Source organism: Nicotiana tabacum, chromosome 7 (genome assembly GCF_000715075.1).
Source record: "Nicotiana tabacum cultivar K326 chromosome 7, ASM71507v2, whole genome shotgun sequence".
Classification (NCBI taxonomy): Eukaryota; Viridiplantae; Streptophyta; class Magnoliopsida; order Solanales; family Solanaceae; genus Nicotiana; species Nicotiana tabacum.
The window spans coordinates 7,175,830-7,247,918 of record NC_134086.1 but is presented as its reverse complement, the minus strand read 5'-3'; the positions used below and the strand labels follow the sequence as shown (position 1 = coordinate 7,247,918).

Below are 72,089 nucleotides of genomic sequence, written 5' to 3'. Positions count from 1 at the left end.
AAATTTGGCAGTGGATGGGAGGGTGGTTAACTTTGCTTATATTGGTTATAACTCTGTTGCACTGGCACTCTTTTGTCATATGGTGGACACTTTCAATGATTAATGGTCAGTTAAAAAAGTTTAAAGAAATCATTTATTTAACCCTCTTAATTTTTATTAAAGTAAGGTTAAAGGAGAGACTAAACGAAACAATTAGAGAGAGAGAGAGTTGTGTTTAATTTAAATAATTAACTGTAACGTGGAGAAAGTGCAGAGTACAAATAAATAAAGCACCTTTTTCAATTATTTTTCAGTATTTTGGTTGTTTTTTACTTCTCACTTTGTGGCTTTTATTTTCCTTAAACTATTATACATAAAAAGTCTTGGCTGGCCAATATTTTTTGTGGAGTGGTGAGGAAAACAGATCTAAAGGGTCCCTCTGGGACCCACAAGATTTAAATAAATAAAAAAACTCCAACGAAATTTTTTGAATAAAAGGGGGAAAAAAGGCAATTTTATCTTTTTAAGATTCATAGCACTTGGTAGTAGGATTGGGATTACTTCTTCACAAAGTAATTACTACAATATAAAAAAAGTATACTACTAAAATTAGGAGTATTTATAAATGAAGTATATGTACCATGTGCAGTAAATAGTACTCCCTCCAGTCTACAATGAGTGACCAATTTGCTTTGAGCACACCTATTAAAAATGGTTAATATGACTAAATTACCCTTAATTAAATGTTGCAGCATAATTAAAGTGAGAAGTAAAAGGCTTTTTAGGATACGCACATGAGGGTAATTTTGAAAAAATAAATTGAATTTTTTCTTGATTAGATAAATGGACACATATTTTGGACCAAATAAAAAAGTAAATTGGTCATTTATTATGGACCGGAGGGAATATACTGTACTGATATTTCCAATTGATAAAAATTAAGTATACAACAACAATTACACCTTCACCTCAACATGAAAATAGTCCACTATACAAATAATTACTCTTCATGTTGCTTTATTTAAACTCATTTTATTTTGATATTTACTAATATAAATTCTCTAACACTAGAAATTTTGTACGTCTTCTACTAATATTATGGTCGAGTTTGGGTCATCGTATTTGCTCCGTTTTCCCCATATCAGTATTAGTGTTTTAATTTTTGTATTTTAATTTCCATTATTATTTATTGTTTTGCTTGCTTCGGTTTTTTTTATTACTTTGTTATTTTGTTGTTGTTAACGTTTTTGTCTTTATTATTTTTGATATGGCCTCTACATTATTGTTCTTTTGTTCAAACATGTTATGAATTGCTTTTCTCGAGCTGAGTCCATAAGATAAGAGTAAGATTAATATTATTCTCTTGTTGTTGTTATTGTTGGTGTTGCTGTTTCTGCTCCTTCTAATATTATGAGACCTCATTATGTATATTATTAGTTAACTCACCTATAACTGGGATAAAATAAGTATGGCAGGATGAAAATTTCTCTAAATCTACAAGAAACTGCAAAATTAAATATTCTAGGATAATATCATTTTGGTCCCTAAGTTACTACTTACCAGTAAATTCTAATTTTTATCCTTTTCATATATGACTAAGCATATTTAATCTTTTATTAGTTAAAATATGTGTTTTGGTCTCTTTACATATGACCATATTACATTTAAATTATTTTAGGATTATATTACCCTCAAATATGGTAGTTAAATGATTTAATGGGGAATACTTCATTGAAATTGTGAAGAGTTGCAAGTTGAGGGGTCAAAAGTGCATAGTTCAGTTAATCGAATTTTAAAAATGTACATATATTACATGGACCAAAATCAAAATTTATCAATATATAAGGACTAAAGCGCAAATTTTCCTTAACAACAACAACAACAACGACCCAGTATAATCCCACAAGTGGGGTCTGGGGAGGGTAATATGTACGCAGACCTTACCCCTACCCGAAGTGGAGAGATTGTTTCCAGGAGACCCTCAGCTCAAAAAGGTAATAGGAGCCGATATATTAGTACCATAAAAATGCATAATAAAATAACAGCAATATAAGAGATATGAAATACAAAATACGAAATACGAAATAGATGACTGGTATAGTAAAACTAGCAGGTAAAGCCTGCATCAATAGACGACCAATGACATTCTTAGTCTAACTCCTAACTAGCTAGTCATAGTAATTGAATCAAAATTGGGGGGGGGGGGGGTACCATAGTAATTACTCCATAACTTGAGAAGAAAAAAGCTTTAATTATAAGGTTTAAAAATTAATAAAATTGAAAAATTGTATACCATACTTTCTTCTTTCTTGCTGTACTCTATCTAATTATAGTGGCAGAGAGTTGTTGATCCAACTATTTTTCAATTAATAAAATAAAAAAACAAAAATAAATAAAATGTGAGGAATCTTCCAAAGCTTCTCTAGAAATTAGTGATTACTATATTTTATTATTAGTAATAAGAAAAGTAGCAAGTAAAGTCAATAACCAAAGATTGATTTAAATGTAATTAGTTGTGTTTGGTTGAAATAAATTACTAAATTACTAAGGGAAGAAGAGGACAATGGTGTAGAATAACAGAATAGAAGACAAAAAACAGAGTTATTCTGTCTGTTTTTTTTTTGCTTCTTTTATGTAAATTATTGTTTTGTTATGTACAATCTTATAGTAGTAAATTTTTTAATCTTTATTTTCAACTTGTACAGAGAGTTGATTGAATATTTGATCAATCATGCAACATGCCTCGAATATCTTTTTTATTTCTTTTAACCTATTTTTATCTCGGGAAATGAGAAAGTAAAAAGGGAAAAATACTTTAATATTTATCTAATTTATATGTAATTTAATAATTTATTGATTCTACTCTACGAAATAGTTCATTTCATCCTAAAATTAATTGGAAAATATACTGTAATTTTATTTAAGCTTGTAAATGTAACACAGATCAACATCTAAAAATAAGCCAATTTTTAACTAGACTATAAACTGAAAGTAGACTACAAAAAATGAAAGCAATTAAGTTAGACAACCCCTCTAATCGAGAGATACTCATTTTTTCATTTTCAATCAGAGGTCTCGAGTTTAAATATGAAAGCTACCTATAACACTTTTCTTCATTAAAGAAAATTCAATGTGAATTTGAATTTATCGAACACCAATAAATACCGAACAATATCCAATAATAATATTGTATATCTGTTGTAAATATAATAACCGAAAAAATATATAAAATTTGTATATTTTTTGTATATATATACATTTTGTATGTTATATACAAAACTTATATAAATTTTCATATATTTTTTTGAATATCAAATATAAATAATTTCTGATGCGAACTAAAAATGAGAATACCCCTACTTTCTTTAGCGTAATTCGAAAAAGTTTATTTTATTCTATTTTTTGGAGTAGGTGGTGGAAGAAGGTTGTAGATTTCTATGGTCTAAGGAACCTATATTGATCTTGTACTACTAGTAGGAGTAATATTATTATGTTTCATTAAATACTCATTTTCCCATAAATTCGAGGGTGTGGAAGCTCGATTACCAAGTTGAAGAATATATGTTTTTGGTGAGTGCAACTAGAGGTGGTTTGTCTTATTATAGGCTTGATATTATTTGTGAGTAAATAATCAAAATAAATAACTAAAATAATTCATTTTCCACCCTAACATTTTGTATCTTAAATAGTTTTCCTTTCATCCTTGACATAATATATAGTTAATCCCAGACCATATTCACCTTGTAAACAACATTGGCATTCATTGCTTTCGATTAAAATTATATGTAACGTAGCATTAATTTAAGATATATTAATATTTATATTAAATTCATAATTATTGTCACAAAAAAGTAATTAGTGTAGTATTACACTGCCACGGTCCAAAAGGTGCTGGCACTTGAAAATAAAAGGGTGTTCTTTGTGATAATTGTCTTTGGCGAACCACATATCGAAAAAGGAGAGAATAAAGAAAAATATATAATTAGTAAAATTATCTATTGAGGTATTAATTAAAAAATAAAGCATAAACTGTGAGTATAGCAGCCCACAGAAACTGTAATTCTATTGGTGGCCGATACAATTCATCTTTCTTACTTATCTTCTTTTTATTAGGATTTCTGCCACCTTCTTGATTGACCACGTGCTATATTTTTTTAGGTTTTTCAGCGGATTGAGGTCTAAGGCAATTCCAATAACAAAGATAAAGATAAGATTCAGAATTTAAATTTTATGGATTAAATTTTAAATTTTTTTAAAATTAAATCTATTATATTTTAAAATTATAGGTTCATAAATATTATTTTTATATTTTTAATAAATTTTTATTCTGTTTCAAAAATTATGGGTTCAATTTAACTCGTAACTACAGTACTCCATTCGGCACTGACAAAGATGACCTCTCAGTTACAGTTTCAGTAGAATCTGTAGTTTTCAGTACTATAAACAACTAGAAAAGTAAATGCACACAGTATGGTTATGGCAGTTAATAAAGTCGTTAAAAATGATAGAAGATGTTCAAATCGTCATACTGAAAAAAAAAAAAAACGTTAGGTAATTTATTTCTACTTACCTAGAGTTTTGACGGTCAAACTTATTCAAATACCTTGTACAGTTGGAACTATCACATCGGAGCTAGAGTTTAAGTTACGGGTTCGCCTGCTAGAGACCATCAGGATTTAAAAGCTTATGAGTTTGGGATTCGAATCTTTTTAAATTATTAGGTTTTAAATTAATAATTTTTACAAATTTAATAAATTTTTAAGATAAATACAAGGTTGAACCAAAGTTATTGGTTTCGACCGTATTCGTAGCCGACAATCTAGCTTTGCCCCTATCAACAATGTTGTTTCAAACCCTGTATTTGTCATCGATCGCGATGAATAACTTAAATGTATTTGCTCATGTACAGAAGATGAAGGTAACAGAGATAAGAATGTTGAGATGGATGTGCGGGCACACCAGGTTAGATATGATCAGAAATGAGGTTATTCACGACAAGGTGAATATGGTCCCTATTAAGGACAAGATGTGGGAAGTGCGCCTTAGGTGGTTTGGTCATGTGAGGCGGAAGAGCACAGACGCCCCGATGAGGAAGTGTGAGAGGTTGCCATTGGAGGGCCTATGGAGAGGTAGAGGTAGGCCAAAGAAGAGGTGGGGAGAGGTGATTATGCAAGACATGTCGCAGCTACAGTTGACCGAGGACATGACACTTGATAAGAAGGTATGAAGGTCGAGGATTAAGATAGTAGAGTAGGTGGTCTAGAGTGTTCATAACAGTAGTACTGGCACACAGTCTCGCTTTCTGTTGGTAGTAGGCTTTTATGACTAACCGTTATTTTCTTTCATTGTTGATCATCTTACTGTCTTGTTGCTTTTATTCTGCTTTTATAAGGCTTTTTAGTATTGTCCATTCTTGTCCATATTTCATTAATGTGGTTCTTATGCTTTCCTGAACCGAAGATCTATTGGAAACAGCCTCCCTATCATCACAAAGTTGGTGTAAGGTATGCGTACACAATACCCTCCCCACACCCTACGGTGTGGGATAAAACTGGTATTATGTTGTTGTTGTTGTTATTATAATCCAACAAACTTAAATGTGCCATTATTCCAAACTCATAAGTTTCAAATTGTGACTCCACCTCTGCTATCACGTACGTGAAATAGACATACCGCTTTTGCCAAAAAAAAAATGTAATACTAATAATAATAGATGCGTGCATGCAATGCATGGATTGCATGGGAATTGAAAGAAGTAGAGAAATTTAAGATCATAAAACAGTCAAGATCTAACAACCCTCCGTCCATCACTTTTGCATAGGTTTAATTGTAGGACACAAATCTGACTTTTGCTGACCAAAACAATCTCTTCTTTATACAAGCCACCGCCCTCTGATCCTTTCTCCAGCCAATATATCTTTCCTCTTACACGTTAATCATTTTAATAAATGCATGTCTGTACTATTCGTTTAAATGCATACATTCTATGATCTGTATATATGAATACATAGCAATGGAGTCTGACTTTCTAGATAAGAGATGTTCTGAGTTGTTTACAGTAATATATGAAGGGACATATACATATGGTTCATAAAGTCATTCTTGTTTAGGTATACGTAGTTTCTCAAAAATGACAAATTAATATGCATTTTAAACTCGAGTTTAAGTTCTATCCGTTAACTGTGTAAAGAATTAATTTTCTTGCAATAAAGGTTTAATTATAAGGTTATTACAGGTAAATTTTTTGTAAGTAATAATTGTAACATAGTAAAAATAATATATGCTTGCTATCACGGCTTAAATTACACTAATATTATAAAAACTTTTATTTAGGGTAAACGCGAGGGTCAATACGTACTTATGGGTGTATTCAAACTGCTATGGAAAAATTAAGATTAGAATCTCTAAATCTAAATTTTTTTAGGAATAATAAACAGGTAATGACAACCTAACCCTACACCCGAGTTAGGCCCTTTTATTTCTTCCCTAAAAGAGATAAAAATGGTTACGTGAATATCTAAACCCTTCTCAAGTGCTTATGCTTCTTTTTTTCTCATATATATATATATATATTGACCTCGGCATCGCATGCAGAATCGGACCGTATTGAGCAGAGGGGTCACTGAACCTATTAACCTTGATAAATTTTCATATATTTTGTTTCGAACTCTTAAAATAAAAAGTCCAATAGGATATTACTTGAGCAATTCGCTTACGTGCCTCTGTCACCTTAGAATCCCTCCACGAGTGATCACATTAGCGTGACCGATCCAAAGGCCAAACTTTTTAGATATATTCTTTACAAAATACTACTGCGTAGGTCACTGTTATCTATATTATTATCACATATTCACATTGTCGTTTGAAATCAAAATGACTAGAAAAAGGGAAAATCATCCCAATTAGGCTGGTAGGACTTAGGACCCTGACATGATAAGTTCGATTCATGTTGTTATTCATTCAATACTAGTCATCTTATGTGCTTTGGGGTCGTTTGGTACGGGTATAAGAAGGTATAGTGCTGGTATAAAAATTTAATACCACTTTAATTCTTTGTTTGGTTAGCAAACCTGGTATAAATTATCCCGGGATTAAAATTACTACCGGAATAACTTATACCTTGTAGAGGGTGGGGTAATTAGTGCAGGGATAACTTATACTTCTTCTTAGAAATTATGCAATTATCATTTTAATACAACATACCAAACAATGGATAAAAAACAATACCAGAATAACTAATCCCAGCATAACTTATCCCAGCATAAATGGTATTCAAACCAAACGATCAATATGTGTATTTCTTTGAAGAAATAGGATCAATCCCCACTAATGATAGAGAATTAATTCATTTCTTAAAATGTATTGACATTTCTAATATATCTACATTCATATATATTGAGACTCAGCTTGAGCTACATATTTAATGTGCCTTTAATGTAATTTTATCTTAGCACCTTTTAAAATTATGTTTCTTTAATGATAATGCTTTATGTTATTTTTTTAACCTTGATTTCTTTTAGTATGATAGAATTAAAGAATAAAAAATGTACACGCTGTTTTGACTTTTCTAGAGTGAAAATCTTTTTCTTTCTTTCTTTATTTACTGTGCAAATATGTTTAAAAAGTCATGAAACTTAAAGGAGCCAATGTTCTTCGTGAAAATATTTGCATTGCTAATATTTTTTCAAATATTCCCTATTGAATCATAGCTTAGGGAAGGAAAAAAAAAAGAATCACACCGTTGAAGCTATATTTCCGGGGGGGGGGGGGATCAGAAATAGCCTAATCTATGAAGTGTCGGTAATTGAAAACAGCTATAGTTTCAAAAGTAATTGAAATTTAGCCACTTTTTCATGTAAAGATAAAATCTTAACAAAAGTACCTTAAAAATCCAAAAAATTACAGCATAATATGGTAGAGTTCGAATTTTTTACATATGAGATTCCATCATAATGTGTTGGAATTTCATAATGTGCTGGAGTTCCAACATAATATGTTGAAAGTTTATACGGAGGAGCTCCATAATCCATCATATTATGCTGGAACTTTCCTTGTGTCGGCTATGGTATTTTTGTTCAGATTTTATCTCCCCATAAAATAATGACTATTTTTCAATGACTTTGCAAATAACTATTTTTTAATTATTAATCCGAAAACTGGCTAGCCCGTGCTATTTTCACTGTATTTCAAGCATAGCAACTACAGTATTATTTCATTTTACAGACACAAATTTGTTCTTAATTGACTACGTATTGTTTGTTGACTATCTATATAGTCTTATATTAGACGCTAGCCACTCCTGTTCTATACAACTTGCATTAATTCTATTTCAGTTTCAAACTTCAAAGATGCCTCTATGTCGGCAAAGAACAATATTTATTACCCCCAAGTAAAATATTACAAAAATAATAATAAGAAAACGAAAAAAAAAGACTAGGGTAAATGAAATAATAATAATACTAGAAAGGATAAATGAAGAATCAATAAATATTACTGGTAGAACCCAATTTGATCCTAACGTGACATTCAATCATTGAACTCACACATACTATATATTTGCAGCTTCCTTTGACCAAATAAATATTTATATATCCTTTGTCTAGGGAAAAATGTTGCTTTCTTATTGGTAACAGGCACAAATATCGAGGTAAAAACTTTTTTTTATTAAGCTTTAAAAATATTTTAATTTTCTGACACTGTAGGTTTTCTTAGAACTGTCTTTTTTGTTTTCTTGTAATAATAATTCTTTTTTTTTTTTTTTGAAAATATACACAATGTTTTAACCTCTTTTTTTAGTTTAATTTCCATCCGATATGCGTATTATGGCTCCGATAAATCCAAACGCACATCCATTAAATGGGAAAATACTTTTTTTAAAGATTTTTTATATTCATAATTCGAACCCGAAATTTTTGATTTAGGGTAAAACTTTTTTTTATCCATCTCAACATAATCCTTGAAAAATTATTTTTATTATTTATGAGTTTTAATCAATTCTGTAAATTTAAGTAATTTTTTTTTATCATTGATGAGTTTTTTACTAGAATATACATTTGATATTTTTCACAATTACGTGAAAACATGTGATTTTATAACCTAAAAGATTATCTAGAAATCCCTTACCGGATTTGGACAAAATTAAACTATTTTTTGAAGAAAAAAAAAACACTATGAAATAAGAGGAAGGCAGTGAATAATTTCCACTAAACATCGCAGAAGTCTCTTCCAATCAAAGCATAGAAGGAATCATTTGTATATGTCAGGAAGGTTAATGATTAAGGGAAGATTAAATTATTTTTAAGTGGTTATTAAAGTATTGGTTGAAGGACAGAGGTGTCAGAAATTATTCGATTTATTATGGTAAAAGTTTATTTTAGAACAGAATTTTCAATAATTAATGACCGACTTATTCTTTTGTTTCAATACCAAGAGGGTAATTAATTAAATATCGAATATTAGATTACTTCTAACGTAGTAGACTTAATAGAACAATTTTCTTTGGGACTTTGGTTACTTGGGATTAGTATTTTGACCAAGGATTTTAACTTCTCCTGCTTCTCATTTCTTAGGCAAAGAGGAATAAGCATTAACTCGACCGTAATTTCTAAGAGGGTGATTGGCTAAGCATATAAGCTGGTCAAACTGACTTTATAAATACTTTTTGGCTTATCTACGTATTTGATAATTAAAAGTGCTTATAAGCCAAAAATAAGCCAAAAGTCATAAGTTGGTCTCCCCTAACTTATCAAATTTCAACTTATAAACACTTTAGATTTGACCAAAATATTTACTATTCTATCCCTAAAATACTTCTTTTTAAAATAAAACTCTTCGTATAACCAGTTCTTCAGCTGCTTATTTTCAGCACTTTTATCCAAATACGTAATTGATTATTTTTTAAATCAACTTCAGCACTTAAGTGAGATCTTTACTAGATATTTATGGATGCTATATAGGTTAAACGAAAGAGTTTACCGTAAACATTAAGTGGATAATTTTTCACCCTAATTATACGGATGAGTTCACTAATTACACAATGCAACATGAGGTTACATGATTTATGCTATTTGTTGATGATATCATGCAAAAGTTAACTAAACGAGAGCGTCTACCAAAAGTTTAAGAAGCATATAGAGAGTAAGGATTTTAGAACAGTAAAAGTATATATATTGTTTTACTGCAATTTTAGCTAGCTAGTATAAGAAGAGGTAAATTGATATAAGATCAGTACAATGATTGTGTAACTTCTTGAAAATCAAATCATTCGTTTATCACGTGTTGCCACCAAAATTATAAATACTCAAAATAAACTCCTAGCTCGCCCTTACCAATGGTGTTTAAATGCAAACAACTCAAATATTTAGGCTCAATGTTCGAGAAAAATAGTATGAAAGCAGACGGGATTGCGGTGCGTAAATGCAGGGGCGGATCTAAAGTATGATACATGAGTTTTCGGGAATCCAGTAACTTTTGCGTAGACCCTATATTTTTGTTAATAAATTTATTAAATATCTATTTGTGAACTCAGTTATTATTGTATATTAATTTGAGACTGCGACAGAAACCCATAAACTTAAAATCTTGGATTCGCCTCTGCGTAAATGGTACTGAAATATGATGTGATAGAACTTAGATCAGAGCCAGAACACATGCGCCAATCTCTCCGCCACTAGCACAAATGAATAAAAAAAGATCACGCCACCAAAGGTGACAGTATCACCATCTACAAGTCGAGTCATGAGATCTAAAGTGCAAATACTCGACGGAAGACTTGGCTGCGGCAAGTCATGGAGAGGTTAAGACGAGATTGCGGTGCCTAAATAGATTCATTTATATCTCTTCATTTTCAAAGAGAAAAAAGCACGTATGCATGGATGGAATATTCGTGGGATATATATCAAGCAAGTTGATGTATATATCAATATACGAAAGAATGTAAGTCTTTTAACAGGCAAATCACCCAGCTTTTACGCCTGAAAATAATTTTTAGTCAAGCCTAAAGTCATGCATTAATTATCTATTACCTTGTTAGCTTTGTTAAGTAACTTAATAGAGAAATTAAAAACTAAATAAAAGATTAAACAAAAAAAAAACAAGTGGTGAGAAAGTTAACTTGAACGCTAGTGGATTACTAGTGTTGGTTACTATGACTTATGGGTGGGATTCCTCTAGGTTCCCATTTTCTTCTCAGTTGACTTTTCAAAAATTTGACTAATTGCTTTTATCCCTCCACCTCTTTTTTATTATTATTTCTTTCATCGTAAAATAAATAATATCTTTTTTTACTTTTCGAGAATCAATGCAATTTTAAAATTAAATTAACTTAATATTCTAAAATTAAAGTTTAAATATTCAAAAATTATATGAAAAATATTGTATGTTGTAATTATTCTCATATCAATATGATGAAAATAAATATTTAAAATATTAATCAAAGTTCACATAGTTTGAATTTTAAAAATAAAAAATTAACACATAAATTCGGTGGGGAGGAGTTTTATTTTTTAATTTGTTATCCTTCTTTAAACTAATATGTTTTGATGTCCCACAGATTTGCCTATATGGGTTGTATATCCCATATATGAAGTCACCCAGAATTTCTTAACTCCCTCTCACCTCCCTCCATTTATTATTACTGTATTATTGACTTTTATTTTATTAGTATAAAGGAGAAGATGATTTATACTTTAAATACAAATACCACTCTGTAAAGAGAAATTAAAACAGGCAACAAAGTCTATAAAGTGGGGATTAAAACTCCTGAAAAATGGGCCGGCTGATCAGAGACTGGCCCACATCTCCTTGGCCCATTGGGCTTGTATCCTTTCTTAAGGTGTTGGGCTGGGCCGATTGTAATATGTAGTAATAATTGGGAGAAATTTAAAAATAGCCAGATTTACAACTGGCCATTTAAAAATAGCTCAGTTTCAAAAGTAATCGAAATTTAGCCACTTTTCATGTAAAGATAAATCTGAGCAAAAACATTGTTCAAAATCCGGAAAATACGCCCGTATATTATACTAGAGTTCCAGCATAACTATGCTTGAACTCCAGCATATTATACGAGAGTTCCAGGATAACTATGCTGGAACTCCAGCATAATATGTTGGAGTTCCAGCATAAGTACACTAGAACTCCAGCATAATATACTGGAGTTCCAGCAAGTATAAATGTCCAGTATAATATACTGGAGTTTGGAGCACCGGTGCTCCAGTCTCCCGTATATTATACATGAGTCAGCAAAGTATACCGGTCCAGCATAATATGCTGGAGTTCGTACACAGATGCACCGAACTCCCGTACATTATGATGTAATATGTTTGGGCAGGAGGGACATTTCATGTCAATAAAAAAAAATATGGGCTATTAAACTTTTGAGGGGCTGTACAGAATAATTTACCCTTGATAATTCCTATCCTAGCTCACGAACTATATAGGCTTTAAATGAGCCGGGTCGGGCTCTTTTAGAAAAGTCTTGTTTAAAATAGATTTACACTATTAGAAACTTTATTACACTCCATACTCAAGTTTCACTTTAATTACTTCATATATACAAAATTACCAATTATGTACATATTTAGGATTTAAGGATAATTAATCAATTCCTACAATCACTCCCACTCCACCCACGTTTCTCTCTCCACACCCCACCCTCCCCTCTCTCCCATATCTTGCACAAGAGAGCAGCAATTCTATCATTGACATCCATTAAAAAGCTTTGAAGCTTTGAATTCAAATCTGGGGTTTCAAAAATATTACTTGTTTAAATTGGATGTTGTTGCAAAGAATTGAAATTCTCTCTACGTCTCTCTATCTCTCAATTCCTAATTTCACTAATGTAAATTAAATAAAAAGAGAGCAGCAATTCCACCACTGACAGCCATTAAAAGTTTTGAAGCTTTAACTCGAATTTGGATTTTTAAAAATCATTATTTGTTTGGATTGGGTGATGTTATAAACAATTGAGAATATGATTTGGAGTTTATATCTCAATTTTGAGGGTGTTTTGGTGAAGATTAGATTTGATTTTGGATGAATTTCAGATTGAAACTCGAAGAAGAAGAAGAAGAAGAAGAAGAAGAAGAAGAAGAAGAAGAAGAAGAAGAAGAAGAAGAAGACGACATGACATATATATATTGTATGAAAGTTGAACAATATTGTATAAAAATTATATTTAAGTTGTATGATATTGTAGTTGTATATAACTGAGTAGAAATAATGTATGAAAATTTTAGATAAGTTGTAGATATTTTGTATAATATATAATTAGTTATATGAAATTTATTTTTACTATGTATAAATCAGATACAAAATATACAAAAAACATATTATATAAATTTTGTATAAAATTTGTGTTTACGTTATATATTATTATAGTCAGGGGTGGATCTAGGGGGGCGCAAGGGTGTTCATCCGAACCCCATTCATCGGAAAATTACACTGTTTATATAGGGTAATTTTTAATATTTTCGTATAGATATAATATGTTGAACCCCCTTGACACAAGGCAAAAGCTTGGCTTAGTGGTTAAGGGGGTTCAGATTTTATAGCAGGTCGCAGGTTCAATTCCAGTCAGTCACAATCTAATTCTTTTCACTTCAGAACTTTTTTCTTTTTTTAATTTTAAACGACGTCGTTTCTTGTCTTCTCTTTTAAGTCCGTTTCCCCCAAAAACGTGACTGCTTCTCTTTTTCTAATTTAGGGATTTTGGGTTAAAAAATCCCTAAATCTCTCTCTCTCTTTGTTGGTGCCATTCGCTCTTTGTTTCTTCGATCTTTCTGCCTCACCAGTCGCGTCTCAATTATTTCCATTGCCTCGCCAGTCGCCGCCCTGCCGCTGGCGTTTCATCTATCATGGCATTGGCATCCCAGGTAAATTACTTGTTCTTTCTAACTTTTTCAGAATTTATTAATGTTTTATTGTTGATTCTTAAATTTAGGTTAATGAATCTTGTTCTGTCACCGACCTCTCTGTCTTTTTAACATATTCAAACAAGATAAAAGAAGATTAAAGAAAGAGTTTATGGTGAACTTTTTTTTTGGTTTTAGTGTATGGTGAACTTAACATGTAAATGACCTTTCTGTCTTTCTAGATTCAGTATTGGATTGAAACATAGCTTAGAAATCCGTATGGCAACCAGCAGATAAGTTATAAGTTATTACTTATGATTTATAACACTTTCCTTCTGCAATTTTGTTTTTACAGTGATTCACACTTGTTGTTTGATAAAATGGTTAGGTAATTTTGTTCTAATTACATTCCTACTTTGTAATTCAGTCTCAAAATTCAGTGAAGAGGTATTTTATCAAAGCACCAAAACCAAATTTGGCTTCTCATACTCAACCTATCCAGTTGGAGAATATAAACCATTTAGAAGTACCATCTTCTAATGAATTTGATTTGGATTCTTTAAAGTTTGATCCGGGGGAAAGAACTCAAATCTTGGACTTCCATCCAAATCATCGTGATATTATTAGTAGAGAATACCTTCTACAATGTCCTTGTCAACCTCGGCTTCATAACTTTCCTAAAACAAATTTTTCTGGATCAATGCGTCGATTTAATCCTAAATGGTTTGATGATGAATATCATGATTGGTTGGAGTACAGTGTAAGTAAAGATGCATCCTATTGTTTGTATTGTTATCTATTTAAAGATAATAATATTCATCAAGGCGGAGGTGATGTATTTTCAAGTATAGGGTTTAAGAGTTGGCATAAAAAGAAAAGTTTTGATAAACATGGATCGAGTAGCATTCACAATGAGTCAAAAAAGAAATGCCAAGATTTGCGGCAACAACGGTCTATTCAATCTTCATTTGAGAGGCAATCTAATCAACTTAAGCATGAGTATTGGATTCGCTTAACTGCTTCAGTTAATGTAGTAAGGCTTCTTATAACTCAAGGATTAGCATTTCGAGGTCATGATGAATCTAAGTCTTCACTTAGTAGGGGTAATTTTCTTCAAACTCTCTTATGGTATGCAAAAGTATGTGATAACATTCGTGATTATGTACTGGAACATGCTCCTCAAAATGATCAAATGACTTCTCCAATAATTCAGAAAGACATTGTAACTGCATGTAAGATAGAAACAACTAAAGCTATAATTGAGGAACTAAATGGTGATTACTTTGCCTTGCTAGTTGATGAATCTTTTGATACGTTCCGCAAAGAGCAAATGGCGATTGTCTTACGGTATGTTGATAGAATAGGATTTGTGATGGAGCGACTTATTGATATAGTTCATGTTCAAAATACTTGTGCTTCATCTTTGAAGCGTGCAATTGCTAATTTACTTGATCAACACTCCTTAAGTCTATCATATGTGCGTGGACAATGTTATGATGGGGCAAGCAATATGCAAGGTGAGATTAATGGTCTTAAAATGTTGATTAAGAGAGAAAGTAGATCGGCTCATTCCATTCATTGTTTTGCTCATCAACTCTAACTTACCCTTGTTGCGGTTTCTAAGAAATGTCTTCAAGCGGGGGAACTTGTAATATTGGTTTCCAATATTTTGAATATATTAGGATCTTCGTTTAAGCGTATGGATGAATTTCGAGAATCTCAAAAAGAAAGAATTCAAGAGGCATTAGATATGGGTGAGCTTACAACTGGTTGGGGTTTGAATCAAGAATTTGGTCTTTCAAGAGCATGTGATACTCGTTGGGGATCTCAGTCTAAATCTTTTAATAATTTTATTCTGATGTTTGGCTCTATTCTCGATGTTCTTGAATTGCTTGTTCTTGATGCACATTCTACAGATGAAAGAGCCAAGGTAATGGGATATCTCAGGGCTTGTCAAACATTTGAGGTTGCATTCATGTTACATTTGATGAGAGATATTTTAGCAATCACAAATGAGCTCAATAAATGCTTACAAAAAAAGAGCAAGACATTACAAACGCCATGCTACTTGTTGAAGTAGCAAAGAAAAGGTTGCAAAAGTTAAGGAAAGAGGAATGGAATTCTCTTATTGCGGAGATATCTGCATTTTGTATCAAATATGATATTTTGATACCTCAGTTTGATGAGCTATACGTTAGTTCTTTAAGATCACGTCGTAAACCTAATGACTGTACAGTCTTACATCATTATCGGGTTGATGTATTTTGCAAAATTATTGATTGGCAAATTCAAGAACTTAATGAACGTTTTGACGAAGTGACAACTCATTTGCTTCATGGAATTGCTTGTTTGAATCCAATTAACTCATTTTCAAGTTTTGACATCAGGAAAATAATGAGAATGACTGAGTTATATCCTGATGACTTTGATGAATTTAGTATGGGTGCTCTTGAGAATCAACTTGCAAGTTATATTATTGATGTTCGTGATGTTGATGAAAGATTCTCCGATCTACATGGGCTTTGTGATCTTTCAAAAAGATTAGTTCAGACAAAGAAGCATTCAAACTATCCTCTTGTATTTCGCTTAGTGAAACTTGCTTTGCTTCTGCCCGTTGCTACCGCATCCGTTGAAAGAGCTTTTTCGGCGATGAAGTTTATCAAGAATGACTTACGAAGTCGAATGAATGATGAGTTCTTTAGCGGTTGTTTGGTGCCTTATGTAGAAAAAATTGTGTTTGATAGTATTTCTAATGATGCTATTATTAAAACATTTCAAGATATGAAACCCCGCCGAGTGCAGTTGTAATAATGTACTTAGTTATTTTTTGTTGATCTCATTAGTCATTAGGTCCTTGTAACTAATACAAGACTTGTTTTTTGTATTTTCTCTTTTGAAAGTCTTGTTACTATGATATGTTTATCTTAACACTATCTTTGTGTTGAGAACTTCTCTTTCTATTAATAAAATCTGTTAGCATCAATTTTTTTTTTTTGGTTTTGGTTGGCTAGCTTCATTGTGTATTTGACTTTTAAAATTTTTGAACCCCCTTCGCAAGTATCCTGCCTCCGCTACTGATTATAGTTATATTTAACTGAGTAAAAATAATGTGTGAAAGTTGTAGATAAATTATAGATAAATTGGCAGTTGACAGGTTAGAAGTTAAAAGATGGAATGGATGCAAAGAAGGAAAGTGGCGATATCCCTACTACTGCTTGCTCTCCTCATTTCCTTCAACTTAAGTAGTCTTGATGGTCAAATGATTAAATCAGGTGAGAAGTGAGAACCATTTAATTTCTCTCATTTTTCTTTTCGTTCACTGATACCGTGATAGAGAATCTCAGTGATCTACTGAAATTTGATGATCCAAGTTCACCCTTTCATGTTGGGGGACTCATGGATCAAGTTGAAAAGACTTTAAAGGAGTTGAAGTTCCTTAGAAGCTTTGTCTGCTTTGTTTCAGACAAATGGAAGATCTGGAGAGAAAGGGGAGATGGGAGAAGAAAAAAAGGAAAACTTGTAACTAAATCCATTGATTGAAGACATAAATAATGGATTTGGGAGCATTTTAAGGTGGATTGTATATATTTTATAAACAAAACTTGCTTATGCCGGGTAATTAACTAAACACAGACATTAAGGGTAATAAAGTTTCAATAGTGTATAGGTATGAAAAAATCCCTTTTAAGAAAGTCTTTTTTTTAGGTTCTAATCTGTATTTAAAATATACTTAAGTTTAGATAACTTAGTTAAATACTTTTATGCTTTTTTTTTACTAATTGAATTCTTGTATTATTCAGTTTATTTTGTTTGATAATATGAATCACCAACGCCAAAATGAATTGGTAAAATATTATCAAAATACCAACATAGGTTATGGTGGGATGAATTGTATCCTTTTACCCTTAGCAAGAGGTCTTGGTTCGAACCTTCAGTACGAAGAAAATCCTGTTAGGTAGCGTTTTGCCCTTAAATGGGCCTTAAGCGGCACGAATTTAGATATAATCGGGCTCAAATATGGGTAACCGACACTGAGTGGGTAAACCCAACCCAAAAAAAAAAAAATTCATCAATTTTTTTTTTTTGGTGTGTGCTATGCAGAAAGAAGCAAACAGTGACGGTTCTCCTCATTCCTGCAACTTACATTTTATATGTCAGCTGCAATTAGGCCCGAAGGAACATATATTTTATCTCCTTGGCTAATTTTTATATTATCTTTCATTATACCTCTGAAAACAGGAATAGACATAGGACCACTTTCATTTTATGGTGATAATAGAGTTCATATTTCCAAATTGATTCTTGTGGAAAATTAAAATTGTTTTTTAGTTGTTTTGCTTTATGTTTACATACATTTTCGTAAAAATAGCACTGGCTAGCCAGTTTTCGGACTGATCATTTAAAAATAGCCAGCGTTTGCAAAGTCATTAAAAAATAACCACTATTTTGCTGCAACATGGACCCGGTCCAGAATAATATACTGGAGATCGGTGGTAAAAATTGCACGGGGCGCCCTATTTGGTCGCCCCCATTTAACCTATACCCATTTTTGTAAAAACTTTTAACTTGTATCTACTTTTTAAACAACTTCAGCCTCCTTTCTTCTTCTTCTTCTTCTTCTTCTTCTTCTTCTTCTTCTTCTTCTTCTTCTTCTTCTTCTTCTTCTTCTTCTTCTTCTTCTTCTTCTTCTTCTTTCTTCTTAGGTGTAAACATCTATATTCTAGCACTGAACAAGGAAAGCCCTACTGTCCACATACTTTGCTACAACATGGTTGCTAGAGGTATAATTCGTTATTTAAGATTCTATTTGCTCTGCACAATCTTAAGGTCAGTTTTTGGCTCGAATCATATAGAGGATGCCCTTTTTACTACGAATACATGTTCGAGTACTCAGCAGAAGATCAAACCAGTAACTTTAATCCAACAGATGAAAATTCAAAAAAGTATTGGACGCGAAAACTCAAGCTGATTAAAAATTCCTCGTTTGGTTCAAAACTTAAATCCTCCCGCGCTTATGTCAAGTCCTCCTTTTCCAAATCTGGTTGTTCAAATGAGTACTCGGCAAACTTTGACAAAGGGTCTGTACCAATGGCTAAAGAACATAGTTATAATGTCAAAGAAGCGAAAAAAGAACCATTTGTACAAATTCAAAAAGGTGCATATTCAAAAGGAATGAACAAACAAAATGTTGTTGATCAAGATCATAGAGGTAGACATAGGAGGTCATTTTCAGGAGCTATTAAAAGATTTTCAACAGCTAAATCTTCTTCTTCTACTTCAGTTCTAGCCAGTTACAAAACAAAAACTTTGTCAGTTACAAAACAAAACTTTAGCTTTTGCCAGTTACAAAACAAAAACTTCAGCTCTAGAGCTGAAGTTCGCCAGTTATAAAACAAAACTTCAGCTCTAGAGCTGAAGTTCGCCAGTTACTAAACAAAAACTTCAGCTCTAGAGCTGAACTTTAGGCCCGTCTACTAGAATGCTGAAGTTTTGCATGATTGCCTTTGCTATTTCAGCCCCGTATGCTGAAGTTATGCGAAAAAGCGGGTACGCTTGCAATTTTTTTTGCAAAGCGGGCACAAGTTAAAACGTGACACAAAAAGCGGGTATAGATGCAAATGTCCTAGATCGGTGCACTTGTGTATGAACTTCCAGCATATTATGCTGAAACTCTAACACGCAGAAAGTTCCAGCATAATATACTGGAGATTGGAGCACCTGTGTATGAACTTCTAGTATATTATGCTGGACCTGTATATTATACCGAAACTCCATTATAATATGCTGGAACTCTATTATAGTATGCTAGAGTTCCAGTATACTTATGTTGGAACTCCACTATATTATGCTGGAGTATTTTCCGGATTTTAAACAGTATTTTCGTTCATATTTATCTTTAAATGAAAATGACTAAATTTCGATTACTTTGAAACTATAGCTATTTCTAAATGACCACTTGTAAATTTTGGTATTTTTGAATTTCTCCCTAAATTTTCTAACAGTGAAATGGAGATATGACTGATAAAACAGATAGGAAGAAATTTTAGTCAATAGGTAAACCAATAAAGATGGGATAAGCGACTTATAAAGATTTTCTCGTCCTAACTACGAGATTATTAGACTCTAGTTTAATATATGCTAGGTGAAGTAGTTAATTGGTCTTTTACAAAAACCAATATAAGTCTATGTCTAGTTGGCTAACGTATGAAAGTTAATTTTATAAATATCGAAAATAGAATTTTTCCTTTGGCCAACGTATGTTTTTTTTTAAAAAACAATTGTAAAACTACTTGTGAAGAATATGAAATTCAAACATTGGATCCAAACTAAACTGGTGTGTTAGGCCCGGGGTTTCACCTATTGATTTTGATGATAACAAACCAATATTAGCTTTAATAAAAGAATATTTACTTATGGTAAATTTATTTTGATACAGGTTTATTTGATGAAAAAAACAAGAGGGATTGCTCTGATGACAACTTCCACTTCCAACCAACAGGTTGTGAGTTCGAGTCTCCCCAAGAGCAAGGTGAGAAACTCTTGGAGGGAAGGATGTCGGGGGTCTATTTGAAAACAGCATCTCTACCCCAGGGTAGGGGTAATGTCTGCGTACATACCACCCTCCTCAGACCCCACTAAGTGGGAATATACTGGATTGTTGTTGTTGTTATTTTATTTGATGAAGAAGAATTTGGTGAAGATCCAAACAAATATAAAAAGGAAGATATTGTGAAATAATTGGAGAAGTTATGGAAAAGAAATTATAGAAGATATGTAGAAGATTGGTACAAGGAATACAAAAGAGGAAGAATATGCAATGGAAAAGAGTATTGACATACTAAAGAAATATTGGTTAGTTCAAGAAAGAAGTAGTTGGTATCAATCCAATCAAATATGAAAATAAAGATTATTTTCAAAGTACTTGGTTTACTAAAGTTCGGGAAGTATTTACTAGGAAAATTATGAAAGAATACTCCATAAAGTTTTGAACAAGATCTACTACGTATAGAAGAAAAGAATATTCTTATTATAATATTATAGTAAGAAATTATATTCCAAGAACAAAGAAGAAAATCACATAGAATGGAATGAGACAAGATCTGCTAAGGAAAGGGCAAGAATCCAAAAGGAGTTGTTTAATAAAGAGAATCCTTTTTTATAGGCAAAAGGATTATACGTGGAATATTACAATTTCCATTATGTGACTCAAGGAGCGAGAGATTATTTACTTATGAAAAATAATTAAGGCTAAATCTTGTCATGAAGGATATATGAACCTGGAAAAACATTCTAGTCCCATTCAACAAGAGGAGGTCAGCAGAGGTACAACAATCAAAAAGGAAAGTTCAACAAAGAAAAGATTATTTGTACAATAGAAGCCAAGATTCAAGGAGATAAAAAAGGAGTCTAAAGCCTGCAAAAAACAAAATCACTCGTGAGCAAATCATGGAAGAATTGGAAGGCTTATTAATATTACAAGTACCAGGATTGCGCAACAACAAGGAAAGACAATCAAAATTACTCAAGGATCTTTGACTGCATCCCTTTGTACATTTAGACGGAAAGTCGTCCAATGGTCAAGAAATCAAAAAAAAAAATATTGTTCCAAGATTCAAGGAAGAAATCAGAAAAAGCTACAAGAAAGATCGGAAGAATTTTCAAAACTCTCTTGGATTATGCAATAGCCAGGACAAGTTGAAAGGGCTATAAAAAGGAACTCTACAAAAGAAGAAAAAGCACCAGCTTCACAAACAACTTTCTTACTCTTTCTGCACCTTAGTCAAGCACTGTATTCTTAAGTTTACAAGTGTCATAAAAGATAGAGAGAAAGAGAAAAATATTGAGAGGTTTTATCATTGTTCGTTTCTTTGGTGAGCCAGTGAAAACGAAAGTGTTGTTGGTAGTGAGCGGTGAGCGAGTGAAAACCAACCATTGTAAACGTTGGTGGTGAGCGCTAGAAATCACAAAAGCTGTACTCAACTCAATTTATAAAGAGCTCTAAAAGATAACACTCTTGCAACCCAAGAGGACTGGATTAGGATACCACATTGGTTCCGAACCAGTATAAAAGTTCCTGGTGTCATTTACTTTATCACTATCATATTATATTTTGTTCCTTTACTGTTTGTTGTGATTTACACTTGTTTAAATCGAAAGGACTAACAGTTCTATGCAGACTGTCTCCGTATCAGTAGACTAAGCCGGTACCGTAGTCGACCAATTTTTTAATAGGCACACAATTCACCTCTCCTCTCTTGTATTTTCATAGTGAACGGCCATGGCGAAACGATGACTATTGTTCATTGGACCGTTTTTCATGGGTCCCCAATATTTTAGGAGATTAGGAGCCGTCGTCCCAATTCATGTAGATGTCGTGGACTATGGCATACGAAAATCTGGGAATCGTATTAATTCCTTTTTTATGACTCTAAAATACCAAAAAGCGAAGAACGGTCATGGCGAAGCGATGACTATTGTTCACTAGGTCGTTTTTTATGTACTCGCAAAATTTTAGGAGATTCTGGGCCGGTCGCCCGAATTCATGCAGATGACGTGGACGATAGCACAAGAAAATCTGGGAATCGTCCTGATTCATATTTTATGGCCCTCAAACGCCAAAAAACGAGGAACGGTCATGGCAAAACGAGTACTATTGTTCATTTTTGATGGGCCAGCAAAATTTTAGGAGATTCTGGGCCGTTTGCCCGAATTCATGCAGATCGCGTGGAGTATAGCACACTAAAATCTGGGAATTCTTGTTTTATGGTCCTAAAATGCCATAAAAAGAGGAATAGTCATGGGGAACGATGACTATTGTATATTAGGCCGTTTTTATGGTCCCGCAAAAATTTGAATTCTTGTTTTATGGCCCTAAAATGCCAAAAAATGAGGAACGGTCATGACAAAACAATGACTATTGTTCATTAGGTTCTTTTTATGGTCCCGCAAAATTTTAGGTGATTCAAAGATGGTGGACCGAATTTATGCAGATGGCGTTGATTATAATATTCACATGTTTTTGGAAAGAAAAAAAGGATATACATATTCACGGATAATGTATGGACAAGATTATAGGAAAACATCCCATAGAGACTAATTTTAAACTTCGCAATGCTTGAATAAGAAAAAAAGCCAAACTGGTTTTCTAAATATAACAATCTCATCAGATGACTGAATTGCAGAAAAACATGAAATGCACACCATATCAAATACTTCATTACCCCAAGCTCTCAGCAAAGACAATGTTGTTCTGATGCTCTCCTACAGAAAAGAGGATATTTAGTGGACTAACAATACAGTCCAAATTTTTAGCAAGTGCGTGTATGCGTTCGATCAAGAATTCAAGGGGAAACAAATATTTACATGAAATGAAAGATACAGGCAAGGTGATATTATACCAAATGAAGCACACATATCATATAGATACATTATACCAAATGAAACACACATATCATATAGATACAGATGCTATGTTTTTCTAATCTATATGGATAATGGATACCCTAAATGATAAACATGAATGTATAAACATACTTGGTGAAAAACATAATGAAGATTTAAAATAAAATGAATTTGACGGACCTTTTTAAACTTCACTATGTGCTGTCGCAATCAGCTGATTCCGGGGGAAATATAGTGAGCTTGAATTTGAAACTCTCTGGAGCTTGACAATCTGTTCCAGTTTTTCTTTCTGCAACTTTTCGCATGAGTTCTTGCATCTTCCTGCCTTCTATAGCTTTTGCAGATTTATTCGCCTTCTTTGTGTTGTTCAGCGTCATCTCTTGAAGGCTAGTTACACCCGCGAACTCAAATGGCACAGCCTCAAGCTTATCACAGGATTTAAGAACAAGGTACTTAAGTCTTTGGAATGAAAAGTTTGAAGCTTTCCAAGTTTCCAAGTCTGTCGCCCTTTCAATCCACAATACCTTGAGTATGCTAAAACCTACTGAATCCCAGGCCGTCCCACAAAATGCATTTTCTTTCAGCTTTAGGACCTGAAGGCACTCCAGTTGTCCTAGTTTATTCGCATCACTCCAAACAAACCTTATATTCGACAAAGTTAACTTCTGCAGTCTGCGAAGAAATCCAAGGAATGCTTGAGGAAGTTGAACTTTGCTCATGGAGCTGCCAACATCATTCAACAGCTTGAGTTGTTCCAGGCACTTTAGCTTTTGAAAGTTGTTGAACCCACCCTTTTTAGCTTCAAAAAATTCAGCCATTTGGCCTTGAATACTGACTTTCTGAGATTACAGGCCCTAGCAAGCACATCTTCTGTGCAACTTTCTGGTGCGACCTTAGAAAGAGTTTGTAGGCAAGACGATTCATCTGTTGTTTGGGTGGCAGGGGATGGCAATAATTTTGCCGGGACATTGGTGTGCAGATGCCTCAACTGTAGCATGTTCCATATGTCTTCTTTTATTTCAATTGTTGACGCCTTTGTACTATTATTAAGAATAAGAGTTTGTAAATACCAAAACTTACCAAAGAAGGTCGGAAGAGCACTGTAGTCACCTGAGATAGCAATGTATCTCAAATGATGTAACTCTTTGAAATCCCTTGAGAAACTAAATTCGAGAGATTCAACATCCAAGACCCTAACCAGTGGAAATTTGTGGAGGAGTCGACTGTTACTAAGCTTCTCACTTTCTTTTTGTTTTGGGGAAAAACATAAGAAAGACCTAACATGCTCAGCAGATGGTCGTTTGGAGAGAAAGGCTTCCAAAAGAGTTTGAATACACAAACGACGACAAGTATCTAGATCTGGTATAATAAGAGTACCAGGCTGATCAGTCTTTTCACATACTTGTTTGAAAAGACCTCCATGTTCCATCTTGCAGAAATGGCGCAACATGTCATGAAGACGACATGTTTTTACTTGTCCATCTGCCTTTTTCTGCATTACAATCACTAAATTCCTGCTGACAAGTTCGTTCAAGTAGATCTCTGCTATATCCTCGGGTCTGGCATCTAAGTTGGAGTTTATCAGTCCCTCGGAAATCCACAAGCGGATCAACTTCCAAGCAGGAATTTCAAAGCCTTGTGGAAAGGCGCCGCAATACAGGAAGCATGCCTTCTGTTAGGGCCTGACTTTTTGTCATCGGGCGTGGCACGGCTGTGGCAAGGATTTGGGCGTGATGGCCTTGTCATTGGCCTATGTGCGGGCAAAACGATCATGCGGAAGACGGACAAGACATTGTCATTGAGGGCTGTTGTAGGCAAATATGGGCCAAGACCTTGGGACAGGCAAGGTGCGCTTGACAAAGGCTTGACAAAGCTGCGTGGACAATGTTAGGGCGACATGGCACGGCATGCGCGCCAAAGTCAGTGGCACGGCACTTTGGGTTGTGGCAGCTAAATGCGGGCTAAGCTAAGACAAGACGGAAATGCGGGATGATGGAAAAGGCTTTCAATAGCTAAGGCAAAGCTATGTGAAGGAAAATACAACAATGGCATGAGGGAAATGAAGGTTGACATGAGCAAGGCAGATTTGGGCCAAGACAGTGTGCGGACGGCAGCGACGTCGGGCATGTGCGGCAAAATCATAGGCAGCGGATTGCGGGCAAGGCATAGGCGCGGAGCAATGTCAAGATGTGCCAAGGCTGGGCGCAATGCCAGCCTTGGGCTCGAATCAGCTGGCCAAGTGAAGATGACACATGCAATGCACATGGAAAAGTAGTTGGCGGTTACCTTGTCATAACCTCTTTGTCCCATGATCTGATCATGCTTGTACCATGACCCCATTTCGTGTATAGTGTATCCTAAGTAGTTGGGGATGTCAACTACATGTTAGGAACAGATTAGTCTTAGCCCGACAAGTGGCAAAAGCTGTAGACAACAAGTGTCATGTGCTGTCAAGTCTAAGGGCTGCCTATATTCTATAAATAGGGCCTTTGTGACTTAGGCAGAAGAAGAGAGAGTGAATGTGGGGAATTTCGTGTGAAATTCTAAGAGGGAAACAAGAGTGAAACGTGAGGGTTTCAGTTGTTTCAAAAAGGGGCTAAGGTTTGGCATGGGCAGATCTTAGTGTTGACAAGAACGACTTGTGTTCTTCGTCAAAAGTGGGCTGTGAGCGGACTGTGTTCATAGCAAAGTGAGGGTCCTTTGTATATTTTTCACATTAATGCAAAGGTTGGGATTTTCCCGTATATGTGTGTGTTTTTATTGAATTGATGTCAAAATTTCATTTAGGCCAAACTTGTCGAAAATTGGCTAAGTATTTTGGAAAGGCTGAGTCAAGTGTACGACTTGACTGCCGCGCGAGTGTGAGTTTTGACTGACCAAAATTGCCCCCGTGACAACTGGTATCAGATCCAGGCAAGTTCGTGGCAGTGGCAAGGCGATCGGTGGCAGAATTCGTGGGTCTATTTGAGAACATGGCTGGTAGCACAAATGCGGAACTGCGTCAAAGGATAGAGCAGTTGGAAGCACTCGTTGGGCAGGCTCTCGAAGTAAATGGAGATTCTTCTGTTCTTGCAAGAATGGCACGGTTAGAGGCAGATTATGCAGCGAGACATGAGACAACGCTGACAGAAATGGCCTTGGTACGCCAAGAGAAGGAAGAACTGCGCGAGGAAGTGGTTCAACTTCGGAGGGAAATGCAAACTGTTGTCCCTAGAAGTAATGAACGCACAAAGTTGAGGATTCCGGAGCCAAAGGCATATGGGGTGCAAGAAGTGCCAAAGAACGGGAAATTTCAGATGGGAATGGAGCACCAGGGGTGGTGTATGTCAATAACCCCTTGGGGCTGCTTCATTAAGTCGGCTCGACGAGGACGTCGATTTCAAAAGGTGCGGGTGGTTTGTTAGGGCCTGACTTTTTCTCATCGGGCGTGGCACGGCTGTGGCAAAGATTTGGGCGTGATGGCCTTGTCATTGGCCTATGTGCGGGCAAAACGATCATGCGGAAGACAGACAAGACATTGTCATTGAGGGCTGTTGTAGGCAAGTATGGGCCAAGACCTTGGGACAGGCAAGGTGCGCTTGACAAAGGCTTGACAAAGCTGCGTGGACAATGTTAGGGCGACATGGCACGACATGCGCGCCAAAGTCAGTGGCACGACACTTTGGGTTGTGGCAGCTAAGTGCGGGCTAAGCTAAGACAAGACGGAAATGCGGGATGATGGAAAAGGCTTTCAATAGCTAAGGCAAAGCTATGTAAAGGAAAATACAAGCAATGGCATGAGGGAAATGAAGGTTGACATGAGCAAGGCAGATTTGGGCCAAGACAGTGTGCGGGCGGCAGCGGCGTCGGGCATGTGCGGCAAAATCATAGGCAGCGGATTGCGGGCAAGGCATTGGCGCGGAGCAATGTCAAGATGTGCCAAGGCTGGGCGCAATGCCAGCCTTGGCGCGAATCAGCTGGCCAAGTGAAGATGGCACATGCAATGCACATGGAAAAGTAGTTGGCGGTTACCTTGTCATAACCTCTTTGTCCCATGATCTGATCATGCTTGTACCATGACCCTATTTCGTGTATAGTGTGTCCTAAGTAGTTGGGGATGTCAACTACATGTTAGGAACAGATTAGTCTTAGCCCGACAAGTGGCAAAAGCTGTAGACAACAAGTGTCATGTGCTATCAAGTCTAAGGGCTGCCTATATTCTATAAATAGGGCCTTTGTGACTTAGGCAGAAGAAGAGAGAGTGAATGTGGGGAATTTCGTGTGAAATTCTAAGTGGGAAACAAGAGTGAAACGTGAGGGTTTCAGTTGTTTCAAAAAGAGGCTAAGGTTTGGCATGGGCAGATCTTAGTGTTGACAAGAACGACTTGTGTTCTTCGTCAAAAGTGGGCTGTGAGCGGACTGTGTTCATAGCAAAGTGAGGGTCCTTTGTATATTTTCCACATTAATGCAAAGGTTGGGATTTTCCCGTATATGTGTGTGTTCTTATTGAATTGTTGTCAATATTTCGTTTAGGCCAAACTTGTCGAAAATTGGCTAAGTATTTTGGAAAGGCTGAGTCAAGTGTATGACTTGACTGCCGCGCGGGTGTGAGTTTTGACTGACCAAAATTGCCCCCGTGACAACTGGTATCAGAGCCAGGCAAGTTCGTGGCAGTGGCAAGACGATCGGTGCCAGAATTCGTGGGGCTATTTGAGAACATGGCTGGTGGCACAAATGCGGAACTGCGTCAAAGGATAGAGCAGTTGGAAGCACTCGTTGGGCAGGCTCTCGAAGTAAATGGCGATTCTTCTGTTCTTGCAAGAATGGCACAGTTAGAGGTAGATTATGCAGCGAGACATGAGACAATGCTGACAGAAATGGCCTTGGTACGCCAAGAGAAGGAAGAACTGCGCGAGGAAGTGGTTCAACTTCGGAGGGAAATGCAAACTGTTGTCCCTAGAAGTAATGAACGCACAAAGTTGAGGATTCCGGAGCCAAAGGCATATGGGGTGCAAGAAGTGCCAAAGAACGGGAAATTTTAGATGGGAATGGAGCACCAGGGGTGGTGTATGTCAACAACCCCTTGGGGCTGCTTCATTAAGTCGGCTCGATGAGGACGTCGATTTCAAAAGGTGTTGGTGGTTTGGTAGGGCCTGACTTTTTCTCATCGGGCGTGGCACGGCTGTGGCAAGGATTTGGGCGTGATGGCCTTGTCATTGGCCTATGTGCGGGAAAAACGATCATGCGGAAGACGGACAAGACATTGTCATTGAGGGCTGTTGTAGGCAAGTATGGTCCAAGACCTTGGGACAGGCAAGGTGCGCTTGGCAAAGGCTTGACAAAGCTGCGTGGACAATGTTAGGGCGGCATGGCACGATATGCGCGCCAAAGTCAGTGGCACGACACTTTGGGTTGTGGCAGCTAAGTGCGGGCTAAGCTAAGACAAAACGGAAATGCGGGATGATGGAAAAGGCTTTCAATAGCTAAGGCAAAGCTATGTGAAGGAAAATACAAGCAATGGCATGAGGGAAATGAAGGTTGACATGAGCAAGGCAGATTTGGGCCAAGACAGTGTGCGGGCGGCAGCGACGTCGGGCATGTGCGGCAAAATCATAGGCAGCGGATTGTGGGCAAGGCATTAGCGCGGAGCAATGTCAAGATGTGCCAAGGCTGGGCGCAATGCCAGCCTTGGGCGCGAATCAGCTGGCCAAGTGAAGATGGCACATGCAATGCACATGGAAAAGTAGTTTGCGGTTACCTTGTCATAACCTCTTTGTCCCATGATCTGATCATGCTTGTACCATGACCCCATTTCGTGTATAGTGTGTCCTAAGTAGTTGGGGATGTCAACTACATGTTAGGAATAGATTAGTCTTAGCCCGACAAGTGGCAAAAGCTGTAGACAACAAGTGTCATGTGCTGTCAAGTCTAAGGGCTGCCTATATTCTATAAATAGGGCCTTTGTGACTTAGGCAGAAGAAGAGAGAGTGAATGTGGGGAATTTCGTGTGAAATTCTAAGTGGGAAACAAGAGTGAAACGTGAGGGTTTCAGTTGTTTCAAAAAGGGGCTAAGGTTCGGCATGGGCAGATCTTAGTATTGACAAGAACGACTTGTGTTCTTCGTCAAAAGTGGGCTGTGAGCGGACTGTGTTCATAGCAAAGTGAGGGTCCTTTGTATATTTTTCACATTAATGCAAAGGTTGAGATTTTCCCGTATATGTGTGTGTTCTAATTGAATTGCTGTCAAAATTTCGTTTAGGCCAAACTTGTCGAATATTGGCTAAGTATTTTGGAAAGGCTGAGTCAAGTGTACGACTTGACTGCCGCGCGGGTGTGAGTTTTGACTGACCAAAATCTCCCCCGTGACACCTTCATATCTTCGGGCAGATGACAATAACTCATTTCCACATATTTCAAGCAGCTTTGAGGGTCATCCTAATTTATAAGATGCTTTCCTACATTGTCCTTAACCATTTGCCACACTCTTTCGCTTGTACGTCCTTTTAGAGCTCCTGCAATTACCACTACAGCAAGTGGCAATCCACTACATTGTTTAGCAATACTTTCTCCATGTGCTATTAAATCTTCAGGACACTTTCGAATATTACTGCCAAAAACTCTTTCTTCCAACAGTTGGAAACTTTCCTTGTCCGTCAGAAATTTCAATGAGTGAGGTTCAGGATTGGCATATCTACCAATACGCAGGTCACGAGTGGTTAACATGATACGATGGCCTTTGCTGTTTTCCGGGAAAACTTTCATCACAGAATCCACAACGTCTGTCGCCCACACATCGTCCAACACAATGAGACATTTACCTCCTTTTAAAATGAATTCACGTATTATGTTTGTCAAGTCACTGACAGCCATATGTTGATATTCTGTCGTGCGTTTCGTGAACCCTTCCAGTATACTAAGAAACACCTCCTTTGGTTTGTATTGTTGTGGTCCTACGTAAACCCAAATGGTCTTGAAAAATTCATAGCAAATCTTAGGATCATTATAGATTTTTATTGCCAGTGTGGTTTTGCCAAGTCCAGCTAATCCTACCACAGGGATAACATCTAAATCATCTGTTCCTTCAGCAAGTCGTTCGATCACTATTTTCGCTTCCTCGTCAAAGCCGACAACTTCATTTTCTTCCAACAAAGTATCCTGTTAATTAAAGACGATCAAAATGGATTAGAATTTTCTTCTTTTTCCAATCTTAAATTTTTTAATTTTAAAGAAGAAAACATAAAGACTTTTCCAATTTGTTGTTTTAAATATGCTAGTATAACTTTTGTGTGTCTACTTCTGTTAATTGTTTCCAACTATAAACATGTTATTCTTTTTGGAATAAACTAAAAAGAAAATTGTTTTCACATAATCTGAAATGACAAAAAGGTACTATTTTTTATTTGATTATTATAATTTTAATACTATGTGCTTTAAATATATATTTAAAGTAAAGTTATAAAGAAAATGTAAAATAGGCTGACAATCACATATAACTACCATTGAGATCAACAACAACAACAACATGATTCCACAAGTACGGCCACTACCATTGAGATCAACAACAACAACAACATGATTCCACAAGTACGGTCAGGGAGGTTAGAGTATACGCAGACCTTACCCTTACTTTGTATGAGGTACAGACCAAATCATTGGGATAAAATTTTATACATACCTGTGGCCCCGGGGCAACAATTTCTGGCTGATCATCAAGCATTGGCTTAGCCTGAAACGCCTCTGGATTTTGTTGGCGAATCTTCTTCACCTGTTCAAGGGCGTCTCTAATCTCTTTTGCAAGATCCCGTGCTTTTTTGGCATATTTAGCATCCAAGTTTTGCATAATTATATTTTTCTCTTGGTGCAGCTTCTCCTCAACCAGGAGCTTATCAATAAGACCCTCAGCTTTATATACCATAACTTGAACTTCTTTGATAAAGTATTTCCACTGTTCGCTGTTGCTTTGACGGTATGTTGCAGCATCCTTTAGAAAGGCCTTTAACCGATTAAGCTCTCCCAACAGTTGTGCAGGATCTTCTTTTGCGCCACCAATTATCTTCCAATTTTCAATTATAATCGGCACCAGGGTCTCCACTACAAATTGCAGTGCTACATCTGCCATTTTTTTTTAGTAATTAAGCAACAATCTACTTAAATGGAGAGAATATATAGGTGCAACCACATCTTCGCTTGCTACTACTCGATCCGTTTCAATTTAGATGAGTTAGTTTGACTCGACGGAATTTAAAGAAAAAAATAACTTTGAAACTTGTGGTTTTAAAAGGTAAAAGCTTTGTAGGACTATGATATTTGTGTGATTATAAAAACTTCTTACTGAGAGTAAAATAGGTAAAATGAAGAGTTTAAAGTTGAATTATTTTCAAATTTAGAAATGTGTCATTTATTTTGAAACACACTAAAAAGGAAGTACCTCGTCTAATTTAAAACTAAGAAAGTATAATTTCCAAATCATATTAATTATTTCTACTATAGTTGTGGTGCCCGCTAGTGCATACTGACAGTTGAGAGCATATTTGCCTGCCGCAGCCAAGTTTGAGGGCTTGTTTATGTATTATGTCTATATAAAATTTCTTACTTGACTTCGCGTCCAGAATTATTCAAACGGTCTTTTTATATTCTTATTATGTAATGTTCACCGGCCAAGCCACCGGCAATTTAATATTTCTTATGTTGAAGAACAAAACCCCCATGATACCACTGTAGCAGAAGAAGCAAAGAAGAAGAAGACAGCAGCGTTACATTTGCTTCAGGCAGATGATTCAATCAAAGTGGAGCATGACGTGGCAGCATAATAGCCCTTGATATTCAAATCAGGAGATCTAATCTTGACCGTTGGATTAGAAGACATAAACACATTTGGGCCATTCATTTATTAGTGCCATACACATGAGTGAGCACATGCTCACATTTGTATTAGTGCTGATGCACTAAAGTGAGTATGGACTCACATAGTAAAAGATATTTTTGTCTAGGAATATTATATGTACATTCTATGTATCTATAGGCTATAGATGTATATAGAAGCTACAGTAGTGAATATATAAAACAAGAGAAAATTTTTCTGCATCATCAGCTCTTTCATTCTTTCATGGTATCAGAGCAGATCTCTGCTCTATCCTTGAACTTCATCTTCTAATCTTCTTCCTATTCCTCAACTTGTTCTATCACCATGACTGGAACAGATTCTTCAGTAACACTTCTCTTTCTGGATGAACAAGTCAAGCAGCCAATCATGATGTCAACCATCCCTATTTTCTTCACTCTTCAGATGCTCCTAGGATGACTCTTGTGACCTCACCTTTTGATGGAAGAGGATTCTCAGGATGGAGAAGGTCAATACTGATTGTATTGTCAGCCAAAAACAAGCTGACGTTCATCAATGAGATTTGTGATGAACCTGCCTTAGATTCAAAGGATCATGCACAATGGAGTAGGTGCAATGACATGGTAACCTCATGGCTTTTAAATTCTCTAACTAAGGAGATAGGAGACAATGTAATCTATTCCAAATCTGCAAAAAAACTTTGGAATAGTCTTGAACATAGATTTGGATAATCCAATGGAGCCAAACTCTACCACCTACAAAAGGAAATTGCTAAGACAGTTCAGGGAAATAGCAGTATTGCAGGATACTTCACAACTCTGAAAAGGTTATGGGATGAGTTAGATTCCCTGAACTCACATCTAGGTTGCACTTGTACCTGTGTGTGTGAAGGGAAGAAGAAGGTAGCCAACTTCCTAGAGGATCAGAGAGTCATCCAATTCCTAATGGGACTGAATGATGTGTATGCACATGCAAGATGCAATATCCTCGTGATGAGCCCGCTTCCAAATATGGATCATACCTATTCCATCCTGCTGCAAGATGAAAGTCAGAGGGAAATATTTGTTAGCCCACAATATCCAACAGATGGTGCATCTTTTATGGTAGGACCTCAAGGGAAGTTTAATCAAAGGAACAATATTCAGAAATCATGGGGAACTCCTCAGAAACAGGGGAACATTCAGAACATGCAACAAAAGTTCAAAAAGAAGGCAAAGTACAATCCTAATGTGAGTTGTAGTCATTGTATGAGAACATGGCATGTAAGGGCAGATTGCTACAGACTAATAGGATTCCCAGATGATTTTCAATTCACAAAATCTACAAATTATCAGCCTGCCATAAAAGGAAATGCAGTGGTGGCAGGACAGGAAGGTGAAGAGAAGAACAACACATGTAGTGAAGGAAATATCAGCAGTCAGAACCAGTTTTTCAGTAAGGAGCAAGTGTCAGAATTGGTAAACATAATCAAGCAAGTGCAGATTGGAAGTGCAGCAGCCACAACATTAGAAGTCAATGCTAATGCTGTAGCTGGTACCATACTCAAATACACAGGAACTTGTCTTGCTGTTTTCAACACTAAAACATGGATAATTGACTCAGGGGCCTCTGAACATATGTGTTTTGATGCTAATTCTTTCCTATCTCTTACTCCTCTTCCTGCACCTTTGCACATTAGCTTACCTAATTCATTCCAGTTGTGTGTTACACATATAGGAAGTGTGTCTATTCAGCCTGATATGGTTCTTCATAGGGTGCTTCATGTACCTTCTTTCAAGTATAACTTATTATCTGTTCATAAGTTATGTCTTCAATTCAATTGTTCTTTGAATCTAACTTCTAATGGGTGTCTATTGTAGGTCCCTTTAGTAGGGATGGGACAAGTTTTTGGTGAAGTTAGAGATGGATTGTACCTGTTTCAGCCAACTAGAATAGAGTCTATCTCTCCTCTTAGAAAAAATGTAGTTTCCATTCCAAAAGGAAGAAATTCCAGTGTTATTTCTACTTCTGTTTCCTTTTCAGTACCTTTAGTTGCTATCGCTACATCTACTGTAAAGCAATGGCATGTTAGGCTAGGGCATTTGCTCTTTTCAGTAATGAGAAATCTGAATTTCATTAAGTTTACCTCTAAGTTTGATTGTGTGTGTCACATCTGTCCTCAAGTTAGGCAAACCAGACTACCTTTTCCTTTGAGTCATATTAAGAGTTCTGCTATCTTTGATTTGATTCACATTGACACATGGGGGCCATTCAAGACTGTGACTTATAATGGTTATATGTATTTCTTGACTATTGTAGATGACTATAGTAGGGCCACTTGGACCTTTCTCTTAAGTTCTAAGGGGAATGTTTTTTCAGTTTTGAAATCATTTCTATGCATGGCAGAGAGACAGTTTAACTTGAAAGTTAAGAAGATCAGATCTGATAATGCCATGGAATTAGGAAAAGGCTCACTAGGCAAGTTTTCTTGAATCAGAAGGGATTATACATGAGACCTCTTGTGTTTTTACCCCTCAACAGAATGGAGTAGTTGAGAGGAAGCATAGGCATCTTTTGGAAGTAGCAAGGGAACGTTTATTTCACTCTAAGGTGCCTCTCCAATACTGGGGAGAATGTGTGCTGACAGCTACATATCTGATCAACAGAATCCCTTCTAAGGTTCTGAATGGATTAACACCCTATGAGGTATTGCTTGGTACACAACCTAGCTATGATTCACTCAAGAGTTTTGGTTGTTTGTACTATGTCTCAGCTTTGTCTCACAACAGAGGGAAGTTTGAACCTAGGGCAAAAGGTTGTGTGTTCCTCGGATATGCCAGCATCAGAAAGGTTACAAGGTCCTGGATCTTGTCACTAAAAGGGTGTTTGTGTCTAGAGATGTTAGGTTTCATGAAGATCAATTCCCTTTTTCCCACTCACCTCTCACATCTGATTTTCCTTTCTTCCCTCAAGATACAATTCCAACAGATACCTTGCCCCATAACTCAACAGAATACTCTTCTAGGACATCTCTACCATCGCCTTCACCTCCATCTACCCACTCCTCACCTAGCAGTTCTTCTACATGTCCTGGTCCCTCTATTTCAACCAACATCAACCTAACACCTTCAGACTCTGCTCCTACTCCATGTCCTTCTTACTCACCCATCCTGTCCGGATCATTTTCTCCTTCATCAATCAGCACACCTATTCTAATTCCACCTCCACCAGTCAGAATATCTGACAGGGTAACTCAGAAACAAGCCTACTTAAATGATTACATTTGCAATAACATCTACCTATCCGACCTTAGTTCCTGTCTATCCAAACCTCTCAAGCCAAATGCCTTTTCTTTCCATGCTCTTTCTATAGACAACCATCATCTCCTTCAATCTATTTCTACCACATCAGAACCTAGCAGTTATCTACAAGCTTCTATCCATCCTGGGTGGAAAAAGGCTATGGATGCTGAAATTTCAGCACTTGAGATAAATAACACTTGGGATGTTGTATCCTTACCACCAGGGAAGAAAGCTTTACCCTGTAAATGGGTGTACAAGGTGAAGCATAACTCAGATGGTACAATTGAAAGGATAAAGGCTAGGTTGGTGGTGAGGGGAGACATTCAGAGAGAAGGGATAGATTATTCAGAAACTTTTTCACCTGTGGTAAAGATGACTACTATCAGGTGTCTTTTGGCTGTGGCTATCAAGAAGGGGTGGAATGTATCACAACTCGATGTTAATAATGCCTTCTTGCATGAGGATTTGCAAGAAGAGGTCTATATGAAATTCCAGCAGGTTTGACTCCTTCTCAACCTAATCTTGTCTGTCGACTAAGGAAGTCACTCTATGGTTTAAAGCAAGCGTCGGGGCAATGGTATGCTAGGTTAGCTGGGGCTCTAAACTACAAAGGTTACTCCAGCTCTCTAAATGACTATTCATTGTTTTTCAAGCAATCAGGTGATTTAATTTCCATATTAGTTGTATATGTGGACGATATACTACTCACAGGTAATGACACCACAGAAATTGCACAACTTACAGCTTTTCTACACTCAGAATTCAAAGTAAAACATCTTGGTCACATTCATCATTTCTTGGGTATGGAAATTCTCAGAGAAAAGCATGGTTTTATAATAGGGCAAAGGCAATTTACCTTGGAACTTTTGGTTGAATTTGACTGCACAGGTCCTGCTGTATCTTCACCTCTCGATCCTTACTCTAAATTGCAAGCTGATATGGGAGAGCTTATGCCTGATCCTACCATTTATCGCCACCTTGTTGGAAAGCTCAACTACTTAACAAATACTAGGTCGGACCTCTATTTCGCTGTTCTTTGTTTGAGCCAGTATATGCAACGTCCTTGCATGTCTCATTATTCTGCAGCTTTGTGTGTTCTCCGCTATTTGCGCACTGATCCTTCTTAAGGGATTTTTCTCACTGCAGATCCCTCTTTTTATCTACTCGCCTTTTGTAATGCAGACTGGGCGGCTTGTAGAGATTCTCGCCGATCTGTTAGTAGCTTCTTCATCACCCTTGGTGGAGCTCCAATCTCTTGGAAATCGAAGAAACAAATCTCCATCTCTATGTCCTCCGCAGAAGCGGAATACAAGTCTATGAGAAGGGTGACCGCAGAAATCACTTGGTTAGTCCGCTTACTTGCCGATCTATCAGCACCACCCACTTTACCAGTGCCTGTTCACTCGGATAGCCAAGCTGCCATTCACATAGCTCGTAACCTAGTTTTTCATGAACGAACCAAACATGTGGAGTTGGATTGTCACTTTGTTCGTCAACAATTTCTTTCCGGTTTGATCTCTCTCTCTTTTGTTCCGTCGGAATCTCAGCTCGCCGATCTATTTACCATACCCTTATCCGGGGGTTCTCATCAGAGTATTTTATCCAAGCTAGGGGTCCATTCTCTCCCCTCCACCTTGAGGGGGGATGTTGAAGAACAGAACCCCCATGATACCACTGTAGCAGAAGAAGCAAAGAAGAAGAAGACAACAGCGTTACATTTGCTTCAGGCAGATGATTCAATCAAAGTGGAGCATGACGTGGCAGCATAATAGCCCTTGGTATTCAAATCAGGAGATCTAATCTTGACCGTTGGATTAGAAGACATAAACACATCTGGGCCATTCATTTATTAGTGCCATACACTTGAGTGAGCACATGCTCACATTTGTATTAGTGCTGATGCACTAAAGTGTGTATGGACTCACATAGGCTATAATATTTTTGTCTAGGAATATTATATGTACATTATATGTATCTATAGGCTATAAATGTATATAGAAGCTACAGTAGTGAATATACAAAACAAGAGAAAATTTTTCTGCATCATCAGCTTTTTCATTCTTTCATCTTACAAACCATGTACTCCCTCTGTTTTATATTAGATGAGATACTTTCCTTTTTAGTCTGTTCCAAAACAAATGACACATTTTTAAATTTAAAAATAATTCAACTTTAAACTTTTTTATTTTACCCATTTAACCTTAATGATAAGCTTTTATAGCCACACAAATGTCATGGCGCCACAAACTTTTTACCCCTTAAACTTTTAAGACCACAAGTTTCAAAAGTCTTCTTTTTGTTCCTTAAACTCCGTGCCGAGTTAAACTACCTCATCTAATATGAAACGGAGGGAGTAGCACATAAGAATATTAGCAAGCAGTGGATGACACTATTTGTGGTTCCCATCAATATATAATACTCGTTTTAAAGCCTGTTTGGTCAAGCTTCTGGGAATTTTTGGAAAGTTTGATACTCCCTATGTTCCCATTTATGTGAACCTATTTCCTTTTTTGTCCGTTCCAAAAAGAATGAACCCTTTCTAAATTTGGTAACAATTTAGCTTAAAGTTACAACTCTACCCTTAATGAGAAGCTTTTATAATCACACAAATACTCTGGGCCCCATTTGGACTTGTTTAGGAATACAAATTCCAAAAGTCTTCATTTTTTATTAAATTTCGTGCCCAATCAAACATATTCACATAAAATGGAACGGAGGGAGTATGTTTGGCCAAAATAAAAAATTACTTTTGAGGATAAGCAAAAACAGTTTTTCACTTCTGGAAGCCATAATTTTTAGCGTACACTAAAAAAATGTGTTATTAAAGGAATAACTTTTTGGTTCTTTAGACGGGAAAATAGGTCCATGAATGGACTTGTCAAGCAATAATGGAGTCCCTTTATTCGGTCCATGTGATATGCAGAAGTTTTGCTCTTTCACATGGTTATTAAAAGCAGTCGCACTCAAAAATCAAATTGAAAGTGAAACATTAAATATATTTTGAGGGAGAGAGAACAAAGATGTGATGGGGTATTGTAAGTGGCAGAGTGGCCTTGCTGCCACGATCCACTGAGATTCAGCCCTTTGTCGCTCAGATTCGTCCCTCCCCCTCCAATCCAATCAATTTCTAACTTTTCCCAAAAGAGGTTTAGTCCTTCCTTGATGTTGCTATATTATACTAAGTGTTGGAAAATCGAACAAGTCCTCAAGACCTTGGAACATATACTATTTGTATATTAAGTAGCCAATGTGACTTGACACTTAGTCATGTTGAGGGAAAGGTTAAACCAAATTTCACTACTAGAGGTTTTCGGTGTGTCGCTTGCGATGCCGAGCCCTATGCCAAGTGTGTTTGGCCCAAGTAGAGGTTTTTCGGTGTGTTGCTTGCGAGGCCGAGGCATATTCCAAGGGTGATATGCTAATACAAGATGTCAATTAGAGGTTTTTTGAGGCGTCGCGGTGCGAGGCCAAGGCACAAGCCAAGAGCGATGTGCCAATTCTATGTCGCAAGTAGAGGTTTTTCGGGGTGTCACTTGAGAGGCCAAGGCCTATGCCGGCGTGGACATGGCACGGGGCAGGATGTGTCATAGGACATGACAGGACATGGCGGGCACGTGTCAGGACATGGACATGGCACGTGTCAGGACGTGCCAGGACATGGCCATGGCACGTGCCAGGACGTCGCAGGACGTGGCCATGGCACGAGCCAGGACGTCGCAGGACGTGGCCATGGCACGAGTCAGGACGTGTCAGGACATGTCAGGAAATGGCAGGACATGGCCATGGCACGTGTCAGGACGTGTCAGGACATGGCCATGGCACGTGTCAGGACATGGCCATGGCACGAGTCAGGACGTGTCAGGACATGGCAGGACATGGCAGGACATGGCCATGGCACGTGTCAGGACATGTCAGGACGGCGCAGGGCACGGCCATGGCACATGTTAGGACGTCGCTGGACATGGCCATGTCACGAGTCAGGACGTGCCAGGACGTGTCAGGACGTCGCAGGACATGGCCATGGCCATGGCACGAGTCAGGACGTCGCAGGACATGGCCATGGCACGTGTCAGGACATGGCCATGGCACGGGGCAGGACATGGCTATGGCACGTGTCAGGACATATCAGGACGGGGAAGGACATGGCAGGACATGGCCATGGTACGTGTCAGGACATGTCAGGACGGCGCAGGACACGACCATGGCACGTGTCAGGATGTGTCAGGACGTCGCTGACATGGCCATGGCACGAGTCAGGACGTGCCAGGACGTCGCAGGACATGGCCATGGCACGTGTCAGGACGTGTCAGGACATGGCCATGGCACGAGTCAGGACGTGTCAGGACGTCGCAGGACGTGGCAGGCCATGGCCATGGCACGAGTCAGGACGTGTCAGGACGTGGCCATGGCACGAGTCAGGACGGCGCAGGACATGGCCATGGCACGTGTCAGGACATGTCAGGACGACGCAGGACACGACCATGGCACATGTCAAGACGTCGCTGGACATGGCCATGACACGAGTCAGGACGTGCCAGTACGTGTCAGGACGTCGCAGGACATGGCCATGGCCATGGCACGAGTCAGGACGTCGCAGGACATGGCAGGACATGGCCATGGCACGTGTCACGACATGTCAGGACGGGGCAGGACATGGCTGGACATGGCCATGGCACATGTCAGGACATATTAGGACGGGGCAGGACATGGCAAGACATGGCCATGGCACGTGTCAGGACATGTCAGGACGGCGCAGGACACGACCATGGCACGTATCAGGACGTGTCAGGACGTCGCTGACATGGCCATGGCACGAGTCAGGATGTGCCAGGACGTGTCAGGACGTCGCAGGACATGGCCATGGCACGTGTCAGGACGTGTCAGGACACGGCCATGGCACGAGTCAGGACGTGTCAGGACGTCACAGGACATGGCAGGACATGGCCATGGCACGTGTCAGGACGTGGCCATGGCACGAGTCAGGACGTGTCAGGACGACGCAGGACATGGCAGGACATGGCCATGGCACGTGTCAGGACATGTCAGGACGGCGCAGGACACGTCCATGGCACGTGTTAGGACGTCGCTGGACATGGCCATGTCACGAGTCAGGACGTGCCAGGACGTGTCAGGACGTCGCAGGACATGGCCATGGCCATGGCACGGACGTCGCAGGACATGGCAGGACATGGCCATGGCACGTGTCAGGACGTGGCCATGGCACGAGTCAGGACGTGTCAGGACGACACAGGACATGGCCATGGCACGTGTTAGGACGTGTCAGGACGGCGCAGGACATGGCCATGGCACGTTTCAGGACGTGTCAGGACATGGCCATGACACGAGTCAGGACGTCGCAGGACGTGTCAGGACGTCGCAGGACATGGCCATGGCATGGTTCAGGACATCGCAGGACATGGCAGGACGTGTCAGGACGTCACAGGACATGGCCATGGCACGTGTCAGGACGTGTCACGACGTCGCAGGGCGTGGCCATGGCACGTGTCAGGATGTGTCAGAACATGGCATGGCGTGGCCATGGCACGGGTCCGGACGTGTAAGGACATCATAGGACATGGCATGACATGGCCATGGCACGTGTCAGGACGTGTCAGGACGTCGCAGGACATGGCAGGGCGTGCCCATGGCACGACGTCGCACGAAGCCGCACCACGTCGCTCCACATCGCACCACGTCTAGTGCTAGCCAATGCTTAGCAACATGCAAAGAGCATGCTCAAAAATAGCCCCAAAGATACTTCTAATATGGTATAATATTATAACATGAATAAAGGTAAAGTAGTCAACATTTCATCCTAATTAATATTTTTTAAAGGGGCGTGTGCAAGAGGAGACAGAGGGAGTAAAATATTTAGTTTCACATGTTTTACCTCTCTGGTTCCAATCCCTGTGAAAGAACTTAGATCAGTGATCTAATCTGGTTTGCCTTCCAAATATCCATCTGCTTAAATTTTAAATTTATTGGTTGATGATTGGTAGGTGTACTTAGTTTCAACCAGGCAGATACTTTGGTACATCAATTGTCAAAATTTCCAAGTTGTTTTGTCTTGAACAAGCCTGTAAACCCTTTCGTTTTTCTCATGCTATTCATCCTTTATACAGTTACTGCAACTTATTATGTGCTTATTCCAAACTACAAAGGCTCCCAGCATGACTTCAACAATTAGCTAAGAAAGAACTCCGTCCCCTCTGTCCGTGCTTTTGCTGCAGTTGCCTAAGCAATTGTCAAATTCAACACATCCTTGTTTAGTTGAGATCGAAATTATAAGAGGGGGTTTGGGACCTGAGGGCCTAGGCCAGGTCACGTCACATTTTGAACCATGCTGCAGCTGCAGTTTTCTACTATCAGCTAGTGCACCGCGATCGAGGAACAGAACCACTTTTACAATACTGTTTTCTTTCTATTACCAATATTATTTACAAATTATACTAGTTATTTTATTTTCATCCCTAGCAAGTCAAACTGTAAAGGAGGGCATAGAGTGGATGGTGGCATAAGGATTCTTCATTAGCTCCGTGCAGTAGAGAACAGCTTAAGACATTTACATATGCTCAACATCTGCTTCTCCAAATATTTCAGATTTACATCTGCTTCTCCTCTTATAATAGAAACAGTAACTCTAATAGTAGTAGTAGTAGTAATAGTAATAGTACCTAACTGATCAATCGATATGTGTTTCAACAGTTTGGTTAAAATTATTGACATTGAATTACAAGATGATATTATATCAAACGTAAAGATCCTCTGTCACTTCATTGGTTGGACAGAGGCATCAAATCCTTTATTGCTAGATATTGCAGCCTCATTTATGCTTGCTGCATTTTGTTTTCCAATATCATGAATCTGGAACTTCTCAAATTCAAGTTCCTTAAAGTAAACATATGGGAAAGAACAAAACAGAAATATGGAGACTCACAGCATGGCCTACAGCTCCCAGTCAAAATGCAGCCACACTTAAACCTTTTTGCTAGTTTAGTTACATTCAAAGTTGCACCAAGGCCAAGAATGAATCGTCCGATTAATCAACAATTGAACCCATTAAAAGAAACTACTACTTAAGGTACATAATTTGTCATCGTTCTCCTCGAGATTCCACAACCGAGGATACAAACACCGACTTTGTCAAAAGAAGCAAGGAGGGTTGATTTTCACAACACAGCCAACATGAACTACGGTGGACTCACTAAAGGTAGAGGTCCCAACAAAATGGTATATGGGGCTTTCCGTTGATGGAGAACCTTGGTTGTCCATCATGAATCATTACTTCCCTTTCATTGTCAATCCGTAAGAGGCTGTACATATTGCTTTTTCTGATTTGCAGTGAGCACATGAATGACATGGTCTCCGAGAGCAAGTTCTGTTACTCCCCCTCCACAATCCTAAATATCCATATAATCAAAACCAATAAAACAACAAAATCTATTTAGTAACCTTTTTGGTTTTAGAGACAATCAATGAATCAATCAATTGAAATAACATACACTGATGCTTCATGTCCAAGAATGCGAGGAAAGACTGAGTTTTGCTCCTACAATTTCCAAAGGAGTTGAGAGAAAAAATCGACCCAAACAGATTGTGGTATTTGCTGGAAAGTTGGAAAGTTTTTTAGATTGTAACAAGTTTTTTATTACCTTTGCTTCCCAGAAGTAGATATTAGTATAGCAGAGGAAAGCGTAGAGGATCTTAAGACGAACTTCCATTTTTTTTGGAGGTGCCATATCCACTTCCTCGATCAGTAACTGCTTTCCTAACTCCCATGCCATACCAGCTGTAAAAACACATCATCATTAGCTCAAAATTACTACCAAAATTCTCAAAAAGAAAATGAGGGAAAAAAAGGAAACCAAGAAAGTTTACATTATGTAAAAGAAATGGAGTGTAACAAACGTCCTACCTTTGCAATGAATGACTTGCCCCCACAATGCTTGACATTTGTCTTCTTGATTTCCTTTACTGATCACTGAAATATGAAAACTTTATGTTGAGCAGAGTTTGGTTGTTTTCTGAATACCGAGTTGGATTTTCTTGAGGTGTTCTTAGTAGATACTAACATCTACGAAGATAAAATGATAACTCTGGTATTTTTTCTTCTTTTGTGTGCGTATGTAGCAATTTTAGGTCCATAAAGTATCATGTTGATGAGCTTAACGAGGAGACATACACATATAAATGCACATTGCTCGAAGGTGTTGTCTTGTTTAACAACCTTGAGTAAACAAATAAGACATGAAGTTTGAGCAGTCAGCTGAAATAAAAGCAGGAAAGGAGAAGGTCTTGGCTATAAACCAAGCCATTGAAGACTATCTCCTACTAAAATCTGATGCCTATGTTTAAGATTGTTTTGTTCTAAGAAAGGCTTATCTTCTCTTTGTCTTGTATGTTTCGCCACAGTTGTCTCTGCTTTGTCAATTTGTATCTTGTCCGCAAAAGGTACTATTGCCAGCTGCTCATTTACTCAGAACAATAAGCAACTTTATGACTTGAAATGGAGCCTTGGCGTAACTGGTAAAGTTGCTGCCATGTGACTAGGATGTCACGAGTTCGAGCCGTGGAAATAGCCTCTTGCAGAAAAGCAGGGTAAGACTGCGTACAATAGACCCTTGTGATCCGATCCTTCCCGAGACCCCGGACCCCGCGCATAGCTGGAGCTTAGTGCACCGGGCTGCCTTCTATGACTTGGTGAATTTCAACAGGTGGATGATTTTCAATTAAGCGAAAACTAAAAGAAGAATTTCTACAATGACCTGCCATTTGATGATTTTAAATTTGAAGTTTAATGTTAAGTTAAGCAGCCAGGGAAGTGCTTATATATACAAGTGAATCAAGATTGGATCTACTCAAACAACCTAATTACTTGATTTTTCAAGTTTGTGAAAGTAACTAATTTCAGGTCAAGGAACCATCCTATAGAAACATGGAGCAATTAGAGAAAGCAAGAATCTTATTTATTTTTTTCTTAAAAAGAAGGAACAAGAAAAAACTGAAACAATACCATGATCTGTAGACGAGCTTGTGCTTGACGTCGCAGCTGCCGGCTATGTTGCTTACTGATCCAAACCTGTATCGAACATATTGTTTGTACATTAGATGCACGTTGATATTCAAAAACAGAATGTAGGATTTTGTTTCTACTTACGTCCATAATGAGGTTAAGACGGCTGCATCCTTCAATCTCTTCAATATCTTCCTTAAGTTTCACAGCTGAAGGCTCCAGAGTTTGTGGCCTGCGCCCAATCAACTTAATCTGTTTCAATGTTTCAATATCTGCAAAGCTAGGGGGAATCTCCTCAAGCTTGTGACACATTCTTATAACAAGCGTTTCAAGCTTAGGAAAAGATTCCTCTGGGTCATCCAACCTTGAGATACCTAACAACACCAGTTTCAACAACTTAAGTTTATTGAACTTGATATCTTTGAGGCACCACTCTTCCGACTTAATTCCCCAATCCTGTAATTTAAGATACTCTAGATTTGGTAGTCCCGCAATTGAGGGAGCTGCGCTTACTATATGAGGCCCTTCAAGTTTCAACTTCTTTAGATTTGAAGGAAAGTGTAACTCAGTTATACTAAATCTCCAACCGTCAAAGGAAAGGTCAAGTAATTGCAGCCGAGTAAGACTCTCTAGTTTGGGACTGAAAGTACAAATCTCTCCGGAAATTTCTAACCAAGAGATAGTGAGACTAAGATTTTGAATGTTAGGACACCTCTGTAATAAGCCATCCATGCATTCGCCATCATTAGCTGGATAACAAACATGCCTTAATATCCTCAAATTTTCCAATTTAGAGGATTCTTCAAAGATCCCCTGCTTAATGTTTTCCAAATAAAAAGCAACTCCAGAAATCTCAACATGTCTTAGTTTTTCCATTTTCCAAAAAATCGGGGGTAAAACTACTCTCTTGGAATAAAGAACATTTAAAGTTTCAAGATGGCGTAGATGTGATTCCGGATGGAAATCAAATTGCTCTGTCCTAACTGCGAGGTACTTCAGATAAATTAGTGGATGCAGTGTAATTGACGACAAAGGAACCACTTCATGAGAACTCAAATCCAACACCTTAAGAAATCCCAATTTACTAATCTGAGGGAAGGGATTCCATTGTAAATATTCTCCTTCATCATTTGTTATCAGTGACCTTAAATGTTGATGGAAAGGCTCCGCTGTGAGCAATGCACACGCAGAAAGTTCATCAGTGACAGTGATGCTCAGTCGAGTTTCCTTCCAATGAGAAGGTTGAAAGTCGCTATAATTCCCCTTCACTGCCAACATAAATTTTTCTTCTCTGCTTTTCTCCAAGCAAAAGTGAAGTACGACATCATGAACCTGGCAGTATTTGGCTTTACCGTTATAGCTTCTCTTCTCAACCATCACCACATTAGTGCTAATGAGATCCATCAAGTAACCTTCAGCTGCTTCTTCCATTGATTTCTCATATTCAATGTTCTGCACGAAGCCTTCCGCGATCCATAAACTTATCAATTTAGACACTGGAATTCTCGCGTCCTCCGGAAACATCCCCATATAAAGAAGGCAAGGCTTTAAGGAATCGGGTAAGTTGTCATAACTTAACTGCATAGTCGAAAGACTATATCCTTCAGGCTTACCTAGAGGGGAAAGTAGAGATTTTTTAACCTCATCCCACCAAGATTCTTCCATTTTCTTGCTTTTGATTATTCCAGCTACCAAGATAATTACCAAAGGCAATCCTTTGCATCTTTCTGCAACTGCTAAACTTACGTTGTGTAGTTCAGGTGGGCAACCTTCCTGTTGAAACACTTTTTTCTGCAACAACTTTAGACTCTCATCGCGTGTGAGGAATGGGAGAGAATAAGGATCGGTATCGTGCTTGACCTGCTTACCTACTTCCTCAAGTCGGGTTGTTACCATTATTTTACTTCCTGTTTCACCATTTGGGAAAGATAATCTTAAATCTTCCCACGCTTTAATATCCCACATATCATCCAAGACAATCAGATATCTCGTGCCAATTAATCTTTTCCTCAACATGTCCGCAAGTTCGCCAACCTCATCTACCTTGCCCTTGGAACCGGTAACTTGATTGAAAATCTCTTGTAATAACTCTTGTCGATTATATGTTTGGGAAATGATGCACCATGCTCGAACATCAAAATGGTAAACAATGTTATCATTGTTATACAACTTTCTAGCAAAAGTTGTTTTACCTTGTCCAGCCATCCCAACAATTGGGATGACGTCTAGCTCCTTTTTTCCTTCATTTAGACGCTTGATTATTCTTTCAGCGTCTTTCTCAAAACCAACTATCTCCTCGTCATTCATAGGGTCACTCTGTCGATTTTGCATATGTTTAGATGGCTCAGCCACCAAGCAGGGCCTAATCTCCAAACTCTTGTCAGACATCTTCCGTAGATAAAGTAGAAAACTCCTGCAAGTTCACCATACTCTTGTCATATTAATTTTCACTAAGAAGTACTTCCTTCGTTCCAGTTTATGTGAATCTATTTCCTTTTAAATTCTTTTAAAAAAGAATGATCTTTTTTCTAAATTTGAAAACAGTTTAACTTCGATTTCCCATTTTAGCCTTAATGAAAAACAGTCATAGCCACACCACACAAATGTTATCGCAGGTTTAAAAGTTGGAACCACATGTTTCAAAAGCCTTATAGTCACACAAATGTTATGGCATATTTAAGACCACGAGTTCTAAAGTCTTCATTTTCTTAATTAAATTTTGTATTCGATCAAATAGGTTCACATAAATTGAAACGACAGGACTGGTTTTTATTCATGTCTATCAATACTACTAAGAGACTATAAAGCTTCTGAAAGATCACACACAATGCTATAAGTTACTCAAGTTTCAAATATTTGCTATTAGTGACTGTTTTAAAATTATTGCTAATGACACATTTAAAAGCCTCAAAAAAATATAAAATTGAAGTTCTCTGGCTAGTCTGATATATATCAAAAAATTAATTTTCAAGAGTAAGACATTTTATAGTAGTAATTGTTATCAAGGTAGGAAAAAAGCAAAATGGATTCATGTAGTTGTTACTAGCATTGAAAAACTTACAGATATCAACTTAATTAGAGATTTGAGAAAGAAGTCTCACAATCAATCAGCCTGCTTTTATTTTCTTTCGCCTGTTTTTTTTTGTATCTTCAATATCTGATCTAATCCTAAAAATGAGAGAAAAAGACAATAATTAAACTTTACAATTATAATTAAAAGCTTAAAATACATATACGGTGATAAAAGAATGATTTAAAAAGGTGATAGAAATGATCAGGTCAACCAAATTATTATTAATTATGGAACAGCAAATTAAAAGTTACCTCAATGATCATGAATAGAATTTGCCACAAGGTGCTGTGAGATGATAAGTGAGGAGATCAAACCATAATTCGAGTTTTTAATGACACAAACAGACTGAAAGGAGCTCTGAATTATTTTGATTAATTAATTAATGGTAGGTAAACAGCAATTATTGCTTGATTAATTAATAGTGATACTGTAACAGCCGCCTGAGTGGAAAAGGACATGAACTTTCTCTATCGGTGCGGTGGAATTACGGGAACGGCGTTTAGATTACTAAGGGTATTGATAGGTAAACAACAATTTATTGCTTAATTAAGTAATTAATTACGCATGAGGACGGCCTTTGAATACTCTCTAGTCCAAAATAAGTGATTTTTTGGCTTTTTTCTTATCGTACAAAATAAATAATTTTTCCAGATTTTAAGAGTAAGAAAAATAAATAATTTTTCCAGATTTTAAGAGTAAATTAATTATTTTTTTCCTACATTGCCCTTGGAGTAATTAATGTTGGAGAATGTGTTAGGAGTATTTATGTGAAGAGATAGTGAAGGTTAATATGGTCAATTTCATTGCTAATTAATGTTAAAAGGTGAATTTCTTAATATGTGTAAAAACAACCAAAAAATCACTTATTTTGGACCGGAAGGAGTAGTATTATTCTCGGGCAAAAATCAGTTTTTGGCACCCTTATTGATTTTTGATTAAAAATTTATGAGGCATACATCTCATGTTAGGACTAGTGTCTTATACCAAATATATAGACAACCCTTTAACTTAATTTTCACTTGAACACTTTAACTTAAACTTATACTTATTGGGTACCTGAACTTAATACATATTACACCTATTAAACACACTAGTATTAGTATTCGCGCGATGCACGATTAATATTAAAAGAAACTAATGGTAGTATATTGATATTTATATCTTATTTATAATATTCAAAAATATTGTTTTAGTATTTAAATTATCTTTTTCTTATTGAGGACATTTATTTGAAATACCCAACTAATATCATAGTATATAATTCTTCAGGAAGAGTCATTTCATAGGAAAGTCAGCTTGAAAGCAACAAACATGTATGCATAATAACTTCTGAAGTATGAATGTATTGTAAATTAAAGTATGAGCTAGCAACACACTATTCTTTCTCCTATACATCAAATAATCACAAATTTTCGGTCAAACCATAATAGATGGTCATCTTTTACAAAAAGTAAGAAAGGTTGTTGAAAAAAACTATCACCTTAATCAATAAACAGAAACATAAAACAATCGATATAATAAGTGAAATCTGACTGACTACATGCAGTTTAGTGGCACCAAATCATTACGGAATCACAAAAATTGGAACGAAAACGGGTTGTTCTCCTTTACTTGTCTTTTCTAACTCCTTTATGAGTTAAAGATGGGATGCAAAATCCCACCTTAAACTAACCCCATTAAACTTCAATGAAAGCACCATTCCTACTGCTAATAGCATAGTAGCGTTCAAAAGTTCAATGAATAATATTTAATAATGTTGAACTGCAGAACATCTAAATAATTGAGATACACAATAGGCAAGAACTACTTTCCCGCAAGCAAGATTAAGGACTGCAACCCCTCTTTTGGCATAAAGTCGAATCAAGACATTGTTGATCTTATTGCGGAAGCCAAATATATATAGTGTGAATGAGTCACAACTACTATACCAAAAAATTATGACATTCACCAAATAATAAATAAGACAATAAGACAAGAATTAAAGGAACACCAGAATTTACGAGGTTCGGCCAATTTTGCCTACTTCCTCGGACACAACCAATATTTTATTCCACTCCAAAATACAAGTGAAATAATACTAAAGAGAGAAGATACAAATATCTTAAGAAGATAAGAAGGCAAATGAGATGTGTGTTTAAATCCTAAACATTAGGCCTCCTTTTATAGGGAAAAATTCCCAACCCAAATTGTCACCCACCGATGTGGGACTTTTGACAGTCAACAAATCTCCACCTTGGCAAAATTTTACATCTTTAATTTCAATAACAATTTTTGGTTGTATCTTCATCTTCAATTTTCAGTGTTCAACAATGTTGATCAAATCCAAACAATGTTGAAACTTGACTGCAGTCACCACTTTTGTTAGCATATCAACAGGATTCTCCGTAGTATGAATTTTCTTCACCGTGACTCCACCTTATCTCTCGTGCGAAATGATACCGAACATCAATGTACTTCGTCCTTGCATGATAAACTTGGTTCTTCGCTAATTGAATAACACTTTGACTATCATAAAAAATTACGATACCTTTGTGTCCAATACCAAGCTCTTTTAGCAACTCCTGAAACCAAATTACCTCATTCACAACCTCTGTAATAGCCATGTACTCTGTCTTTGTTGTAGACAAAGAAACAGTTGACTACAAAGTAGACTTCCAACTAACTGGTGCTTTTGCAAAAGTAAACACATAACTAGTAGTTGATCTTCGTTTGTCCAGATCACCCACAAAATCTGAGTCACAATATCCAACTACAGACTGATTGCCTTCATGCTCAAAAACTAACCCAACATCTACAGTATTATGAATATACCGTAGAATCCACTTCACAGCTTGCCAATGCTCCTTTCCTGGATTATGCATATATCTGCTAATAACTCCAACAACTTGTGAAATATCAGGTCTTGTGCAGACCATTGCATACATCAAGCTACCAACAACATTTGCGTATGGTACCTTTGACATATACTCTCCTGTTCAGCTTCATCTTTTGGCGACATAATAGTACTTAGCTTAAAATGGGGAGCAAGTGGAGTACTAACTGGCTTAGTCTTCTCATCTATGCCAAAACGTTGTAGTACTCTCTTCAAATATTCCTTTTGAGATAAATAGAGTTTCTTTGAACGTCTATCTCTTATTATCTCCATGCCAAGAATTTTCTTTGCCTCACCCAGATCCTTCATCTCGAACTCCTTCTTCAGTTGAATCTTCAACTTATCAATTTCTTCCGAGTTCTTGGAAGCTATCAACATATCATCAACATATAGGAGAAGATATACAAAGGAACCATCTTTAAGCTTGCGCAAATACACACAATGATCGTATTTGCTTCTCTTGTACCCTTGACTCAACATAAACTCGTCAAATTGCTCGTACCATTGTCTAGAAGATTGTTTCAATTCGTACGACGATTTTTCAAGTTTGCACACCATATTTTCTTTTCCAGCAACTTTGAATCCTTCTGGCTGAGTCATGTAGATTTCCTCCTCCAAGTTTCCATGTAAAAGCGCAATTTTTACATCCATCTGAACTAGTTCCAAATCCAACTGTGCTACCAAAGCCAACATAATTCTAATGGAGGAATGTTTAACAACTGGAGAAAACACTTCATTGTAATCAATTCCCTCCTTTTGAGCATATCCTTTGGCCACCAATCTTACTTTGTAGAGAACATCTACTTGGTTAGGAAATCCTTCCTTTTTTGTGTAAACCCATTTGCACCCAATTGCTTTCTTGCCCTTCAGAAGATTGGCCAATCTCCATGTATGATTCTGATGAAGGGATCATTCATGGCAATCCTCTACTTATTTTCTTCTGAACTTTGGACTGTGTCTTTATAAGTGGTCGGAATATCATCAGCTACAATTGAGGCGGCACAAGCCACCGTTTCTATGAGACGAACAAGTTTCTTTATTGTCCTTTTAGGTTTACTTATTGCAATTGACTCAAGTTACTGTTGAGGTTCTTGAGTTGGAACCTCCCTCTCAACTGGCTCTTCTTCCAGATGATGATCTTCACTTGTTTCCTCTTCTGCTTTTTGTGTAGGAAAAATAAATTTTCCCTCAAACTGCACCTGCTTAGAAGGACCATCATCTTGTTTGGTATCTTCATTTGTTACCTTATTTACCATAGCAGATTCATCGAAGGTAACATCCCTGTTGAATATTACTTTCTTTGTCATAGGACACCATAAGCGGTATCCTTTGACTCTAGAAGTAATCCCCATAAAAATAGCCTTATTTGCCCTTGGATCCAATTTTGACTTTGTCACATAATAATATGCAGTTGAGCTAAACACGTGCAAAGAGTCATAATCTACAGCAGGCTTTCCATACCATTTTTTAAATGGTGTCTTGTCATCAATAGCAGTAGATGGTAGACGATTAATGAGGTGTCATGCATATATAATTGCCTCATCCCAAAATTCTTTGCCCAAGCCAGTATTGGACAACATACACCGTACCTTCTCCAGCAAGGTCCGATTTATATATTCTGCCACTCCATTTTGTTATGTTGTATGTATGACAGTGAAGTGTCGGACGATGCCATCATTTTCACAGACCTTATTGAAATGATCATTTTTGTATTCACCTCCATTATCTGTGCGAATACACTTGATCCTCCTATCTGTTTGATTCTCCACCATCGTTTTCCATTTGAGAAAAATTCCCAACACTTCATCTTTGCTCTTCATTGTATACACCCACACTCTTCGGAAAAAATTATCAACAAAGGTTACAAAATAGTGTTTCCCACCCAATGAAGGTATTTTGGAAGGACCCCAAACATCAGAGTGTACATAATCCAAAATGCCTTTAGTATTATGCATCGCTGTACCAAATTTAACCCTTGTCTATTTTCTTTTGACACAATGCTCACAAAACTCTAAGTTGCAAACCTTTACTCCTTTTAACAATTCTTGATCTGATAGAGTTTTCAAGGATTTTCCTCCAGCATGTCCCAAACGCATGTGTCATAGCCTGGTTGCTTCTGCCTCTTTGTCGTCACTAGATGTCACTGTCGCTGTCCCAATAACTGTATTGTCGCGATAGCGGTACATGTTACTGTTCTTCTGATTAACCTTCATTACCACTAGTGAACCGGAGCATACTCTCATCACTCCATTTTTTGTAATGATTTTAAACCCTTTTGATTCTAGGGCTCCCACAGAGATGAGATTCTTCTTCAAACCTGGTACATATCGAACATCTGTTAATGTTCTGATCATTCCATCATGGTTCCTTAATTGTATTGAACCTAAGCTATATGAGGTAAGAGGGATGTTATCCACTGTGTGGATGACTCCATATTCTCCTTCTTGAAAATCCACGAACCAATCCCTGTTGGGACACAGATGATAGGTACAAGTCGAGTCCATCAACCATATGTCTGATGATGTTGATGGCTTTGTTGTAACTAATGAGAAGTCTGAATCATCACAATCAGTTACATTTGAATCCATAATGGCCTTTCCATTATTATGTTTGGCCTTATTCTTCAACTTCAGACAGTCTTTCTTCCAGTGCCCCTTTTCTCGACAAAAGGCACATTCATCTTTGCTGGGTCTAGATCTTGACTTGGATCTTCCCTTCTTTGTCCTCGTTTGATTTTGAGGACGACCCCTCACAACCAGTGCTTCTCCTTCTCCGCCCTTCTGTTTTTCTCCCTTTCTTTATTCATAGCTGTACAAAGCTGAACAAACTTCTCTGAGAGAAATTTCGTCATTCCCATAGAGTAGAGTAGTTTCAAGGTGCCATACTCATCAGGAAGTGACCCCAACAACATCAAGGCCAAATTACCATCATCAAAAGTTGCATCCATATTTTGCAAATCTGTGACCAACTTATTGAAACTGGTGATATGTTCATTCATTGTGGTACCAGGAACATAGGTCAAGCGAAACAATCTCTTCTTCATATACAATTTATTTTTACTATTTTTCTTCAAAAATTTATCCTCAAGTGCTTTCCATAATTTACTTGCAGAAGATTCCTTTGTGTATGGATGTTTCTGCTCTCTAGCAAGGTAGGATCGAATGGTACCGCAAGCAACACGGTTGATAATTCTCTAATCCTCTTCTCCAATAACATCTGGTCTCTTTTCTTCAATGACAAGATCTAGCCCTTGTTGAAAAAGGACATCTAGAACCTCACCTTGCCACATTCCAAAATGTCCTGACCCGTCAAAAATTTCTACCGTAAATTTCGCATTTGACACAATTCTTGTCATAAGCGAAGATGCCAATGATGATGTATTATTGACACTTGATATAGATTCTTCTTGTTTATTGTATCCCATCTTTGATACAAATATTATTTAATATTTGACGACACAAATCAAGATTATTTCCTTTCTAGTATGGAAGATCAGACTAAACTGCAACCATAGAGCATACTCAGACAGAACCTTGACTCAGTTACCAAGATAAATCTTTTCTGATGTGGAAGATCAGACTATGCTGCAACCACAGAGCATACTTAGACAGTACCTTGGCTTTGATACCAGTTGTTGCGGAAGCCAAATATATATAGTGTGAATGAGTCACAACTACTATTCCAAAAAATTATGACAGCCACCAAATAATAAATAAGACAATAAGACAACAATAAAAGAAACACCAAAATTTACTAGGTTTGGCCAATTTTGCCTACTTCCTCGGACACAACCAATATTTTATTCCACTCCAAAATACAAGTGAAATAATACTAAAGAGAGAAGATACAAATGTCTTAAGAAGATAAGAAGGCAAATGAGAGGTGTGTTTAAATCCTAAACATTAGACCTCCTTTTGTAGAAAAAAATTCCCAACCCAAATTGTCACCCACCGATGTGGGACTTTTGACAATCAACAGATCTAACATGCCAGAAAACCTTATTACTAATGAACTATGCAGAAGAACTTTTCCCATGAATAAACTACACACACCCAATTGTTAAGTTTTTTTAAATGAATGATAGGACTTGCTTCGCGCTCTTCAAGAGTTTGGTTGGTCCTCGCGCTGTAATGATCAACCAACTTTCTAGCAAAGATTTTTGTACTCTCATCTTCAAGAAAATGAGTGTAGCAAAACGCAAGAGTTTTGTTGACACCGGTTCAAACTTATATCAAAACGCAATAGAAAACCAATTGTAGCAAAACACTTTAGCAGCTAAAATAACAGTAAAATTCTCTAACTTTCAGGGTACTAATAAAACAAATGTTCTATATCCATACAATACAAATAAAATGTCAGTAATCAAGTGAGATTTGTCTTACCGAAAAAATATGAGAAAAATACCTTCTGGGTTGTATTCTCAGAGTTTGACCCATTCTAAGTTTCAATCACTGCATTTAACATAGTTAGTTTAAGACCTTGGAATTAAAAAAAAATTTAAGCAATTCAGTCAATTTAAACATTTATAAAACCTCTTGCCAAGAAAAAGGAAGAAGAATTTTTCAAATAATACAAAAATATAAATTGAAAAAAAAGCAGAAAGAAAGATTGGGATACAAGAATATAAATTGAGAATAAGCAAAGAAAAAAAAAAGCAGAAAGAAAGATAGTTTGGGGGCTTTGATTTTAGGATCTCAACGGTTTCAAGAGGTTTTTTTTAATAAAAATTCTAGCAGTTATTTTGGCTTTTGAAGAGCAATTTTAGAGTGCAGTAAAAAATGAACCGTTTTTGGAGCCTTCTTTTTGTTTTTGCCTATTTTCTAGTTTCAAATAATTCTAGTAGTTATTTTGGCTTTCAAGAGCAATTTTGAAGTGCAGTAAAAAATGAACCGTTTTTTGGAGCCTTTTTTAGCCTGTTTTCTAGTTTCAAATAATTTTAAACTGTCACGATCCGGATTTTCCACCCTCGTGAGTCATGATGGCGCCTACTAGTGAAAGCTAGGCAAGCCAACCGTTTGAACAATTTATCTTTTTTCCATTTTTAATCCTTAAACAATTATAAACCAATAGTTTATAAACAACGAAATTTAAACAAGAAAAAGAAACAAATAAAATTATTTAATTTTTTTCAATACAATTTCTTAAACAAAGACTACCCAAAACCGGTGTCACAACTTCACAGACGGTCTAGAAATACTACAAACAAGGTGTGAAAAATAAATGCAACACTATTTCTAAAATACATAAGTGAAATAGGAGGGAAAGATAGAGGGAGATGCCAGGGCCTGCGGACGCCTGTAGGACTACCTCAGATTGCCTGAGTGGACTGAAGACATCACCCTCACTGCGGTCCAAACGCTCCGGTATCAGTATCTGCACACAGTGCAGAGTGTAGTATCAGCACAACCGACCCCATATGCTGGTAAGTATCTTGCCTAACCTTGGCGAAGTAGTAACGAGGCTAGGACTGGGCTACCAAACAAAACCTGTGCAGTTAAATCATATACAGCAAAAATAAAGGCAGATAATTATAGCTAAAGTTGGGCGGGGGAGTTGTGGGGAGTAACAGATAACAATAGAATAACAGTAGAGAAATGTAAGGAACGCCATAAATCAATTACCGGCAAAAGACAAGGAAATAAGAAAAACAAGTACACATGTACTATTGCTGCAGGCGTGCAACCCGATCCCATTTCATATAGTACCGTTTCAGGCGTGCAACCCGCTCCCATTTCATGTATTACCGTTGCAGGCGTGCAACCCTCTCCCATTTCATTTATTAACACCAATCATAAAAGAATCTCGGCAAGGGAACAATAGTATAATAATAACATCCCGACAAGGGAATAATAATGTAACAACAACGTCTCGGCAAGGGAACAACAATATAACAATAACATCCCGACAAAGGAATAATAATGTAACAACAACGTTCCAGCAAGGGAACAATAATGTAATAATAACATCTCGGCAAGGGAACAATAATATTACAACAACATCCTGGAAAGGGAACAATAATATCACACAACATCTCGGCAAGGGAACAATAATATCATTCTCATATGAAACACGAATAAACCACAACGGAGTCATAAAAATTATAATACAAGACTCACAAGCATGCTTGACGCTGACGTATAGATACTCATCACCATTCTTATACGTCGTACTCCACAATTAACACATAACAAATACGACACAACTCCTAATTCCTCAAGCTAAGGTTAGATCAAACACTTACCTCGACACCACAACACATTTTAAGCCTCAACTATTGCTTTACTTCTTGATTCCACCACCAGTTCGCTCGTATCTAGCTACAAGTTACTTAACTATATCAATAAATGCTAAATGAATCAATTCCAATGCATCGAAATAGGTTTTCTAAAGTTTTTCCCAAAAAGTCAAGAATCTCCCCCGGGCCCACATGGTCAAAACTCGAGGTTCGAACCAAAACCCGATTACCCATTCTCCCACGAACCCAAATATATAATTTATTTTGAAATCAGACCTCAAATCGAGGCCCAAATTCCCAAAATTTGAAAAACCTAGGTTCTACCCAAAACATCCAATTTTCCCTGTGAAAACCTTTGATTTTGAGTTGAAATCATGAGAAAAGATGTTAAAGATTAATAAAAACAAGTTAGAAATGACTTACAATCGATTTGGAAGAGTACTTGTCTTTGAAAAATCGCCCAAGAGTGTTTTGGTTTTGAAAGGGTTTGAAAAATGAAAGATTTTCGGCTAAGTTATGAATTTGTAGGTCGCAGATGTCTCAATTGTGACCAGGGTTCGCAATTAAGGACCTGCTACACTCGCATTTGCGACGGGGGAGTCACATTTGCGGCTAAGGGGGATTTCTGGGCCTCTTCGCATTTGCGATCAGCCCTGCCCAGGCCTTCTCTCACATTTGCAATGGGTTATTCGCATTTGCGAGCCTAGCTTTACAAATGCTATTCCTGCAGACCTGCAACATACCAGCTAAAAACCTGCAACTTTCTACGTCCAAATTTCACTTCGAGGCCTATCCAAAACTCACCTGAGCCCTCGGGGCTCCAAACCAAACATGTACACTAACCCAAAAATATCATACGGACTTGCTCGTGCAATCAAAGCATAAAAATAACATGTACAACTATGGATTAAACCTCAAAACCTCAAAAATTAATTTCCTCTTTCTCTTCTGCTCTTCTCCATCAATGGCAACCCCTCTTTCTTCTCCAAAAGTAACGGAAATATAGTTCAGTATTGCGAAGGCGATAATGCCTTATGATCTTACTATCTCGGCGGAAACGGAAACCCTCACAAAAATTTAATTAAGCGTATAAGGAGATTGGGGTTTCCGCTAGCTGCATAATAGACCCCAACATGAGAGTATGACTATAACAATTTGCTAAGAAAGAACTCCGTCCACTCTGTCTGTGCTTTTCCTGCAGTTGCCTAAGCAATTGTCAAATTTAACACATCCTTATCAATTTGAGATCGAAATTATAGGAGGGGGGTCAAGACCTGAGGGCCTAGGCCAGGTCTTGTCACATTTTGGAACCATGTTGTAGCTGCAGTTTTCTGCTATCAACTAGTGCACCGCGAACGAGGAGCAGAACCACTTTTACAGCACTGTTTTCTTTCTATTACCAATATTATTCATAAATTATACTAATTATTTTATTTTCATCCCTAGCAAGTCAAACTGTGAAGGAGGGCATAGAGTGGATGGTGGCGTAAGGATTCTTCATTAGCTCAGTGTAATAGATAACAACTTGCTCAACATGTAACAAATCAGTTTCTCAACACTTCTATTACTTCAACAGTGATAAGAAATTACAGCTCAACTCAAAACTACAGGAACTAAAGATACTAAACTAAAATACAAAGGATGAAGGGATGAAAAACTCAGACTAAGAATGAGGATGAGAGGATATAGACACCCCAAAAGGAAGATGAGGAGAAACAGATATTTTACTTAACAATACGCATATCTTGTATCTCCCCCTAGATGCCAATGCCAACATTCTATTTGGTTGTTTAATTATTGGGCCTTTACCTCTTGGCCCAATAGTCCTAACTGGATTAGCCTCATTGCACACTTCTGGTCCATAATCTCTTACCAAGTTAGACTGGTTCACAACACAACATCTACTTCTCCAAATATTTCAGATTTACATCTGCTTCTCCTTTTAAACCCTCTATGCAATAGTGGTAGCAATGTATAATAGAAATTGTAACTCTAATAGTAGTAATAGTAATAGTAATAATAATAGTAGATGTATATCAATGAGTTTATGATGTACCTAATTGACTTGGACTTTGATCAATCGGTATGTGTTTCAACAGTTTGATTAAAATTATTGACATTGAACAAGATGTAATATTATATCAAATTAATGTAAAGATCCTCTGTCACTTCATTGGTTGGACAGAGGCATCAAATGTATTGAATCCTTTATTGTTAGACATATTTCATTCATATATACATGTTGTCACGATCCAAATTTCATGGTAGGTCGTGATGGCGCCCAACACGATTGTTAGGCAAGCCAACCCTAATCAATTAGTGAGTTCTCAATTATTTTATTTAGACAATCCCATTGTTTACTTAACTTGAATTTAAAGCTAATTAGCAATTCATAATGACAATTATACAACCCAAAAGAATAGTCTACCAATGTGCGTTCCAGGAACTAGTGTCACAAGTGCTAAGAAACTAGTAGAATATACAAAATAATGTAACTATCCTACTACTTGAAAAAGAATAGACAGTAATCACAAAAGAGGAGATCCCGGTATGCTGCTGAATGGCTCGGAAGGGGGCAGCTCACAGTGGAATCTCGGTCTAGGATAAGGGAAGCGCGTTGGCTGTGTAACTAGATTCACCTGCTTCAGATCCTGTACAATTAAGTACAGAAGCATAGTATGAGTACATAAACAATATGTACCCAGTAAGTATCCAGTCTAACCTCGAAGAAGTAGTGATGAGGGGTCGACTTGACACTTACTAGGGTCAAGATAATATAATTAAAGTGTTATGCAAAGCATGGATGTTATAAATAAATAACAATTTATAGCAGGGAGTGATAGGTTCTTTCCTAGATAATATCACAGATAACCATTTACATTTCATTGCATTTAACACAGTTCAAATCACAAAAAGTACCGAGAAAGAAGCATGCACAAATAGTACCGAGGTCATACGATCCGATCCAATATAAAAATAAAGTGTGCACTACCGGAGGGTCGAACGACGCAAACCATAGATGCATCTATTACTCCGCTCGTGAATCATACATGCGATGCGGTCAAATATAATTAAGCACAACAAACAGTCAAGCAGGAATTTATCAGGGAAGCAATTACTCAAAGAAATGTCAACTTCTCTTTAAATGATCAAGAAAATGATGTTCCTTTTTATAAATTCATTTACCACATTCAACTTGATTTAAGTAATCTAAATTGACAATAAATTTACAAGAATAGCCCATAAAGCATACTTTTGGGTCCTAGACTACCTGAACTTAAGCATAATAGTAGCTACGCACGAACACTCGTCACCTTGTGCGTACGTAGCCCCCGCATTTAGTGGCAATTATTCAATTATTTCACCTATGGGGACAATTCCCTCTTACAAGGTTAGAAAGGAGACTCATCTCGCTCCAAAGCTTACTTCTAATATCAAGAACGTGCTCAAACACTCAATTTGGAGCCGAACGATCTAAAACTAATTAAACGGGGTAAGAACTAGTCAATACAAGCTCAAGAGCTCATATTCCAACTATCAAAGTAATTTTTCAACCCTAAATACAGGTTTCCTAAAATCTATCCTCGGGCCCACGTGCCCGGATTTCAGATATTTTTGAGGGAGTTGTTACCCATAACCTAAGGATCAATAATATATGATTTTTACTTTATTCCATGATAAATTTCGTGGTTGAATCTTATTTTTATTAAAACTCTATGTTTTACTCTAATTCCATAATTTTTTACTAATCTTTATGTGTTAACATATCCAAAACCCAGGTATTAAACTCACATTAAGTAGGGAAAACTTGCCTCTTAATGTTAGGTGGAAATATCCTTTTTGGAAGCTCCCAAATCACTCAAACAATGAAGGAAATGTATCAAAAATGACACATTCCTGTATTAAATGAAGGCACTGCCTTCAGCGATTTTTGCACCTGCGGTTAGGGGACCGAATCTGCGGTCTCGCTTCTGCAAGGGAAAATCCGCATCTGCGGAGCTGGGCTGGGCTGGCTGGGATCGCTTCTATAGTCTAAGGGCCGCTCCTGCGGTTGTGCTTCTGCGAAAAAAGAGCCGCATCTGCGGTTCTGGGCTCTTCCCCCTTGGACACACCTGCGAGTTCTCGCCCGCTCCTGCGGTCTCGCACCTGCGGCTGACCAACCGCAGGTGCAGTTATGACAGATACCTGGAGCTTCAGCTCCTTTCAAAATTTTCCAACTTCACTCGAGCCTCGTCTGATTAACACTCGGGGCCCCCGGGCCCCGTCCAAACATACCGACAAGTTCGGAATCATAAAATGGACTCGCTCGAACCCTCGGAATGCCCAAAACAACGCTAAATCTAAGAATCACCCCTAAAACAAATTGAATCAAACTTATGAACTTCAAGTTCTTCAATTTACTTCCAATACGATGAAACACACTTATACTACTCGGATTGACACCAAATTTTGTGTGTAAGTCTTAAATGAAAATACAGAACTATTCTCGGTCTCGGAACTTTGTTCGAACCTCGATAACATAAAAACCCACTCCAAACCAAATATTTAAGAACTTCAAAATCCTTAAGGAATCAACTTATGCTCCGGGGTCATCCAAAATCAGATTCGGACATACGCCCAAGTCCGAAATCAACATATGAACCTATTGGAACCGTCAAATCCCGATTTCGAGATCGTTTACTCAAAATATTGACCGAAGTCAAACTTGGCCTTTTAGGACAACCTTAAGGAACCAAATTCTCCGATTTTAACCCAAACTTTTTCAAATACCGAACCAACCATCCCTGCAAATCATAAATCAGTTAAAGCAAGTGCGGGCAGTCTTATTTAGGGGAAAAAGGTTCTAGAAAGTGAAACGACTGGTCATTAGATTTTCCACATATTAAACAAACGTTCGTCCTCGAACGGGTTTAGATTCATACCTGAAGTGCTGAATAAGTATGGATATCTGCTCCGCATGTCCTCCTTGGACTCCCAAGTCACCTCTTTGACTGGTTGGCCTCTCCACTGGACCTTTACTATAGAAATCCTCTTGGATCTCAACTAGCGCTCCTGTCTATCAACAATGGCAACTGGCTCCTCCTCATGGCCCAAGCTCTCGTCTAGCTGAATAGTACTGAAATCTAACACATGGGACAAGTCAGCCTGATACCTCCAAAGCATTAACACGTGAAAAACTGGATAAACTCCTAACAGGCTAGGAGGTAAAGTGAGCTCATAAGCAACCTCCCCAACTCGCCTCAACACCTCAAATGGGCCTATAAACTTGGGGCTCAACTTTCCCTTCCTCCCGAATCTCATAATACCCTTCATCGGTGAGACTTTCAAGAAAACCTTCTCACCGACCATGAATGATACATCACGCGCCTTCTGATCCGCGTAACTCTTCTATCTGGACTCTACTGTGCGAAGCCTTTCCTAAATCAACTTTAGCTTTTCCAAGGCAGTTTTCACCAAGTCTGTACCGTATAGCTTAGCCTCACCAGGCTCAAACCACCCTATAGGAGAACAACATCGCCGACCATATAAAGCCTCAAATGGAGCCATCTCGATGCTAGACTGATAGCTGTTGTTGTAAGCAAACTCGTCCAAGCGCAAGAACTGATCCCACGACCCTCTAAAATCAATCACACATGCTCTAAGCATGTCCTCCAAAATCTGAACTGTCCGCTCTGACCGTCTGTCGGTCTGAGGATGAAATGCTGCGTTGAGCTCCACACGGGTCCCCAGCTCACTCTAAACAGCTCTCCAGAAATGGGAAGTGAACTGAGGGCCTCTATCTGATATGATGGAAACAGGCACACCGTGCAACCAGACTATCTCCCGAATGTAGATCTGAACCAATCTTTCTGAAATATAAGTAGTCACAACCCGAATATAGTGTGCCAACTTGGTCAACCTGTCAACAATGACCCACACTGCATCAAACTTCCGCAAGGTCCGGGGAAACCCAACTACGAAGTCCATAGTAATGCGCTTCAACTTCTACTCAGGTATAGGCATCTGTTGAAGTAGGCCACCTGGCCTCTAGTGTTTATACTTAACCTGCTGGCAATTCAAACACCTAGCCACATACTCCATTATGTCTTTCTTCATCCGCCGCCACCAATAATGCTTCCTCAAGTCACGATACATCTTCGTATCACCCAGATAAATGGAATACCATGAACTGTATGCCTCATCTAGAATCCACTCCCTTAGGCCATCAACATTAGGAACACATAGGCGACCCTAGACTCGCAGGACACCATCCTCGCCAATAGCAACCTCCTTGTCACTACCCTATAGCACCGTCTCTCTAAGAACTGCCAAATACGGATCATCAAACTGCCGGGCCTTAATGTGCTCCAATAATGAAGACTGAGGAACAACACACGCAAGGACCCAACTGGGCTCCAAAATATCCAACCTCACAACTCTGTTAGCTAAGGACTAAATGTCCAAAGCTAGTGGCCTCTCCTCTGCTGGAATGAATGCCAGGCTACCCATACTCTCTGCTTTCTTGGTTAAGGCATCCGCGACTACATTTGCCTTGCCCGGATGATAAAGAATGGTGATGTCATAATCCTTAAGTAACTCAAGCCATCTCCGCTTCCTAATATTAAGATCCCTCTGCTTGAACAAATGCTGCAAGCTGCAATAATCAGTATAAACCTCACATGGCACCCCATACAGATAATGTCTCCACATCTTAAGAGCATGAACAATTGCGGCCAACTCTAAATCGTGCACATAATAATTCTTCTCATGAATCTTCAACTGACGTGAAGCATATGCAATAACTCGCTCCTCTTGCATCAGGACACAACCCAAGCCAACGCGTGAAGCGTCGCAATACACAACATATATCCCCGAACCAGAAGGTAACACTAGGACTGGTGTTGTAGTCAAAGCTGCCTTGATCTTCTGAAATATCTCCTCACAATCATCGAACCAACAGAAAGGAGCACCCTTCTGGGTCAATCTAGTTAGAGGTGATGTAATAGATGAAAAACCCTGCACGAATCGACAGTAATAACCTGCTAATCCCAGGAAACTCCTGATCTTGGTCACTGAAGTAGGACGTGGCCAACTCTGAACTGCCTTAATCTTCTTGGGATCCACCCTAATACCCTCTCCTGACACAATATGCCCTAAGAATGCCACTGACTCTAGCCAAAACTCATACTTGGAGAACTTAGCATATAGTTTCTGCTCTCGCAAGGTCTGAAGCACTACTCTCAAATGTTGTTCGTGCTCCCCCAAGCTATGTGAGTATATCAAGATGTCGTCAATGAATACGATGACAAAGAAATCAATATAAAGTCTGAACACCCCGTTCATCAAGTCCATAAACGCTGTTAGGGCATTAGTCAAACCAAAGGACATCACCAGAAACTCATAATGACCATATTTGGTACGGAAGGCAGTCTTTGGAACATCTGAGTCCCGAATCTTCAACTGATGGTACCCTGATCTCAAGTTGATCTTAGAGAACACCCGAGCACCCTGAAACTAGTCGAACAAATCATCAATGCGTGGCAACGGGTACTTGTTCTTGATAGTAGCCTTGTTTAACTAGCGGTAATCAATGCACATCCGCATGGTCCCATCCTTCTTCTTTACAAACAACTCTAGTGCACCCCAAGGTGACACAATTGGCCTAACAAACCCCTTTGCTAACAACATCTCAAGTTGCTCCTTCAACTCCTTCAACTCTTTCGGAGCCATACAGTACGGTGGAATAGATATAGGATGGGTACCTGGAGCCAAATCAATATAAAAATCAATATCACGATTCGGTGGCATGCCAGGAAGGTCAGAAGGAAACACATCGGCAAACTCCCGGACTACTGGAACTGAATCAAACGTCGGAGACTCTGCGGTGGTGTCCCGAACATAAACTAGATAAGCCAAACAACCCTTCTCGACCATATGTCGAGCCTTTAGAAAAGAGATAACCCGACTAGATGTGTTAACTGAGGAACCCTTCCACTCCAACCTTGGCAACTATGGCATTGCTAATGAAAAAGTCTTGGCATGGCAATCTAGGACGGCGTGATATGGAGATAACCAATCCATGCCTAGGATGACCTCAAAGTCGGTCATATAAATCAACGAGAGATCTGCTCTAGTCTCGAAACCGCAAAATATGACCACATAGGACCGGTAGATCCGATCCACAACCACAGAATCGCCCACAAGAGTGGACACATGAATAGGAGTACCCAAAGGCTCACGAGGAATATCCAGGAAATGAACAAATAGAGATGACACATATGAATAGGTAGACCCCGGATCAAATAGCACTGAAGCATCCCTACAGCAGACGGAAATAATACCTGTGATAACGGCGTCTGAGGCCAATGCATCTGGTCTGGCCGGAATGGTGTTAATACCTAATTTTTCCCTATATATTTTTTATATACAAAATACTTTCAAAATAGCATATGTATGCATGTATAAGTATGTCCAAATATTTTATTATTTTCCTTAATTTTTAAAGTTTTTAAAACTAATTTATTCCCCTATTTTATTCATAAAAAACCCAATAATAATTTTCAAAATTATCATTTTGGTGATTCATTTATTGGATTCTCATATTTGTACTAAAATATAGCTAATATATGTTTTGCATATTTTTACAAATTTATTTAGTATTTTTAAAGCCAAATTGTAGATAATTGCAATATTAGCCCCTTTTAAGATTTAATTGCGTTTATATTTATAACAATTAAGTCCAATATTTTTAAATTGATAATTATGTGTTACAAGTCATTTTAGTACTTTCAATATATTTTTAGGATACTATTTTTTATAAAATAAATGGGAAAAATGGCTATTTAAAATCCAGCCAGATTTTGTTTCAATTATGGCCTAAATTCTTCCCCAATTTAAACCCAATTTACCCCGACCCAATTCCTACTCATACCCGACCCCAACTCAATTAAACCGACCCATACCCGAATCCCTACCTAACCTTTTAAATCTCAGCCGTTGATCATTTAGATCAACGGCCACCGGCTGCCCTTTCCTAATTAAACCGAAAAGACCCCCAAACCTAATTCATTATTCACAATCCGCCGACCTTGAAATCTTCTTCCCTTTCAAATCCTCTCTACAACACCCTCAAACCCTAGTCGCCGCCGCCCTAATCCGCCCTAATCCATGGCTTTCTGAGTTCATCAGAGACATGTACCAGTCTTCCATGGCTCCTATGTGTTTGTCCTTATGGTTTTAAGGCCAGACTATGAAGAACTCTGGTCCAGTCTTCATTCGATTTTAGTTCATGGACCTTTTCCAGTCATCTTCGACCTTTTTCTGGCCAGCCATGGCCGTTCAAATCAGACCTTTGACTCTCCTGGTTAGATCGGTAACTTTCAAGGCCTTTCTCGTTGCTTTTGGGTTCTTTTGAAACCCTAATCTCTAAGATCTTTCGATATCTTTCAGATCTACTTTAGATCTATGCTTTCTTTGAACTTTTAAGCATTTTTCTCGAAGTTTCTTTAACTTTGCTTTCAAAACTCTTTATCTTTCTGATTGGGGTTCTTCTGTTAAGTTATTTCAAATCTATACTCTGATTTTTTGACATGTTTTGCTATGTTTTGCTTGTGTTGTTATTCTATCTGAGTTAGCATGTTGAAAACTCTAATCCCCTTTGGTTGTTTGTTAGATGAGTGCTTGTTTAGTTAAGTTTTGTTTAATTTGTTTGTTTATCATCTTTTAAGCTCTACTATTGTTGAAAAACCCTATGTCTTTGGGTTTAAAACTGTTCGTTTAAAAACTTGACTCGATTTGAAGTTCCTTGCTTCGGAATCTCTTTTTCCTTCATCTGATTCCTCTAACTCTAGGTTTCTACTATCTTTAAAATTTGACTATGCTTGAAACCCTAACTTTTCAAAGGTTTGTCATCTGTTACTGTGGGACCTTTGCATGCTTCTGATGCGCTATTTTTTTCTCCACTATTGATTCAACTAGACTTGACCTATTTAACTATCATGCTTTGAATGTTTGCTATCTCCTGAACTTTGTGCTACTATCGCATGCTATTTTTTTTGCCAATGGGTTTGGCCTCGTATGTCTAGTGTTTATGCACTCTATTTATATGCTGAGGTTCCTTCTTTGATTGAGCTTCAATCTTGGGACTGATTTCAAACTTTTCTTTCGTGAAACTCTAATTTCACTCGCATGTTAAAGCTAATTGATTCCTGTCCTTATTTTGCTTTGTAATAAACATTTGGGGCTTGGCTAGTGAAAAGGGGCTGGGTAATTATGCATGCTCAAGGGTAGATATCATGTTTATAGGACCTAAAATTCTGCATGTTTAATTCTGCAATTTAGATATCATGCCTATAAGATCTGTTGTTCAGCATGTTTAACGCTGCATCTAAATACCATGCCTATAAGATCTACTTTCATTGAAATTCTGTATGTTCTACATCTAGAGAATATGCCTATAGGACCTAAAATCTGCATGTTGAACTCTGCATTTAGAGAACCTGTCTATAGGACTTGTTTTAATTTCTGCATTACCACACTTAAACACCATGCTTAGGAACTAACTGGTTAAAATCAGATATCATGTCATTGTTTAAAATTAGTACCCCCTTTCGTAGAAATCATGCCTATAGGAATACTGCATGCTTTCAATTCACGTTCGACTAGATATTATGCCTATAGGAATTAAATTAGTAATAATCAGTGCTTATAGAATCCGAAATCAGACTAATCTAAAATCAGCTGTCCTCAACTAGTTTTTAAACTACTCTCTCACCTCCTATTGGTACGGTTTATTAAGCATGCCTGTAAGATTTCAAATCGTTCGTCTTCAATTGTTACTACTTTGCCTCATTCCGGATAGATACCATGCCTATAGGATCTCACCTAAACGCATAGGCAAGACTTAGGTGATAATAACCATAAAATTGAATCCGCCTTTGTTTAATCAATAATTGCTACAACCAGCAGGCATGCCTGATTCAATCTTCTTATCTGAGATATGTAATAAACTGGTCTGCCTTAACAAATTGGAATTCCCTTACCTTAGTATTTTTAAATTCAGATCCTAAATGTATGTTTAAGTCATGCTATTTATGTGTTTCACTTGAGGAGGTATACATGAGCCTTTATTTGTTTACATGCTTCCCCCTAATGTGCAGTATTATGTGTTTTGTATGTCGCCTTAGATTTTTTTACCTTTTTGAAACCAAAAATCAGCCTAATATCCCCCTTTAGGAATAGTAGTCCTAAGTTCCTTCGGGACTGATAGGAATAGGACGGGTAATAGCATGTAATAGAGATCGAGACCAATTCGCGCTTTAATACCTTAACCGGGTGGGAAGGATAGATATGGATATGATGACCCGTGCGCTAATGCCACGTGTATCCCCTCTTCTGAGGAGTGTCATACCGGGTATCGCATTGATGTGATCCATATTATATATAAACCTAAGACCCCCTTTCCCTTTTTATTTGCAAACTTCTTTTCAAAACTCTTCTTTTAATTGTTCTTTCTAACTCTTATGTGTTTAAATTTAAATCCCCTACTATTTGAGCCTATAATTGTCTATTTTGCTAAGTTCCATAAATTCACAATAAACTGTTTGGCCAGGAACCGCACTAGTGGATCCTGAGGGGTACCTAACACCTTCCCCTTAGGATAATTTTAAGCCCTTACCATATCTCTGGTTATCAAACAAGCTTAGGAGTGAATCTTTTAGGTGTCCTAATGCACCTTAAATCATTACGTGGCGACTCTTCAAATGCAAAACCCAGTTCCCAAAAGGAATGAGTTGTCCCATACCAAATGTCATAAACCTGACCTCCCGATTGCACCAAGAGGAAACAAAGGGGGCGCGACAGCATGGCGACTCTGCTGGGGAATTTAGGCTTTTACCACTTCAGACTATTATTGTGAATTTCTTGTTTAATTCTTTTAAGCATTCAATTTCCTTTTCAATTGCAAAACTGACTTGTCTTCTTTGTTTCTTTCCTTTACTACTGCTTTAAATTATGAAACTGTTGTATTTATCGCTTTCTTAATGTGAAAATATGTGCCAACATGCTTTTAATTATTGCATAACCATGCTCAACATCATACTCCACTCGTGCCAAACAAAATACCATAGTAACGCTTATAATGAATGGTTGCGCTCTTCCTATATTATTACCCCTAAATCCGAAAAAGACATATTAGCAGTAAAACAATCGATCAGCGGTGCAGTCGACGGTTCCGTGCCTTCCCCCCTTGAGTTGTCTGCTCAAGGGTACCAGTCTAAAACCCCATAGAAACCTTATTCTGTTTAAACTGTGCATACATCATGGTCAAACCTAGCCGCGTCAGTTATGTTGTCTACATAATGACCCTTTAAAATAGCCTTGTACAAAGTCTACTGGGTTTCCCTGAACCCAAACGGACGTCACCACGTTCTGTGCATTTATTTGGAGAACTAAATGCTTTATGCTAATTGTTGGTATTAAATAGTCGAGTCTAGTGGGGGTAAGGGCCTAACCCTATTTGTCTTGCAGAAATGAGGCACGAAATCCCTAGATTCGGCATGGTCACCAACATCCACCCAAGAATGCTAAGCTGGTGGGAGGATCTTCACTCTAGTGATCAAACTCTTGTCCGAAAATATTTGGGGAATCTACCTTCTCTCCTGGAGATCCAACCCAACAACAAGATCATAGAAGCTGCTACTTTGTTCTGGGATTGTGAGAGGGCCGTATTCCGCTTTGGGGACATTGAAATGACACCCTTACTAGAAGAGATAGGAGGATTAGCCGGTATAGTGTGGGAAACTCCGGGTTTGTTAATGCCTGAGAACCGCAAGGGCAGGGGCTTCCTCAAATTGATGGGTTTGAAGAAGAATCCAGAGCTGACATGTTTGAAAGAATCCTACATCTCCTTTGACTATTTGTATGAGAGGTATGGTTACAGCAAATCCTACTGCACCTATCCTGACGAGTTTGCCATCATATCATTAGGGTACATTCACCGAAGGGTCTTTGTATTCATGCTTTATTTCCTGGGGCTGATCGTATTTCTGATGAAGAAAGCAAGAATCCACACTAGGCTGGCTATGGTAACTAATACTTTAATGGAAGGGATCGGTGGGTAGCCATTCAACATTGTGCCCATGATCGTTGCCGACATATATCGAGCCTTGGAGAAGTGTCAATGAGGAGCAAAACACTTAGAATGCTGCAATTTATTACTTCAACTCTGGCTCGTGGAATATCTCCAAAGGGGTGAATACCGACAAGAGATTCAACTAAGGGACTAGGATGATCATATTGCTTTCCATCATCCAAGGCGAATGAATTACATGCCCAATATGTTCGCTCAGCCAGAAGATGCCAAAGGATGGTTAGAGCTATTTGATAATCTAACTGAGGACCAGGTACAATGGATGTTCGAGTGGTTTCCTACCGAGGAATTCATCGCGATCCAGAGATGCACCTTTTCTGATATTGATCGGTCTGAGAGGAACATACCCTTACGTCCCTATTCGGGTTATGAGGCAAGCTGGTAGGAAGAAGGTTGTATCCAGGGTCGACAAGAGGAGTCATTTCGGGGATGACTTCCAACATAATGATAGTCCTTACAAGTGCCAAGCTTAGCATATGTGGCACTGCAAGATCGTCATGGGGAGGGATACCATCGAGCCCGACAAATACCATGCTGGTTGTGCTCCCTACTATTCAGGTTGGTTTGAGGATAATCATGATGGTCTGGGCTAGCCTGGGTTTGCTCGAGGTCACAGAATCATAGAAGAGAAGGCCGAGTCACAAGTCAAATGCAACCAGTTGCGCAAAAGGATCCCTGAATGCGAGAGTGAACACCGCGAGATACAAGAGGCCAACCAGAAACTGATTGAAGAATGGAAGGACATGGCTGTCAGTGACAACAAGCGATTGGGATACTTGGAAAGAGGCATAGTGGAATTGGAAAGAAAGTTTCTCAAGAGGGTCGAAGACTACCAAAATGCTGAAGGAAACAAAGGCAGACATCTAGCCAGAGCCTACCTATTGCTACGACTTCGCGAGTTGGGAAAGCTGTTCGACAGAGCCAAGGATGCCGAATCTGGGGAAGGTCCTTCTGGGACCAAATAGATAGGAGTTTCTCTTTCCGCTTTATAAAATGTAATAAGGCCAAGGGCCATTAGTGATTTTTCATTTCATGTTTATTTAGTGTTAATTTGAGGATTCGTCTACTTTTTATCAATAAAATGAGGCATTTAGCATACTAAGTTTTCTAAATCAATTTGTCGCTAGGCCTACCTCGGGCACAAAGAGGTTCCCAAATTAGGACATGATTTACATTCTTGCACTATGTGTTTAAATATTGCAACACTTATTATAATCCTCACTAACTTGTTACCCTTTTATTTTTACTTTTTATCTATTATCCCCTTCCCCAAAGGTTAGTTCGTACACCCTTGCAACATCATCCTATTCCATAAGATCTAGGGGCCATCCACCCCCTCCTCCTCTTAGTCCAGTCAAACACAAGAACAAGGGCAAGATGGAAAATTTGAACAACGTTAGAAATGAGAATTCAACTGAACGGGTAGAGGCCACTAATGGTCATGGTACTCAGGTTCCTAAGGAAAATGTATCCCAACTTGAACAGAAATTACTGAAATTCCAAGAAGAGCTCGATCAAGTTCGGAATCTAGCAAGCTTGTCATTTTCCTTCAGCACCCCAGATATCACCTTTCCCAATACTCAAAACCCTACACCGCCTCAGAACATCCCAAATCAATAGAATCATTCCGCTCCTCACACTATTCCACCAAATACCCAATGCAACACCTGCCACACCCCAAACAACATCCCGCTACTTATCCCAGAACTCCAAAACTCCACAAATGACCACTTTCACACCCGCCATAACACCCCCATCTACATGGAGACCATGCTACACTCCACCCAACCCATCTCAAGCACACCTGATTCTGATGATAAAGACTTGCTCATCAGGAACCTACCTAATGAACTTAAGAAATTGACTAGCCGGATTCAAGGCATTGAAGGATGCAAGGGAATTGGCGGGTTGAACTATGAAGATCTTTGCATACAACCCGATGTCGAACTGCCCGAGGGGTACAAACCTCCTAAGTTCGAGATGTTTGATGGTACAGGGGATTCAAGGGTCCATTTGAGAATGTACTATGACAAGCTGGTTGGAGTAGGGAAAGACGAAAGAATCCACATGAAGCTGTTCATGAGGAGTTTGAAGGGAGATGCTTTGTATTGGTACATTAGCTAAGATCCGAAGAAGTGGTCAAACTGGGTAGGCATGGCGTCTGACTTTATGGACATGTTCAGGTTCAACACAGGGAATGCACCAGATGTGTTCTATATTCAGAATCTAAAGAATAAGCCCACATAAATATTTTGCGAGTATGCTACTCGCTGGAGGTCCAAAGCTGCTAAGGTCAGACTTGCCTTAGAGGAGGAACAAATGAACAAATTCTTTGTCCGGGCTTAGGACCCGCTGTATTATGAAAGGCTAATGATAATTGAGAGCCACAAATTTTCCGACATTCAAGCTGGGTGAAAGGATCGAAGAGGGCATC

At 37.9% G+C, this 72,089-nt stretch overlaps 3 protein-coding genes and 1 pseudogene across 6 annotated transcripts; 1 reads left to right on the top strand and 3 right to left on the bottom strand.

Moving 5' to 3' along the window:
* The first annotated feature begins 4,948 nt into the window (after positions 1 to 4,948).
* Positions 4,949 to 16,637, top strand: LOC142161964 (uncharacterized). The gene is made up of 5 exons (XM_075218258.1): positions 4,949 to 5,200; positions 13,770 to 13,850; positions 14,257 to 15,346; positions 15,512 to 15,759; positions 15,873 to 16,637. The coding sequence occupies exons 1-5, from the start codon at positions 4,949 to 4,951 to the stop codon at positions 16,635 to 16,637; spliced, it is 2,436 nt and encodes an 811-aa protein (XP_075074359.1).
* Positions 16,638 to 23,418: 6,781 nt separating this feature from the next.
* Positions 23,419 to 31,329, bottom strand: LOC107804082 (putative late blight resistance protein homolog R1A-3; annotated as a pseudogene).
* A 10,772-nt stretch (positions 31,330 to 42,101) lies between these two features.
* LOC107762607 (alcohol dehydrogenase 3-like) lies at positions 42,102 to 43,117 on the bottom strand. The gene is made up of 3 exons (XM_075218257.1): positions 42,986 to 43,117; positions 42,653 to 42,733; positions 42,102 to 42,221 (listed from the first exon to the last, which is right to left on the bottom strand). Exons 1-3 carry the CDS (start codon positions 43,115 to 43,117, stop codon positions 42,102 to 42,104), a joined length of 333 nt encoding a protein of 110 aa, XP_075074358.1.
* LOC107830576 (putative late blight resistance protein homolog R1B-16) lies at positions 43,049 to 47,861 on the bottom strand. Of its 4 annotated transcripts, XR_012711465.1 has the most exons (6): positions 47,671 to 47,858; positions 47,448 to 47,514; positions 44,491 to 46,759; positions 44,347 to 44,412; positions 43,249 to 43,314; positions 43,049 to 43,122 (listed from the first exon to the last, which is right to left on the bottom strand). XR_012711465.1 is itself a non-coding variant. In XM_075256922.1 (5 exons), exons 3-5 carry the CDS (start codon positions 46,732 to 46,734, stop codon positions 44,063 to 44,065), a joined length of 2,346 nt encoding a protein of 781 aa, XP_075113023.1. In that variant the 5' UTR covers positions 46,735 to 46,759; positions 47,408 to 47,514; positions 47,671 to 47,861; the 3' UTR covers positions 43,321 to 44,062. The 4 variants fall into 4 exon arrangements, 3 of the variants coding, with proteins under 3 accessions (XP_075113023.1, XP_075113022.1, XP_075113024.1); XM_075256922.1 differs by lacking the exons at positions 43,049 to 43,122; positions 43,249 to 43,314 and adding an exon at positions 43,321 to 44,098 and having other exon boundaries at positions 47,408 to 47,514; positions 47,671 to 47,861; XM_075256921.1 differs by lacking the exons at positions 43,049 to 43,122; positions 43,249 to 43,314 and adding an exon at positions 43,321 to 44,098 and having other exon boundaries at positions 47,671 to 47,861.
* Between the last annotated feature and the right edge of the window lie 24,228 nt (positions 47,862 to 72,089).

Excerpts from the sequence above, each read along its gene's own strand:
- LOC142161964 (XM_075218258.1), top strand. The coding sequence starts at position 4,949 with ATGATCAGAAATGAGGTTATTCACGACAAGGTGAATATGGTCCCTATT. Across the intron at positions 5,201-13,769 it reads ACATGACACTTGATAAGAAG|TCGCGTCTCAATTATTTCCA; the intron begins GTATGAAGGTCG and ends CTGCCTCACCAG. Across the intron at positions 15,760-15,872 it reads CTACAGATGAAAGAGCCAAG|CAAGACATTACAAACGCCAT; the intron begins GTAATGGGATAT and ends ACAAAAAAAGAG.
- LOC107762607 (XM_075218257.1), bottom strand. The coding sequence starts at position 43,117 with ATGGCATGGGAGTTAGGAAAGCAGTTACTGATCGAGGAAGTGGATATG. Across the intron at positions 42,734-42,985 it reads TCTACTTCTGGGAAGCAAAG|GATTGTGGAGGGGGAGTAAC; the intron begins GTAATAAAAAAC and ends ATGGATATTTAG. Across the intron at positions 42,222-42,652 it reads CAAATCAGAAAAAGCAATAT|GAACTTGAATTTGAGAAGTT; the intron begins GTACAGCCTCTT and ends GTTTACTTTAAG.
- LOC107830576 (XM_075256922.1), bottom strand. The coding sequence starts at position 46,734 with ATGTCTGACAAGAGTTTGGAGATTAGGCCCTGCTTGGTGGCTGAGCCA. Across the intron at positions 44,413-44,490 it reads GTCTTAACCTCATTATGGAC|GTTTGGATCAGTAAGCAACA; the intron begins GTAAGTAGAAAC and ends TGTTCGATACAG. Across the intron at positions 44,099-44,346 it reads AAGCTCGTCTACAGATCATG|GTCATTGTAGAAATTCTTCT; the intron begins GTATTGTTTCAG and ends ATCAAATGGCAG.